At 36.9% G+C, this 56,602-nt stretch overlaps 5 protein-coding genes across 10 annotated transcripts in view; 2 read left to right on the top strand and 3 right to left on the bottom strand.

Moving 5' to 3' along the window:
* Positions 1 to 7,015, top strand: part of LOC129579422 (uncharacterized) — a 15,435-nt gene extending 8,420 nt beyond the window's left edge. The window contains exons 3-4 of the mRNA XM_055469502.1: positions 3,242 to 3,361; positions 6,796 to 7,015. Of these exons, the coding sequence (XP_055325477.1) occupies positions 3,242 to 3,361; positions 6,796 to 6,890 (215 nt within the window). The 3' untranslated portion in view covers positions 6,891 to 7,015. The remainder of the gene's footprint in view (positions 1 to 3,241; positions 3,362 to 6,795) is intronic.
* A 20,475-nt stretch (positions 7,016 to 27,490) lies between these two features.
* LOC129579169 (uncharacterized) lies at positions 27,491 to 29,071 on the top strand. Its single transcript, XM_055468898.1, has 4 exons — positions 27,491 to 27,625; positions 27,722 to 27,967; positions 28,040 to 28,134; positions 28,200 to 29,071. The coding sequence occupies exons 1-4, from the start codon at positions 27,623 to 27,625 to the stop codon at positions 28,429 to 28,431; spliced, it is 576 nt and encodes a 191-aa protein (XP_055324873.1). The 5' UTR covers positions 27,491 to 27,622; the 3' UTR covers positions 28,432 to 29,071.
* A 1,914-nt stretch (positions 29,072 to 30,985) lies between these two features.
* On the bottom strand, positions 30,986 to 40,993 carry LOC129579167 (transcription initiation factor TFIID subunit 4). Of its 6 annotated transcripts, XM_055468894.1 has the most exons (17): positions 40,856 to 40,993; positions 39,382 to 40,620; positions 38,936 to 39,094; positions 38,064 to 38,428; positions 35,752 to 35,913; positions 35,484 to 35,651; positions 34,070 to 34,315; positions 33,764 to 33,973; positions 33,530 to 33,677; positions 33,358 to 33,456; positions 33,113 to 33,282; positions 32,934 to 33,030; positions 32,584 to 32,831; positions 32,059 to 32,487; positions 31,781 to 31,954; positions 31,585 to 31,710; positions 30,986 to 31,407 (listed from the first exon to the last, which is right to left on the bottom strand). In XM_055468894.1, exons 2-17 carry the CDS (start codon positions 39,773 to 39,775, stop codon positions 31,258 to 31,260), a joined length of 3,345 nt encoding a protein of 1,114 aa, XP_055324869.1. In that variant the 5' UTR covers positions 39,776 to 40,620; positions 40,856 to 40,993; the 3' UTR covers positions 30,986 to 31,257. The 6 variants fall into 6 exon arrangements, with proteins under 6 accessions (XP_055324869.1, XP_055324865.1, XP_055324867.1 ...); XM_055468890.1 differs by having other exon boundaries at positions 33,113 to 33,285; positions 35,412 to 35,651; positions 39,382 to 40,988; XM_055468892.1 differs by having other exon boundaries at positions 33,113 to 33,285; positions 39,382 to 40,985.
* A 313-nt stretch (positions 40,994 to 41,306) lies between these two features.
* On the bottom strand, positions 41,307 to 54,449 carry LOC129579168 (sensory neuron membrane protein 2). Its single transcript, XM_055468897.1, has 10 exons — positions 54,314 to 54,449; positions 54,161 to 54,225; positions 53,927 to 54,084; positions 53,711 to 53,858; positions 52,612 to 52,869; positions 52,223 to 52,452; positions 51,947 to 52,146; positions 42,045 to 42,160; positions 41,778 to 41,903; positions 41,307 to 41,682 (listed from the first exon to the last, which is right to left on the bottom strand). Exons 1-10 carry the CDS (start codon positions 54,378 to 54,380, stop codon positions 41,503 to 41,505), a joined length of 1,548 nt encoding a protein of 515 aa, XP_055324872.1. The 5' UTR covers positions 54,381 to 54,449; the 3' UTR covers positions 41,307 to 41,502.
* LOC129579166 (uncharacterized) lies at positions 42,199 to 48,005 on the bottom strand. The gene is made up of 5 exons (XM_055468889.1): positions 46,683 to 48,005; positions 45,711 to 46,553; positions 44,603 to 45,553; positions 44,298 to 44,423; positions 42,199 to 44,204 (listed from the first exon to the last, which is right to left on the bottom strand). Exons 1-5 carry the CDS (start codon positions 47,510 to 47,512, stop codon positions 42,821 to 42,823), a joined length of 4,134 nt encoding a protein of 1,377 aa, XP_055324864.1. The 5' UTR covers positions 47,513 to 48,005; the 3' UTR covers positions 42,199 to 42,820.
* Positions 54,450 to 56,602: the final 2,153 nt, after the last annotated feature.

Genomic DNA, 56,602 nt, shown 5'->3' with positions numbered 1-56,602 from the left:
AACATCGGTATGTAGTAAGTGTAACAACATACCGATGTTACACTTTAAAAAAATCTTTTTTGTTGTTACACTTTGAAAAAATTCGATTTTGTTGTTTCATTTCAATAAATTTTTTATTTTTGTTTCACTTATATGTGTTGTGAATAGAAGTTGCGTTTTCATTCTCGGACATTCAATTGGAGATAGAGAGAGAGAGAGAGAGAGAGAGAGCGAGAGCGGGAGCGTTGCTTGCGTAGCAATTAATTAGACGTTAAGCATTTATCGCAAATAAATTAACGAACGATTTCCACATAATTTTTTCTTTATTACAATTGAAACAACTAATCGTATCGATCAGACACGTTCCATAAATATACTACTATGTGTATGTGTCGTCATTCTGGTAAAAGATCTATGCCATCTGACTCGCTTTATCACGAATTGCCCCGGCCACAGTATACACATACAAACACATTCACACATGCACCAATGAACCAACCAACCGACTAACTTACCAATTGGTGGCTGGTACACACCGATGTAGAATAGTTGTACAAATATATCACAGCACCCGCAATTTTATTCCTCGATTTACCTTACACTTCGCCCTTTGTACATATGATTTTCGATTTTGGCTTCCGGTGAATTTACTTAACGACCGTGTGACGAATAATTTATGGAATATTTTCCAAGCCCATATCAGTGTGGTCTGCTGTATATATAACCAATACTAAGTTTTCATTGGGCTTGAAACTAAGCTAATGCGCTCAATGTTAATAAATAACTCAAACCGCAAAAGATAAAACTTCATCTTTGTTATAACAAAGGGCAATTTCATAACGACAACAACATTGTGGATTGGTGCGAAAAACGCTTCGCATGAAATCACCTGGATTTCTAATTTGTTGCACTGCACATTGATTGATATCTAAATAAATTGCGCCTTTGATTTACGCCAATCGAAGCATTGTAACATGTAATTTTCACTTTTACACGTGCGATAATTCCAGAGTGATGGTATGACAGAGACGAGACGACGGAGAAGAAAGGAGTTTTCATCGATGCGAAAAAAGTGATAAGCACTTTCATTCATCGATCGATTTCCATAAATTACTTTACTAAAAGAAAAAAAGTACTTTTGTTGGAACGCTCAGCAGCGCAAAAGCTTTGATATCGGTTTCAGTTTTGTGTCTGTTTGCGACATAAACAATTATTATTAAACATGCATAATCCGACAAAGCGAATGCAACATCAATGCATGTAATATCGTAAAATGTTCACATCTTGAAGGGTAAAATCCTCCACCGAAAGAAGAAAAAAAAATGTTGCCATCATAGATGCCAGCTGAAAGAGATTCGAACATCTTTTTTTACGTATAAAACTCAAAATGACGGAAGCATAGACGAAACATTTGCGAGAACAAATTTGTGCCAACATACACACAGAGATGTAGAGGAGCAGAGAAAAAAAATGTGAAGGAAAAGAAAGGGAGAGAGAAGGGAAAAACCAGCATCTTGAGCACTTGAGTGAAAGGAAGAAATAATTTCTAGCACGTAAAAAAGTTCTTCTTACGAATACAAAATAGTAAATATTTTAAATTCATCTCATAATACTCTCGTTTGTTTACACTTGCCAAATGTTTACTCGAAAATCTTTTTAACATTTCCAAAATGGAGAGAGAAAGAAGAGAAGAGAAAGCAGAAGAAAACAAGACTGCAGAGCTTCGCTTCGCTCCGCTCTGCGTTCTTGAGTTTTTTGTTACTTAAACTATTTTGTTGTTTCACAACAAACTATTTTTTGGCGCACTACATGAAATGCATTTCATCAAAGTAACTTTGAAGTAATATATTTATTTGCAAAATGAATTACAAGATCTTGGTTTTATTTCTTTTTTGGAATATACTGCCTTTGGTTATTAAATAAAAAATATGAGCATTGAATCTAAAATCACTTTAATTCTGTTCAAGACACAGAAAATATTATAGGAAAAATTAATGTAATTTTTAAAAAACATTCGATAATAAAAATTTGATTAGCGCTTTGAAATATTATGCACTTATTTGTCGTTACTGCCACTGTTTTAAATTAAATAAAAAATATGAGCATAAAATTCAAATTCACCATAATTTGTTTCAACACTCGAAAAGTATCTAAGAAAAAAAGAAGCAGATCAGTAGCTCTACATTTCATGTAGTGCTATAAAACGTACACACATAGCAAAAGAATATAACCAATTTATACAGACATATTTTTATTGACTCATACACAAAAGTTTGCTGTAGAGCTGAAGCGGGAGCTGAGCTGAGCTGAGCACAACACACCGTGTGTTTCATGTGTCTTGCAAAACGAGAGAGCGTGAGAGAAGGGAAAAAAAGAAATGAAAAGAAGAAGAAGAAAAGATCGAGTTAGTGGATAAGGAAAATCGGAGTAGAAAATACAAAGAAAACCGACAACGCTTGTTTGCTCTCGCACACGTATTGTTTGTGTGCATTTTTATATTTAGTTTCGTGAACGGAATTTCTAGAAAGGCGACGACAAATGACGTCGGAACTTCGAAACAAAATGTATTCGAATTAAATGTGTATTGTATGCTCACGAAAAGCTTTTATGCATGAGAGGGATAGAAAAAAAATCTACAACGGCCAAACCTTGTTGGCTAACACCAACTACACTCGATGCTAACAAAAAAAATGCGTTCTCCATCACCAGGACCGCTGCTAGACCATTTGCGAGTGAATAGGACCAAATCGAATCAAAGAGAGGGAGAAAGAGTAGTCTAAAAAAAATTGTATAGGAATGGAATTAAAGAGAGTGGCATCAAAAAAATGCTAGTTTTTAATGTGTGCATAATATACACGCGTTTAGCAGCACATGCACGGAATTCGGAAAAGATTTGCACGTTCCAGCCGTATTTCGATGTATCTCCATGTCGCACATGATGGCTACACACCAATCTCTCCCTCTTCCCACTCTCTTTCTCTTTCTCTCTCTCTCTCTCTCTCTCTCTCTCTCTCTCTCTCTCTCTCTCTCTGTCGCTCTGGTTTGCCCGAAATCTATGACAACAAAATCGATCGCAACATTCAATATTGTTTTTAGTTAAAGCACCTTGTTGTTCCATTTTTCGACGCACAAACTAAATTGCTATTTTGTGTGAATAATAAACGAGTATGTGTGCTGCTGGCCCGTGTGCATGTATGTGACTTAACTAACATTCAATATTTTTTCGGTCCGTTTATTTGTTTGTTTGGTGGTGATTTTGCAGCGGTCGGTATGCCATGCATTTACGACAATCACTGCATTGCCCATGCCTATTGCCGAGCACAAACGGTGTGTATGTGCAAAACCGAATACGTGGAATCTGACGATAAGTGGTTTTGTGACGGTAAGTAATTAATCAAAAAACAATTTATCTAAAAACCAGATTAGATAAACATTTACCTATGAATATTTAATTGAGTAAAATGCTCGACTTAGAAGTTTATGTCTTATTTTAGGCCGCAAATTCCGCACATACCAATTCATTTTAATTTTGTTTGCCTATGCGTACAGAGTATATATATGGCGAGAGACTGGAAGATGAGCACATTTTACGCGCCAACTAATCGCACACCATACAAATATAAGATTGAGCCGACACTGACAACAAGGGGAAACGCATTTTATCCACAATTCCATATTGGTGTGGCGTCAAGCAAAACTAAAATCAAATTGCAAATGAACCCATGAACGGCGTTGTGCAGTTTGCTTGGCAAACAGAAACAACAACGTCAATGAACAAAAAACATTAATTTATTTCGGGATTTTCCAATTTTTCAACATTAGCCAGACAAGAATCCTATTTCATTGGCGTAGCAAATGCGTTTCCCCTTAATCTCGATTCACTGAACGACATATTCTATCACACAAACAAACATACACACATCTACGCCAGCACGTACAGGGTGCAAATTTTGTGCCATTTATTTTCATTTAGATCAATTTTCCACTTGGCCCACGTACCATTTGCAGTGTACTTTATTATTTACGCCACACTCATTAAATGAATATTTAGTTGTTCGCTTTCGTTTTGTCGTTGAATCGTTTTGTTTTATTTCCTCGCCATTCACCATTGATATTGTGTTTAGCTACGTAGTTTCCTTGCCTTAGATCAACTTTGATGACCTATCAAGTGTATTTATGGTACAAGGCCAAGTTTCAAGGCACACGAATTATACATGAATTAATCAAATAAATAACGGTTTTACGTATAGTGTGTATCTTTAATTGTCATCGTCACTCACACCCTGCCGCCGTTACTATCGCAGCAGCCACCGCTATTCATTCACCGCTGCCGTTGATGATGCTGTGCATTTGGTTTTTTTTTGCTTAGCGAGCGAGGATAAACCATTCGCTTTTATACGCCTTAAATGCAATATACGCAGACAAATGCGTGGCGTGCACACACGCATTAACCGCCAACATAAACAAAAGCAAACATAAACGTCAAAATTAGGCGAAAAAATGCGCTCGAATCGCTGCCACATCATGTGACACCTATGCTTAGACAGAGAAAATATGTGTAAAACGCTTCAGGTAGAAATTCTTCAAGTGTTTTCCATCATCGCAACAGATCATCTAACTCGCATCAGTGGCATTCACATCTCTATCATCATTTTCGTTAAAATGCTCTTATCTTATGTTCAATTTGTTTGACGCGCGGGCGGGCGAGAACCAGAGAGCACGATCCAGCTTGGTAGCGACAGACACACACACAGAGAGAGAGAGAGAGAAAGCGATAGAAATCGGCTGTTCACACGCTTGCACGCCTTGAACTCACCTCAAAGAATGAGCTATTGTTTGCAAAGTATTTCAGTACATCTGTATATGACAGTATATTATGCAAATGTTTATTTAATACACATATCTAAATTTTATTAGAATTTTTTTTATATAATTCCGCCACATCTCAAAAGTAGAATTTATTACACACATTAATACAGCGCGTGTGTGAGTTTAGTGCCAATGAATTAGTTAATGTTTTCTTTACTTTGACTGACATGTCATTTCCACTCTCGCTCGCTTGCTCAATCGCTTACGATTATTTGATAGCGTTGCCGTTGAAGCCTACATTTATCACAGGTGATGTGAGTGTGGCACAACACAATACACACACACACACACCATCTCACCCTCACTCTATTTGCGCCTCAAGAATTCTGCATAATGAACTTCACTCCACATAATCCACATTAGTGGATAACACATAATAATTAGAGGAGCCGTTTCATCGACCTGCCGAACAAATTCTTTGCTTGACACAGCCGCTAAATGGGTTTTTTTTCGTCTTTTATTTTCATGCAATCATTTCATCTCACATTATATTATCCCATGCACCTTTTGCCTTTACTTGTTCAGTCTTTCTGTGTCTCTGTTTGTCCTTCGTTCTCTATTTCACCGCCCCATTCCACAATTAGCTCCGAGCAACTTCCGCAACACATCAAATATTTTCGCAAAATCATTCGGCATTCATGCGTACAATAGGCGATTCAAATTTTGATTGAACAAACCTGTGTACCATTTACAATCAGGAGAGAAAGAGTCTGGGTCGATGGCTATGTGCTTGTCGAAACGCATAGAAAATCACTTTAAAATCACAATAATGAAGGGTATACACAAACACCACCAATCTATTTCCAACACACATAATAAATTCATCATCTCAAATCTCACGTGCAAAACAATAATACACAACACATCGCATCGCATCATAGTGCCTTTAATCGCAAACATATTCACTTGAATTGACATATCAATGAATGCAGACGTGAGAGAGAGAAAGAGAGAGAAAGGCGATTAGGTGTTTGTGTGTGTGTGTGTGCTAACGCTTCTGGGTTCTTGTCATCGTTTGTTGGATCTTTTTGTAAATGTGTAGCCAGATGAAGCGGTATTATGATGGGATTATGTATCAATATCGATGGCAATAGCCTGTGGCAAAGACATTACACATTTTAGTTGCAAACGAAAAATCCTCTCTCTCATACTCGTTGCCTTTAACGCTCATCTACACACACGCACACACATTGGATGTAGTTAAGCTCCAAGCTTGCACACAATACGTGCGAGTGGTTTGAATTTAATTTTGCTACTCTCATTTGGATTATTTAATTGATTCTGAGACTCGCCCTTCACCACATGCGATACGATATAATAGGATAGGGGATACTACACACATCACTAGTATTTCGAAACTAAATAATAATTTATATTGTTATTTTAGCTAGTTTAGTAACTATTTTCACTCAATTTGTCGCATGAATAGATAATTTGATTAAATGTTTGAAATGTCTTTGCGCGAATATACAATAATGACTTCTAAGCACAACGACTTTAATGGCAGATTTAAAAAGTCAACTTCCTGTCGAATGAAGCGGCAGAGAATAGTTCTTTGATAAGAGTGTCAGTGGTGTTTTCACACCAAATCATATGACACTCTTTATACTGATTAAGTGGTTTGCATTCACTATGGGTGGCACATTTTTGGTTGGTTGGAAAATGGTTATTGTAGTAGCTTTTATCATTTTCTCAAGCTTTTGTCTTGTGAATTGCTTCTTTTTGTTTGAACTTCCTATTGCTATTATATCATCATCATCACATAATTCATTTCAACAACAAATGTTATTGCATTAATAATTTAGACGACAATATTATTACTGCATTCTCTATTCAACTTTTATTTTCTCTGTTTATTTCCGTTTTCTTTGCAACCTTTGTGGGTGTATGTCTATTGTGCACCCGCTCGCAAATGGTCTGGCTGCCTGAATGTTTGCATTGAAGCAGAGGATTCAAAAGCATCGTCACATTTCGTCGGCATCACACCAAGCACCGCATACTTTATTACTGCAATCGTCGTTTGCATTGCAATATTTTTTTAAGTCAACAAAACATCCCGCATCCCAATGACGGGCATTTATGTGCAAAATGATAACATTTGCTGATTTGTACTTGGCAAACACAGTTGCTGCTTGAACCAAATTACATAGCATTTAATGCGAATTGATTGAAGCGGGCATTAATTTAAAATGTCGTGGATCGGATTAAATTTAAGTTTTACTAAACTGCTTATAGCAAGTAGATTGGCAAAAGCAATACAGAATGAATTGAACCGAATCGAATCGAGCTCCAATTTTCATTCATATTTATAAAATTAAATTGTTTTTAGCCTTAATGTAGATATCGAACGAATTTTCAAAATCATCATTTCAATGTTCATATTTGCTCATGTGCAACAGCAGCACACAACATAATCTCACTATATTTGCTATACAGCTATTTCAAAAACTGAACTATTTGATCAGCAATATTTTCCATCACATTACGCTGGGAGCCCAAATATTATTTTGGCCGTCTTAACAAACGAAAGATAGAAAGGGAAAGAGAGAGAGAGAGAGAGAGATAGAGAGAGAGAGAGGGATAGCGAGCGAGAATGCGTATTATATATGATTTTATTGAAAATGTTAGTTATCCAATTAAAGTTGTAGAGTGAAAATATGATGTGTATATAAACATCTTCTGGGTAAACATAAAGGCTTAGATTATGAAATTGAAACCGGTTATTGTATAATTTATTGAATTTTGAAATGTTTGTGCCATAAAACAAACAATCGGATGTAAAATGTCGGAATATTTACAGCAAAATGCGGATGATTTTAGCAAGTCGGAAATTGCTTTAATTATTTATTTATAAGCAATAAGTTTGACACGCAACGGTATGAAAAATAAAGTCGTTTCACATTTTAAAAGACATATTCTATGTGGATCTCCCTCTCTCTCTCTCTCTCTCTCTGTGTGTGTGTGCAAACGGAAACTTTATGAATCAACTGATTAATTCAAACTTATTTTTTTGGTGAAAAACAAGTGGCCCTCTTCTCGCTGCTGCCGCCGTCGTCGTCATTCGTCCCCAATGAATTCTCACTCACTTTTGAGTTCTTAGTGCTTTTCGGTTTGTTTATGGTTGCGGAAAAGTTTGAATGTCATCAGACTTCTTCAAAATTATTTATAAATAGCATGTGTATGTAGGTCATGGTAAACACATTTTGAAAACTTATAAAATAAATTGCGTGTATTGAGCCTACTGAGCTAAAATACTTGTGTGTTCACTTGAATTGGCGAACATTCTTAGCAAACTTGTGAAACTTTCGGTTTTTCTTCATATTTTTTTTTTTGCTTTCATTCTTAACATCGTTTTTTTTCCCTACTTCTACTCGAGATGAAGAGCGAAAATCATTGAGGAAAATGAAAGCAAAACAATGGAACAAAATAGTTTTGTTGAACCGCAATAGTTGTTGAATTTATTCATTTGAGTCAAGTCTTGGGACACAACTTTTCCACAAAAGGGTCATAACTGAGAGCCGTAAGTATGTGGTAAGTAGATATTGATCGACGCAACACTTAAAATGTGTGCAACACAGCAAGCACATTGTTGCTGTGTTGTTATTATTGGATTAAGCATAAATATAGACACAGTGTAAGTATCGAAATAGAGCAGCATATAGTGCACACTTGCTGGTGCTAGTGTTACGGTTGCTGTCAAATGGCAACTGCTGTCGCTGCTACCGCCGCATCGCCTCCAGAAATTGCAGGAATTATTCAACACGAAAGTGCTATTAATGCGCATATCAAAATCAGATTGAACAATAATCAACGCTATTGATACCTGGATTTTATTATTGCAAATCAGATAAACACCTATAATTAGCTATGGATACTCAAGAAAATGGACGATTATACTGTTTTGTGCCATTGTGCAAAATTACAACCAAATCTCACAGTCGTAACCTATCAATTTCAATTACATCGATTGCTCATCACAGGGACTATTTTAAGAAATCAAATCAACTAGTTTCACATTGTGATCGCCCATTCGCACAAAAGAATGATAAGAAAGCAAAATTGGGTGCTTTGAATAATCAATGCCTAATTTATACTCAAAGTTCCTGCAAAAGTGCAGTTGTGTGTGATTGCTTGTTAAGGTAAAACAGAGACTGCATCAAATTGAATGCATTATTCATTATCTCGTCACCTGCAACGAAAGAAAAAAGCGACGAAGAGCTAACGAAGCAAATCGCCAAAAGACAGCACACTCAAAATAGAGCGTGAACAAGAAGAACAAGAGCAAGCAACATTTGGTGCGCGATGAAGTGAACAAAACGAAAGCAATAAAGAAGTGCAACATGAAACAGCCAAAACAAACACGCAAAAGGTGAATGAGCGAAAAACTTTAAGCTAACTAAAAGTAATTCGATAGCACTTTCTAGCATCTCGGAGCTGTTGATCAAACGAATGAAAAAGTGGGATGATTGTGGTTGTGCAAAAAGAACGGAGGTGAAACGACAAAAGGAGTGCGCTGTGCATTCTGATGCAGTTTTCCGTCGCATAAATCGTGTTATTAAACGCTTTGAAACTTCTTTGCCATCTTTTGGTGGTATACCAATGCGCCGCGCTATTTCATTTTATTTTCAATTGACGATGCCGCAACCGTATTATCTGTTTTGTTCTATGTTTGTTTCTCTCAACCTTCCATCCACCAGCACCAGCACCACCATTATTTCATTCACATGATATTGTTCGCGGATTTTTGTTCATAATCCAATCGATGCACACAATTTTCACTTGCGGTACGGTTTCGTATGTGTAGAGTACGACTTATGGTAAATGTTGTTAGTTTTGTTGTTGTTGCCAGTTCAGTGTTTCACATTCATTGTCCTCGCTACAAAATGCGCATTGAAAATCGCTCTTAGTCGTCGTTTACTTGCTCTCCGCCAAACGGTTTTATTCGCAAATAAACTATACCATAACGTTTGATATGAGCAAACAATGAAGAAAACGATGACGACGAGGAAGGAGAAGAAGAAGAAGAAGCTGGAGAAGGAAAAAGGGCAATGGTAATATAACCGAAACACAACAGAGCAACTACACAAACAAACATCGCTGACAAGGACAACGACAACGACAGCGAAAACTTTTTAATGTTCTTAGATTGTTTTCAGTTTTTGTTTAAGTGATTGTAGGTTTACCAGCTTTAATTTTGCATATTTTAACTGTGTGAATGTTTCGTGCGTATGAGAAATGTTGGCAGGAAACAGCGAGCGAGCAAATGCAGGGGCCAAAAGAGTCTGTACATGATGATGTGGCGTGAATTTCATACCATTTCTCTTGCGGTCCTAATTAGTGATGTTAGTACTGCCAATGTCGATGCCGATGTCGATGTTGTCGATGCTGGTGCTGCTGGTGCTGCAGCTATAGCTACTTGCAATGTGTTACAGAAGCAGAAAAAGTGTGGCATCGCGGGCACGCGGTTCACATCATGGTAGCATATTATTCAAGAGCACTTAAATGGAACGGTTATAGTTTATAAATTTCTACTGTTTACCGGCTGAGGTGGCACTATATCAAAATGCACTTGAACAGAAAACGATAAAAGACACACGAACCCGTCTCGTAGAATGTTATATGCCGAACGAAGAAGAGAATCCCCGAAACGTTATAATGAAATATTCGGTTGGAGTCACAAAAGTTTTCATTTGACACAACAACAAATGCACGGTGGAATGAGCTGGCATGGTTTTGTGTGAGTGTTTATATGCATCGAATACGTTTCTGGCATTGAACTTTGGATAATTTGATAAATTTACATGATATATACAGGACAAAACAACACTTTGCATTGGTGGAGTTTCAATCAAAATCCATTATTGCGTAGATTCGCTTCTTGTGTGTAGTAATTATTTTTGCCTGCATGCTCACAAAGTCAACACAAGCTGTGAGCTTTTCCATTTTGATGATTTGGACAATGTTCTCGCCAACGATTCGGAAAATATCTGCAAAATAACTGCGATATTTGTTTGCATTCTTATATGCATCCATATTTAATGGATTTGCAATTTGAGCGTTGCGAACGGTAAATCAGTACGGTACAGCACAGAGCAAACAAATTTCTAGCTTGGAACTGTTGCAATTATAGTTTTGGGCCATTGCGGCATTTGTAAATTTTGTGCAGATTCTGACAAGCCAGAGAGATTTTTCGTGAAATTCTTTCTGAAATGAATCTTTTGTTTTGATGCTTGCCATGGCATTCTTAAGTAGCATTCATTGAAACGAACGAATGCAGCCTTTGTGTACAAACCATGAGTGGTTTTGAGCATGGAGCATGAAGTAATCCAAGCCAAATTGCAGGTGAACAAAACAAGGGTTCATCCCATTTTAATATATTATTTTGCAAATATAGTCGAACAAATCTAAAGTTGGTTTCTGGTGAAGTTAAAAGTGTTATATGTGTATCCCGCCATCATCCAAACTAGTGTTCTTGCTGTGATTCTTCTAAGGCTTTGTTGTTGCCCGGTAAAAGGCATCACATACATTATTTGCCTTTTATTAAGATTTAATGCTTGAACGCATACAACACTTATGGCATTAAAAAACCTAGCAACGTTCTCTCTATCGTTCCATTTCTACCTCACTCTCGCTCGCTCGCTTTCTCGCATACAATTTAATGAATTAGGGACATATTTTAAAGTGGAAAAGTTTTCAATCAAGTTTCGAAACAATTAAATGTTTTCAGCTGTATAGGTCCATGCATCAGGGAACTGGCAAAACGGGGCAATTTGTGGTAGCGCGGTTTCACCTCATTCACGGAAAACAGTTGAACTTTCGCTTAGATATACACTTAAAATATGTAAGAACGTAGAGCAACATATCCAGTATTTAATTACAGCGAACCACTTCTGCGAGGCAGTAGTCACTTTTGATGGACGGAAGTTGGCTTGGAAAGCACAGTATGCTCAAAATAGTTTATGATTCACTGTGTCGATTACCCAGCAACAAGCTAAAGCTACCATTGTTCAATATTCCGCCGTTGTATCAACAATATTAATTGCGCCACATTTTGGCTGAAACAATTCCGAACGAGAATTGTAGATAGATGTAATGGAAACGAAGAATTGTCAATGAAAATAATGTCTTTCAATGGCTGAAATGAAATATGAATCGCATTAAGGCCGCTCCAAATTCAATCCATTGTATTAAACAAAATCATAGGCATTAGATGTAACTTGAATGCGTTATTTAAATTGGCAAATAATAAATTAAGCAGATTATTTGTTGAACAGAAAAACGTATTCCGAGAATGAGATACGAAATGATCACGGAACAGTTTCGTAGCAAAAACAGCAAATCTACTGTGCTGCACACTCTTCGACTAATCTCGATGTTTTGATGAATGTAAAGACATGGAAAAAGTGCTCAGCTGTAGAGGGAACCAACCCGAAACCACGTTTAAATTTTCATCCATTTCACTACCTCTTTTGCTTGTGTGTAATTTACCTAAATTTGGTACGGTTTTCAACGAGAGGACAATAAGCTATTAGCAAATTGAAATACGAAAATTCCAGTTAATTAATGATGAAGACATAAATTCGACATAATAAACGATCATTGGCCTGCCTGTGCAAATGAACCGAATGGTTTTGGCGAAGAGGGTAAGGTCCTTCTTGTTGTTGCTGTTGCCTTGAAATTATAAACACAGTCAAAACATACCAAAAACTAGCACCAATTTCGAGTGTGAACGACTGACTGAGTGTTTGGTGAACATTTTTTTTAACGAGAGATAAAATGCGTTGCTTCTTCCAAAATGTGAACTGATTGAATACTAAACAGTAAGTAAAAATTAGAAGAGGCTAGAAAAAGCTCGAAATTTTTATGCGTGGGACGATGTGTTCGAGAATGTTGTGTCTGTACACCGAATACGGTACGCTCGAAAAGTGAATTATGTGCCAGCCGTCCGACAAAATAAAATTCAATTTGCTCGATGGGTTTTTTGAGTGACCGCTTTGAAAGAGCTTTGTGCTGAGGTTTTCGCTTTTTTTTTCTTCCTTGGGTTTTTTTTTCTTTTTCTTCCACACTTTTATGAGAAGGAAAAAGTATAATCGTGCGTGTGTACTTTAGAGCTCATTCTTGCAGCATTCACTCTCTTGATTCGTCTTCATTCTTTTGCTGCATCCATACACACACACACACACACACACTCACACAAAGATTTTGGTTTCGAGTGTCCACAAAACAAAGACTGTTGTGGTCGGGCGTGCAAAATCGTAATTGTTATCCATTTTGCTCGGCTTACAATTCGTATGCTTTGTTGGGATACAGAAATGACTTTTAAATTGCCTTTAAAAATGGAAAATTATTGTTTGCTTCGAATTTTTTCTTCGCTCAATCTCACTCTCTCACACAAAATAAATGAATTTATACTCAATCAGAGCCAAAAACATGCACAAACAATGCAAAGTGTGCATATAATGATTATAAATTGTCTTACCACATAAAACACAAAACATACGATGAGAAAAGTGAGTGAGAGAAATGCGACGTTGGGATCAACTGAAGAATAAGACAACGAAGATGGAGAGGAGAAAAAAATTCACCAATGAACGAACGAACGAACGAACTAATCAAAAAAGATGACGATAAGAGAAAGAGAGGAAACGAAAAATCTGCAACATCATCAAGTAATATGGTGTGATGATAGTCTATGCATGTGATATGGCTTGCCTTTAATGGTGTTGAATAAATTTGATCTCAATATAAATAATAATGCTTTAAATTCGTCGTTAGTTCAAACGATAAGTAAGTGTAGGGATGGATGGATGGAGCTGGATAGTTAGAAAATGAACCTCAAAGTACAACTGACATGACACACAATAGATGTGCTGATCCGCTGTGTTTCAACTTGATTTTCAGTGGTAAAGAATGCGCCATTATTACCACACACAAAAAAAAATCAATGCCATGATAAGGTCCTTTTATCAACAACAACCACAATAACCGAAAAAAAATCAATATGCTCCTGCAACGCATTTGAAACAGTGGAGAGTGATGAGCATAATATCGCAAAAGGCTAACAAAAACACCGAACAATGCATGCTTTGGATAAACAGATGTGCTAAGTTTAATAGCTTGCACACCTGCGAAGGGATAGAGGGAGAGGGAGAATGCACGAATCAAAATTCGCTGCTATCGATTGTAATTCAATACGCACCTCTTGTAATGCGCCATGCTAGAGAAACTGCGGCTTTCATTAAACGTCATCATCAAAAATATGCTTGTGATATTGAATAGAAAAATCGAACATATTACGATGAGTATTTTCTCTTTTCGTTTGGCCAAAAGCAAACTGACTTTTCGTTTTATGACTCGGGTGGAATAGAGATAGGTTTTTTTTTTCTTAAATAGCAATTTGCATCACGCTCCGCTGAATCGTCGTTGTTCGATAAGACGACGAAAAGCTGCGACTAAGAATCAATCGAACACACAACGCTTTATTATGTGTGCATAATGTTAAAATATTAATTACTATTGCCGAAAATATTGTTCCGAAACCAAAACTGTTCATCACGATATGCTTTGCATTTCTGGGCTTTCTCCATATTTTCATCGACTTTGCCAATCGGAATCAGGAAGTTTAAGCGATAAAAGAGAATGACACGGATCAGTAGAGCAACAATGCAAGCGATGGCCGCATTTTCGAAATCGGTGAGCTGCACTTCACATGGACGGAATTCGACGCGCCATCCAATATCCATGCTTGGTACTGGCACTTTCAAACGCATTGTTTGCCAGTTGATTGACTGAATATTTTCAAAATGATCCGTATCGACTTCGTCATCCTGATGAATTTTATCTTTCAGTAACATTTAAGCGTTAAACTGTAACAACAACACATGACTTTAAAAAAACTCGTTCATATTCATATAACACACACAACTTGCATATTTGCACATGGTTTGAATGGAAATTTACCTGCCAATAAGCGAATAACTAGAAAGAAATGTAAAAGTATCGCTGAACAGAGGCTACGCTACACACTACTATACTCTAATGAACACAAAAAATATTTGGCCCATGAGTAAGAGTATGCCTTGTCGTACTTGGAATGAGAGAAATCAAAATTGTTTCGATCTTGAAAAACACAACGAAATTATCAAGCAATCCACTTTTTCAGCCAAAGTGCTTCCATCCAAAACTTGTAAAAAAATAAGAAAAAATGAAAAAAATGCTAATTACTTTTTTTTTAAGAGAAATCAACGCCGTGGCTTGTTCAAGATTTCCAGCAGCCTGAACCACTGTGACTTTTTTAACATCTATGTTTAGTTGTAACGATTTTTTCTTTTCCTTGAAAAAAAAAATCCATTCTTAAACCGTTTTTCTTGATGGCTTGATTTTCATTCATTTCCTCGTTTGCAAATTTTCTCTCCCTGTTTGTTCTTCTTTCGAGCTCGGTTTTAGTCTGCTTTTTTCCTTCTTCACAAATTTCCACATCATTTACAATTTATTGTTTGAATGTAATTTTATTAAACAGACATATCACATGAAGTAGATATATGTAATGTGTTGCAGGCAGACGTAAAAAAATTTTCGGACGGTTTTTGTTTTTGTTTGAGTGTCGCGGTTTTCCTATTCATCTTTCGTTCTCTTCTTCGGTTTTCCCGTGTATGCGTTCCTTTTTTTACCATGCATAAATTCAAACTAGAGTTGCGTTGACTTTTCGTCTTGTGTACATAGTGGTGCACTAACGCTTGTTAGCTAGTTTGCAAATAGAGAACAGCATAAAATGAATGAACATTGAGCAAAAATGAAAGAAGGAGTAAAACCATGACGAAGAAGAAGAAGAAGAAGAAGAAGAAGAGAAAAGCGGAAAACATTTAGAGAGATAACAACAACCCATTGCCATTTCATTTTTTTCCATCACGTTCACAGAATAAACGACAGAAACCTTTGCCGAAAGAGAAACGACAGGGAAAGAGAAAATAGATAGCGGGAATGTAAAAAAGCGCACATATACACAAATGAAAAAACGTTCTATGTGTATTCATAAAGTGAATGATTTTCCCATGGATACCACTGGAATATGAGTGAATATTACAAATACTTGTGATGCTGATTTTTGCTGCTGTTTTCTATCCTCCTCCTCCTCCTTCTTCTTGTTCTTGTATATTATTTTTCATATCGCCTTGTTTATATTTTATATTTGTTGGCTTGATTCAGTATACACACTCAGATGATTTGTGGTGTTTTTCTCCCGCACTTGTGTAGTAGACTTTTTTCTACACAAAAATTGGGTTTTTGTGTAGAAAATTTATTTTAATTTCAGAATATTGCTTAGAAATTTAATTATATTCGTTTTTATGGTGAATCAAACAATGCAAACCAACATAATTTTGACATTTACCTTTACATCAAATCCAAATTTTGGATAAGTTCGTTGAATAAACGTTCAATGAGAAAGTTACAGAACGTTTATTTGCTGTCAATGCGCTTGATCAACAAACTTATCCAAAATATGGTTAGAGTGTAAAAGTAAATGTCAAAATTATGTTAGTTTGCATTGTTTGATTCACCATCAAAACGAATATTATTAAATTTCTAAGGAATATTCTGAAATTAAAATAAATTTTCTACACAAAAACCCTATTTTTGTGTAGAAAAGAGTCTACTACCACACAAGTGCGTGAGAAAAACACCACAGATCATCTGAGTGTGTATAAACAATGCCGTCGTTTATTTTATAAGTTCGGAGCCACTGTCTCTTTTTCTGTTGTGCAGATAATGAGAATGTATGCAATGCAAAAAAAAAATCATGATGAACAAGTGCTCGAACCAAGCCAAATCGGAGGGTTACAGAGAGAGAGAGAGAAAGAGAGTGTGTGTCCATTGAAAAAAAAGCGGCCGAATCAATTTGAAAGAAAACGCTAAAATCACGAGAGAAGGCGCGCGCGTTAGCCATGGATGAACACATTTTATATTATTATTATGTTTTTTTTTAATTAAAAAAAAATTTGATGCTTTTGATGTTGATCTGGATTTTTAAAAATTAGCGTTGTGAAATAATTTCATCTTGAAATGCCAGATTTAATAACTTTTTAAGCTTGACTGCCACACTTTTATAGATGTAACCCCGGTTATATGTATAAGTATACATATATCCTAGTATGTGTATGTGTCTCGAGGCACAACGTCCTGTCTTATTAGTGCTAGATAGTTTTTTTTTGTTGGCCGGATGTTTGTGTGTGTTGACGAAAACGCGCTTGCACGATTTTTTAATTGGCAAAAACTCTTTTATTTGCCCATTGCGTTTATACTCCATCCGCAATGAAATCAGATTGTGTCGGAGCAAATTGTGCAAAAAAAAACAACAATCCGAAGAGCAGTGAGCGCAAGTACACAATCGAAAATCATACATTTTTATCGTTATCTCCGTCAAACATCTCTGCAGCTGTTGTAGCTTGATGCTTTTCGCTACAAGCGAATCACTTAGACCGTTTAATATTTTGTGTGCACTGTGCATTCCATTTTTTTCTCTCTCTCTCAATTCGTGTTTTTTATTTTTCCTTCTCTCTTTCGGGGCTCATTCTCGGCTAGAACATATCATTGAGATATTTTTCATTTGTCGTTTCGTTTCAGCTCTTTTATTAGTGTAAAACCGTTTTCGTTTATTCACATAAATGAGCACATTAATCGTATTTGTTGTGCATAAACATGTTTCGTCTCTCGTATGTGCCCACCATCCTCCTTTGCCGAAGCAGCGGTGGCGGCGGCAGCAGTAGCAGTAGCGAGTGAAGTACGACTCGCGAAATGTTCCATGTTCCACTGATTCAATGCCGTAGAACATTTCTCATCATATTGGGGTCAAACATAACAATTGATGCACATGTCGAGTACAAAATGATACAGTAGCTACGATAAAAGTATACATTATCCAGGGTCAAGCACGAGACCGCCAGCGATGAGCAGCATCCATCGAGAGAAAATTAAAGCGAGAAACTTTATTTTGAAGTTGGTACAATATTTATTTTTCATTGTTGCTACTGCTGCTGTTGGTTTTTTTTCGGGGTGCTCAATTTATCTCTATCGCGGTGCCGTATGTTGAACATTGAAGCAATAATCGACTTCACTCGTCCATTTATAACAGAATTCAACTAATTACTTCATTGACGTTTATTTTCTCGCTCTCTCTCACTCTCTCTCTCTCGGTGTATCTCTTCCTCCCTTTCCCTTTCTCTCTATCTCGCATTGTCTTAATAAAATAAGTTATCAAGAATTATGAAAAATCTCGTTTCTTTCCACTCCAAAGAGCTTCAAACGTGAAATTTACAGAGGAACAGAATCTGAATGTGCAACAAGCAATCTCTTTAAAGTCCTTTTAATCGCATTTCTTTTCATACGTTCGTCTGTTGGTTCGTCCAGCCAAGTGAGTCGTATCGCACGAGTTTTGTTGCTTAGTTTTCAATGAAGCACAATAAATGGTTTTCGAAGAAAATGTACTAGGATCGCAAGAGAAACAGAAGCAGAGCGAGAGTGGGCTAGAGTGAGTGAGTGAGAGATTGTATTCTTCGAAGCTAAATAAAATTAATTAATCTTTTTTTTTCGTTTCTTTGCAAAGTTTTGCAGTCATCCTTTTATTCGTTAATAAACGGCACACGAACGGAGAACAAAGATCGGAAGGGCAGCAGCAGCAACGGATGGCCAAGAGAGAAACGCTGTTGCAACAGCAACAACAAAGGAGAAGTACTTGTAATAATCAAAATCGAGACTGCCAACGCTTTTTCTATGCTGTTCTTTATTGTTTTGCGGAATGTTAACTTTTAACTTTCAAAGAATCTCGCACAAGATAATTTCCTTTCAGTTTTATTTTTTCTTCTTCTTTGTTTTGCCAAGTGAACCATTGACCTTCAGTGGTCAGCACATAACCAGCGCTTCAGTTGGTGAGAACAAGTGGTTGCGCGCTGCTCGACTCTCAAGTGTCTTATTCAAGCGAACGAGAGAGGAAAAAACCAATTCGCTTGTTAGCGTTGATAACGCAAAATAAATCCACAAGAATCAGTTAAATAGAGCGCAATTTCACTTTTATCCATCAATAGTATCGAGATTAATGTGAACATGTTTCACAATAACACTGCTCTGGTTTCTCTTCCTTTTTGAATTATACGCAAATTATGTGGCTGTTTTTACGTATAATACTTTTTTAACGATGAAAAAAAAAACGCCACTTGGTGCGAGTATCGAAAAATAAAGCAGCTTTTACTTGTTTTTGAATGGTACATATGAGGGAAAAATGCGACGCAGATCATATATACATTCATATCCCCCGGTGTATTATATTGAGGCTACGGATGCAAAAACCACACATAAATATTTATTTTGACTGGCTTTATTGCGTCCTATGTCCCATAATTCATTCGAATATTGTTTATTATTCACATTAAATTTTCGGCTTTCGCATAGCAGTCACACCGTTTGTGCTTTGATGCGACTTCTGAGTTGATGACTCATAGATTTCAAGATAGCTAAATTATCGAGTAGAAAAAGAAAACGCACATAGAGAGAGCGAATGTGGTGAAAAATAGAGAACACGGAGTGAGAATGTGTGTGTGTACGACTGCAGATCTCGATTGAAATCAATGCGCGACGATCAAACATTTATATCGAGTTGTATTTGTGTCGCACAATATATACAAGCCGATAAATTTGCGCACGCGATAATTTCTTTTGCGACATATTTCCATTGACTGGCATTCGGCAAATTATTATTATTTTTATGTAACGTCTGCGAACAGTGTTTATTAACCGCATTACGAAAATACGAATGTTGGTAACGCTAACGACCACATTCGATGTGGCTGGCTCGCACATCTCGAAACCGAATCGGAGAGTGGCAACGAAGAAAGAGAGAAAAAAGTGGAAATTTCTGAGAAAAATTTATTTCGCCACCTACTTGGGTAGAAATACTCTGATAACAATTTATTTTCTGCGGCAGATAGAGAGTGTGTGTGTGTTTGTTTTTTTCTCTTCACTTCCCTCCCTCCTTTTTCTTTTTCTTTTCGTTTGCTTTTGTCTCTGTGCACGACATCGAGCACACGCTCTCACTCTCACGTCATATGTGTGGCCGAAACCCAACCGAAGCAGAATTTTGCTTATGTTGAGATTTTGCCCGCAATTTTTTGTGCTTATGCTTTTGAAAATAGTTTTTCGAGGATTCGTGATTGTGTGCGTGTGACTGTGTATCTGTGCCTAGCAAACCCATCGTATATACTTTTACTGAGCCGATGTGCATACAACGACGATGCTCAATGGCAAAAGAAACCCCACACATGTTTAATAAACATTGTTTATGTCTTTTATGTCTAATTGTTTTTGACAGTCGGGTAAATAATTGCCGATTTTGCCGGTATTTCGCTGTGTGATTTACTTAATCATCGGAGGGTTTGGTTCCATGGCAATGGAATATAATACGAAATCCGCATGAATTTCTCTCTCTCCCCCATTCTATTTCACAAGCCATAAAAATGGTTGGAAAAAGAAAAACGTTGACTGGGCTTGGAACTAAAGCAACGACAAAAACTTCTTGCGTCGCACCGATTGGCACAACAATTTATTATGATCGGTGATTTGTATAATTAAGTGGAAATAGATTTCGATTTTGCGACGTTTCAAGTGACATGATTGAGCGATTTATTATTTAAATACGTTTGGGCGGGCGAGCGGGAGTGAACAAGTGCCTCGAACTATTTTCCAGCCATCAATATAATTTGCACTTGGTTATGGCAAATATATGAAAATTTTCCCTCAACGAGACGAGACGAGATGAGAGAAGACGAGAGACGTGATGGAATCGACAAGCACCATTGTTACCATACCATTCGATTAATTGCTGTGAAAGGATGAAGTCCTTGTCCAAAATTTTATGATAATCAAATAATCTTAAAGTGAATTCAAGAGCAAGCCATGTATCAATTGGCAATTTTGATGTTCCAACAATGCTTAAATTGTATACAACTAAATCACAAATGTATTCATTTCGTGTTGTCTGCACTATGTCTCGGATTTTCGAGGCAAAATTCAACCAGCACACAGATGAAAATGTTCATACCAGAGCATGGTAATACTATTTACATAAATGGTGAGCTCAGCAAAATCTATAAACATTTCGTGCAGTTTATGATTTTTTGGAAAACTAGCACCTGTAATGAGACGCTTGTTTGCATACACTTGAAACCTAGGGGGATTTCTCACACAAAAAGTTTGAGCAAATGTGCAAAAATTTCTATTATTTCTTCTTTTTGATTGAAATTGTATGAAAATGTACTGAAATGACGATTTTGCTTGAATAAAAGTGTTCTGGAAGTGGGTTTTGGAGGATCCTCAGGATCGTTCAGAACTGCTCCCGATTCTGGAAGTGGGTTTTGGTGGATCCTCAGGATCAACCAGATCCGGTTTGACATTGTCCTGGCCCATCCTGAAGATCCACTTCCAGAACCGGGAGCAGTTCTGAACGATCCTTGAGATCCACCAAAACCCACTTCCAGAACAATTTCATTGAAGCATAATTCAAAAGTTCAGTGTAAAGGTACATTTATTTACACGAATCGACAAAAATTGATCGAATCGGACCGAATTGAAAGAATTTTTCAAAATTTATAAGAATTCATTCATTTTTTTCGTGAGAAATCCCCCTAGCTTGAAACCGGACAAATTGCAAGACGTTATTGTACAACGACCATTTTATAGGCAATAACCGCAGTTGTAAGATTCAAAATATGCACATATTTTGCAAGATAGAAACACACACCTTGTGTGTGCGTTTCATTACTCAGGGTGTCAAGGAAAATGGAACTTGAAATGTGGTGGTACGGTTGAAAAGATACCAAACCGGACCATTTTGACTGGCCAATCACTGGAAATCGCTTTAATTGTAAACAAATGATGCAAACATCATCCTATCTATTTAAACATTATTTGCATTTCTCTCTCTCTCTCTCTCCCTCTCTCCCAAAGAAAACTATTCACTTGTGTTATTTCATAAATTTTCCAGAAGCCAAACAAGAGCGAGAGATGGATCGATTCTTTTGGAAATTCGGTGCGTTCCGCTTTAATGATATTCTATTGGCTTAGGTTTATGTGTTCTCTGTCTATGTCTCTCTCTCTCTCTCTCTCTCTCTCTTCCTCTCCATCTCTTTCGTTCACTACGACCGGTTTCGCCGAGGTGCGAGCAAGCAAGAGTGAAGTGATGGTGTTATTGATTTCGATGTGCAAAACGTAGCATTCAACATATTTTAATTACATTCGAAACCAATTTATGTTGGCCATTAATTTCATTTGCATATTCGAGAAGGAATCCATGGAAAATACTACAATATTCTTGAATTCAAGCTCAACGCTTCTCCAATAAGAAAATTGAGCTTGAATTTTATATGCTGAGTGTTGAATCGTATATGTAATCGTTTGCTTGAGGCGATGGAAAGGATTGCTGTTTCCACTTGAAATTGAACGTTTCATAAAATAGTATTATTTGTGCTGATGCAGACGTGTGAAGGTAATGGCTGGCGAACGAGCGAGCGAGCAAGTGTGTACGATAGACGAAGAAAAAAATTGATTTGAATGAATTTCCAAGGTGTCGAGCAGACTATGGGCTGTCTCATTAGGATCAGAGCAAAGCGAGCGTATTCAATGTGTCATATCATGCAGATGACCCATGTTTGCATTTTAATACCGAAATCGTAAAATGCAAAAAAGCCATACCAAAATGAACGCAACCTCATTCCTAAACACTATTTCGGATCCGTTCTAATGAATTTTTATAAAGATACACTACTTTGTATCAATTCAACCAGCATGATTGCTCAACATTGCACTGCATACAAATATCAACGACAATACTCTAACTAAAAACAAGCGCTGTATGAAAAATGTTTGTTCTGATGAAACGCGGAGAAATGTAGAATCTTTTGAGTTCTTTATGTTGTACAGCTTTTTCTAGAGAATGCCAGTTTTTTCAAAGGAAAATCAACCTTTGACGCTTAATGTTGATATTCAGAAATGTTGTGTACTTTTTCGAAATAAGAAAACCATATTTGGAATCAAATCAATGCTGATTCTAACATTGATGTCACAATGAATTTCTGGGAAATAGAATCGACTTAACCGTTGGTAAGTTATAATACACACACGTTCATGAAATATATTCATGATTCCCCTTTTCAGGGGCTTTTCATTACGCCGTACGCAAAAGTCAAAGCAAAGCAAAGATACAGAGGAAAATAAAGACGATTTAACCGGAAGAGAGAGAAAAAAGAGAGCGTTTGTCGAATCGAAATGTACGAAAATGTCTAATCAAAGTTGTACGCGTAGTCATAACGTTGTACCACTTTGAAAAGAAATCACCACGATCACTTATGTTACACCCAAATTCTCATCGAATTTCTGTTTGTGACTATTTTGTCGGAAGTTTGTTACGCGTTGTAATCGCATGTTCGATTCAACGATAAAATGCAGATGCCGCTTCAATTAGTAAAACCTGTACACAAACAGAAAGCGCAGAAGAAAAAGAAAAGAGTGTAAGAGAAAGGGACGAAGAAAAAAAATCACATTCGAATCAAGGACATTCATTGCTGACTCTATTTTTCTTCCACTTGCAGTGAAATGATTGCAGTATTCAATTTATACGAAAGCACTTGAAGTGCTCCAGCGCAATGGAGATTTGGATTCGTTCGATTGTTTTTGGAATGTTCCACGTAGACATTTTGCAAACGTCGACGGATCGAGAGTTTATTGTGTTCGTCGTTAATGCTGGTTAAGTTTGTGAAGCAGCCATATGTGTATATATATATGTGTGTGTGTGTGTGTGTTAGACATATGATTATTCACCTTCATTCGACAGTTGCGATGTTTTTTTGATTGCATCGGATTTACTCGCTTCTACCACTTCATCCTATTTACGCATTCAGCTGTTTCTCAAGCATCGAATCGACTGAATGAAGAACTATACCTGGTTAATATGAATGCCATTGAAATGGGTATCAACACCGCTCGCTCGCTCTCTCTCTCTCTCTCTCTCACTCTCTTTCTCTCTCTCACTCTCTGATAAATTGCTGTTCTCCGTTGTTTTTCTTTTCGACTTCACTCTTTCGACGCGTGATCATTTCATCACATTCGCTCGTTTTCAATGCAATATTAAGTCTCGTTATTTTTTTTCCTGTCGTTGTTCGTTTGCCACACAACTTCATATATAATCGCGTTTCGCAATTGCTAAGAACGAAGTTTTTGCCATGAGATTTGAGCTTTTGTTTGTGTTTTTCCTTCACATTTACACACACACACACACACACGTTCGCATTTTCCCCGTTCTTTTACTTCTTCTTCAGTATGCAGAGATGGTTTGCATCTTTCTTGTGTGCGAGTCTGTGTTTTTTTCCCTATCCTTGATGCCATAGTCTCAAAAAATTCGAAATGTTTATGTGTACACATTGAAATTTGTATCAATCAACGACGGAAAATCTCTATGATCTTTGGCAATATTTGCATAAATACGGATGCTTGATGGAACCAAGGATGGAACACACACTTACATAGACGGATGGAAAAACAAATGAACAAAAAAAAAACCGAAAAGAGAAATGAAGACGGAAAAAACGACGTGCGCTTGTAGGAAAAAGAAAGAAAAAAATCGAAACCATTTCAACTTACACAACAAATGTACCACCAGGACTCTGTGACAATCGATGTGAAAAGCGTGAGCATGAAATGATTGCCGATTGTTGAATAGGACATTTTTTTTCGTGTGTGTGTGTGCGCGAGTGCGGGCTTGAAACCGATGGATCTCGCAACGACAAATGAAATTTACATACTTTGCTTGTGTTTTTTATACTCTCTCTTCGCTTTTCATTGCTCTCTGCCAATAGAAGATATCCACATTCAGGTTTGTTTTTTTCTCTTCTTCTTCTTCTTTTCAAAAAGTATGTGTATCAAACGTTTGCTCCATGACAATTGATGGCACACCAAATACTTTCTCATGTATGCAGGCACTTACAACAATTTGGATGTAAGTATATTTGAGCATGAATTATACCAAGCACAGGGCACACAAAGAGTATGAGTAAGTTTAGAGCGAACGGCAGATTTTTACACAGAGAGAAAGAGAGAGAGAGAGAGAGAAAGCGGCCGAAATCAAATGTGAAACATTGCAATGGAATCCTGAGCTTGAAGAACAATACGAAAGCGATGCGAATAAGGAAAGTAAATTAAATAATACAAACAATTCGAAAAAACGAATTGAACACACAGAGAATAAAGAGAAAAAAAAGTAGAGAGAAACACATAGAAAGAGAGGCAGGCAGGCAATCGCTTACACACGAAATATTCGGCTACAGAATCGTTCATTGATGAACATTGAACGTGGTATTTATACAGTGAGTAGATTTTTTTCCCGCTATGTTTCTCCGTTTTCCGTTTCTACTTCGGTTACTGTGAGAACCCTGAGTGTGTCTGCAACTCAAGTGAATAAAAAAACAATCGTCGGTAACAAGTAATATGAAATTGAGCAGGAAGAGCACACAGAAAGATCGAGATTTTTTCGAGCTGCTCAGAGAAGATGGGAAAACTGTGTGATTTATGTGTGTGTGTATGTTTGTTTGGCATTGATTTGAAAGTAACTACGTAGAGACACATTCGAAAAAAAAATGCACTCGAATTAGATGGCAAATGGAATGTTGGAACTGTGCACCAAAATTGCCACCACTCACAATGTTGACGCAAATTGGTTGTAAAAATTCCATACTGAATTATATGTTCGGGATGAACGTAGGATATAGATTGGAAGAAGAGAGAGAAAGAGATCATAAGAAAGTTGAGATGCTTTGATACGATTGCAACCGTGTGAAATGAGACAACCGTGAGCTAGGTTCAACCGGCAGTGATGTCGAGAACGCGTTTTCAAGTATAAGCTCGTATGCAACATAAGTGAACACATTTTCTTTACAGATGTCAAACTCGATATTATTTTCTCGTTAAGTTAAATTCACTCAAAATTGCACACAAACACACAAAACCCGGCAACGAAGCGAAAGGAAGAAAGATCGAGAGAAAAGAGAAGACAGAGAGAGAGAGAGAGAGAGAGAGAGAGAGAGAGAGAGAGAGAGAAAACAATGGAAACGTGGGAAAATGAAGGAAAAACAATGAAATGAACCAGCCAATCGAAACACAGAACACACATAAATTGCATTACATTCGAAAGCCACAGCATTCGACGGCAATAGTATTTGTGTTGAACATGTTTTTTCTCTTCTGTTCCTTCTTCTAGAAGAATAGGAAAATTAATCCGGAAAAGAATTCGAGATGTCCGAGAGAAAAAGAAGGAAATTCCACATTATCACCGACGTAGTCAATATTTGTACATTGTTCCTATTGCAATACTGTTCTCGGACGGCAAACACGGGGCATAATAAAATGTCGCATTGCAAAGAGAATCACAATGTACGCGTGAGTACGTTTGTACGACGGTGATCAAAATTTCCTGGCCTGTCTACTTGATGTCATTTACAAAATGCGATACAACAACTCTTGAATGCAAAAATATGCACTGAACTTAGTTTTAATTCCAAGCTTAAAGTTCAACTGCTCGTACACATTGCACACCGACTAAACGACAAATGCAATTCTAAAATTTCGAAATACAAATGGGGTACGCGCTGCACGGTGTGGAAAAAACGACAGTGAAGAAGGAGAACGAACGAGAAAAAAAACAACGAAAGACTGCACAATAGCAAAAGCAATAATAAATAAAGTGAATGAAAAAAGTGTGTGTGTTCACATTTAACGCGTGTACCTTGCACAATCTAGGTGAATAAGGTAGGACTGGCTAAAATATGCATACCAAGCAGAATGGCACGGTTGCATCGAAGAGTCGAGAGGCTTTGCAAAAAAAGAAATAAACACAATTGCAACAAAAGAGACGAGATTTTCTCGTGGAATGAAAAGCGAAAAGAAAAGATTATTGAGATTTTCTCTGAAAACAGCAATAACAATGACAACACAACTGCAGTAGATATATTGTAATTTCAGTTACGAATGGATCTCGTTTCATTTCATTTATTATATTCACAGAATAAAGACTGTAGCATTTGAAATAAAATGAATTTAATTGTTTGATTGTAAAAGCATTCGAATCTTGACATTTCAGTTTTAAATAAGATGAGACGTAATTTGAATCGGAAATAATGCCATATTTACCACGACGTTCATTTTACTGCGTTATTTTAATACTTTTGGAAATGGATGAATGGGAAAATGAAACACGATACTGATGAATAGTGGCGAAAGTTTAAATCATCTAGGAAATTTAGCCAGTGCCATTAAAAGAAAAAAAAATTAATTTACTTTGTAAATTATCGCTCTCATATCCAATGTACACGTAGTAAGGATTCGGATAAAAAGCCGCATTGCGTCATCTCTTGTAATCGTTGCGCTACTAGCAAAGACACAAACCGTTCGACGTGTGCTTTTCATGTGTGTTGAGTTTCTATCGTGTGCGGGTCTATGCTACTTGAAAAGCTGGCGCTGATTCGAATGTTTTTCCTGTGTTTTGTGGAAAATCGATAGCCGCAAAATGCCAACAGTATGACAGCTGAGGGTTTGTCAATTGCACATTAAACAAAGCAACGCGGCTAATGATAACACGTAACACCATTTCTGTGACTAATGTGCAATACCATCATTTTTGTGCGAATCTCGTGAAGCGCATCATTTTGACCTGAAAAGTTCAAACTATCGGAAAGAAAACGAAATGGTAATTAATTTTGTTTCATTCTGAATTCGTTTAGTTTCTTTGCTTTGTAATTATTTCTGTAACTGAATATGTCTGAATTAACTAATTGGTTTACAGTCAGCAAACGGTATCAACCGAACTGGAACTGGAAACGATTCAACGAACAACAATATGGAAGTAATTTTTCTCGGTTCACATTCAAACAATAATCATACATTGACAGCGGGAAATAAGGATGCAGCCAGCGGTAGCCGAATTTCCAATAAGTTTAGTTCATGTAAAACACTTCAACGAAAATTGGAGCTCAAAGTGGAACGTGCCAAAAAGAACTATTCACAACAAAACGGCAGCGATGTAACCAATGTAAGACTTCATTTTCGGCATTCAATATGAATGAGTAAAATTAATAGAAATGTTTTGTTCTCTCTTCTAAAGGATACAAAAAGCAACAATACATCTCTGATACCAATCAATAGACTTCCGATTCCAGGTCATACTCTTCCACTTGTTGAATACAAATCCGATCACAGGTAAAACATTGAATTATCCACAAGTTTAGGCTGGGCCTAATGTTCCATTTTCCATTCAATTACAGCAGTAGCGAAGACGAGGAGTTTTCATCGCCATTTTTTCCGACCAAAACAAAAACAACAAGAAAACTCGACCTTAGTGATACGTTCAGCATACAAGAAATGACCATTGAAAGTGACGAATCCGATGGTGAAAGTGGTGATTCGCAAAATCTCGAACTGCTTCCGCCAAGTGTACGCATCAAATTCATCGACAAATTAATCAACTACTTTTGTTGTTCGTCAACTGACCCATGATTCAACTGAGTATTTCCACCTGGACTGCAATCGAAACAGATCGCCTTTTGATAATTGAAGCAAAAACCATAAAATATCTTGAGCAAAGACTGTCAAAAACGAAATCGATTTTGGGAAAATAGTAGCGAAAGAAAAAAAAAGAAGAAAACATTTCAAACGATAAGATTAGATATAAACGACCGTTTTTCTCTCGGCTCTTTAAGCATTTTTATAAGATAATATCCATTGATAGAACATTTTTGGCGAAAATAAATATGAAAATTTGCTAAGAAAACGTATCGACTTCACGAAACGAACGATTTGGACGAGAGATCAATTTTATTTCTTTCATCAGTACAAAAAATGCATTTTTTAGATGAATGAACTAAATTTAATGTGTTTTGTTCCATAACGAAAAAGACAAAGAAAAAAATGCTCGATAAAGATTTGAGGGCGCATAAGGGATATAGCATCAAATTCACAATAAGAATAATAAAACGTCCGAAGTAGTAATTTGTTTAAATTCTCATTTTATTAAAACTGTTTAACGCGTCTCGCTATCTCATCTTCCAGTTCTCAATTCAAAAATATATATACGAACTTAACTTGATGCAGTATGTTTTACAAATAAAGTTACAATCAAATAAAAAAATCCTTAAATAAAGACGAGAAAAAGAAAGTTGATGATGATCCCAACCAAACGGAGGGTGAGGGGGGCAAACATAATTTTTTTTTCTTCTTCTTCTCTCACTTGTGTTTCGTTTTCACATACTTTTCACAATCATTTATTAAATAGAAGAAAAAACACCGTTTCTGTGTTTGTTTGTTTTTTTTTTTTAACATAATTAATGTTGATTCCCTATAGTTTTGTTCCTTCCCGATAATTTCGAAAAAAAAAATTGTTTTTACACAAGGTTCATGAAAAGAAATAATTTTCAATTGTTCTCTTCACTTTTTTTTGCATAATGTAGAGCTATTGTTTTTCTTCGTGTTACTCCGTTCCAGTAAATTGACCGCATAAAAACAAATATAATAAAAAAAAACGAAATGAAATTGTTAAAATAGTTTAAATAACATTTTCTTTCTCTTTACTTTCACTTGTTTGTTTCGATACAGTGTTAAAAGTTGTAAAAACCTGCTGCTGTTGTTGTTGTTGTTGTTGTTGTTGTGTTAGGTGTGTTTCTGTTCAGAAATCGATGCGATGCATTACGAAAATTGAGATCTGCGAAGTAGTTGCAAATGAGGTCGGTCAACTAGTGAACTTATCCAGAAGTCATTTCATATGTGTACACGATCATCGTTAACTACTTCGAAACTCGCAACTAGCGCATTGCGCCACATATTAGAATGTCGTTTTTGTTATTACTTTTTTTTCTATCGCACAATTTCACGTTTTTTACTTCTTCTTCTTCTTCTTTCTTCCTTTTTTTTCAAATATCATGATATTAATTTTGGTAGTAATTTAAGGCATTATTCATTTTTATAATTAAATTTAATATTTCTTTTTTTTTCTTCATCTTCCTTGAATCATCAGTATTTACATCATCACACACACGTGGGTGCAAGAAACAGTATTTTGTCGGATGGATTGACGTAAAAAATAAATTCACTTAGATCTATTTATAGGTTCTATTTATTACTTATCAATATATTATTGTTTAGCGAATTTTTGTTTCGATTTGCGTGGAAAGAAAAATAAGAAACGAAATAACGTTTATCTAGAAGTTTTACTTGTCTTCTTCTTCTTCATGCTTCAGCGGAAATGGTGTATGTATGTGTGTGTGTGTTTATCAGTCAACAAATCCAACAAAATACTCATTCTTTTGTCATCGTATGCGCATTATACATATACATATACATATAAAAATGTAACCTAAAACCAAAAATTTCGATCTACATAAATTATTAAATTTATTTTTTTTTTCTTCTCTTCAATTGTTGTTGTTGTTTTTTATTAATTTATTTGCTAGATTTATAGATTTTTTTCGTCTTCTTTTTTTTAATCGTATTGTATTTTGAAACGTTTTTGCATCTTTGAGAGAAAGTTTTAGTGTTTGTAGCCAAAAAAAAAACGTGTTACCGTACACTTTGTGGAGAGGTTTCGGTTTTGTTGCTTTTTATACTTTTTGTTAACTTTTTTTTTAATGGATTTTGGCCCATTTTTCCGCTTGGCTGCAACCAATAAACTCTTCAGATGATTTGTCCATTTTACTTGAAACGATCTGTTGCTTACTTTTCGAATTCCGTGCTCTACATATTTTCTTTAATATTTTTTGTTGTTATTGTTATTGGTGAAATGTTGTGTGTACTTTGTTTCATTAAGGTTCTTTCTCGATTTTTTTTTTCGTCCGCCTCGTTTCCCATGTAAATTCACAGCACAGCGGATTATAAGAATAAAAACTTCTACAATCAGAATATCTATAACGTGGGGTGGAGAAAAGTTTCAATTTTTTTTGTTGCCTATAGATTAGATTTTTTTAGACACACATTTCGAGTGTGTTTGCAATTCATTTTCATTCAGTTCTTTGTAGATGTGTGTTGCCTTGTTGTTGTTCTTCTTGTATATTGTATATGATTTTCTTTTTTTTCGTGATTAACCGTGTTGCTTTTTGTTGTTATTTTTTTTCTTTTTTTTGGCCCAATAACGTTTCGATCTATGTACAATTTAATGAGGATTGGAAATATGCACGCTACAATCGCTGCAGCACTCTTTCTCTGCAAAACTACCTCCGCTTTGTGGATGAATGAAGACAAAAATCACGCGGCAATTATGATGCGTTGTTTACAATTTGTGGTGTTGGTGGTGGTGGTGGTGATTGTTGGCGATGTTTTTGTTTGCTGCATGCATCACTTGAGGTACGATTTATATAGCATTGTGCTCCTGCATGTGTCACGCTCTTGCTCCAAATAGAAGATCATGTCGCGCAAATTTACTCGCTTTATTCGCGGTCTGAGTGGTACAGTCGCTCCTCCGATACCCAACGTACTTCCGCCCGCCTGAAAATCAAACATTCATTCATTAAAATGACATACTCAGAAAACAACCATTTACAGTATAGTTGACGGCAATTGTGTGGAATCTACTCGATAGAAGTGAATTTTAGTTCCATTTTGAATTGCATTGCGGTTTATTGATTCGTTCACCAAGTTCGAAATGTGTTAAAATGTACTTACCGCTGTCGCAGTCGCAGTGTCACTCTCCAGTTTCGGCTTCTTGCGTGGTCCGATAGCTTGTAAGGCCGTTAAATTCGCGTCCCTTTGTCGAAGCTCTTCCATTTCAGCCCGTTGCATCTCCTTAGCCTATTTGTATGAAAGTAATTCTATTCAGCGGACAATTCCGGGAGAAAATCCATTCGATCTTTGCACTTACCTTCGCCTTCAGTTTAGCTTGTTCCGGATCCTCCGTTTTCGATCTCGATTTGGCTGCACGCATCAGCATCTCTCGCTCCTGTTCTTCGTGCCGTTTTTGTTCAGCCTTATCCAACTCTTCGAGAAATTTGATCTGACCGCGTACATCCTTCGTAATTTCATACCGTGGATCAATCTGTCAATGCAATAGAATTCGTGTTTGTAAATTCGTTCAAAATTGTGTTCAAATCAACGGCCATTTTTTGCCTATAGCTAACATCAATCCATTCTTATACATACTTTGATTATGTCGATTCGATGTTCGGCTATCACAGCCAATTTTTCTACGATATTTTTCAAGCGCTCTTGACATGCATGCGATACCAAAACAGCAACTTCATTGCCCGGCTCTTCCAGCCCATGTTTGGCCATGATATTGCGAATTCGTGACTGTAAGGCTGGCAAATGCAAAAACACTTCATCTTTACACGACCGAATTTGACGGCCAATCAGCTCCGTTGAGCCCAAGATTCGTTGCGATTCTTCCGCCAAATTGACGCCACCCATCGCAGCGACATCGTTGATATCGTCATCACCATACATTGAAGAAGACATTGATGATTGTTGGAAAAACGACGCCGATGCTTTTCGTTCCTTTTCCTTGTTCGCTGCGCTCGATTTCGCTGACGCAGCCGCCTGGCTTTTGATTGGAACCATTTTCGGTGGGGCCTTTAGAAAACGAAACGAAATATCGATTCAGTATGCATTCAAACAATAAACAATTTGTTACCAAACATTCGAATCTAATGGGATCAAGCCACTTACAGGTGTCGTTGTTGCGTTTGCATTGGAAGTTGAAATGAGAGTGGTTGCGGAAGTTTCTTTAGCTATGCTCTTATTCGTGTCGACTGGTTCAGACTTTATGATGGGCGGCTGTGGTATGACAATTGGCTGTGGTGCCGTCGCATTTGCCGCATTTATGATCGGTTTTATTTGCGTTGATCCAACTTTCATCGTCGGTGTCGTTGACTGTTGTTGTTGTATCGTATTGGCGGCAGTTTTCAACATTTTCGCTAAAAAAGTTTTACAAAGAGAATGAATTCGATGTTAAACTTGGCCTTTTAGTTTCTCGCAAAAGAAAAAATCTTCAATCACACTTCATCAAAATCACTTACCATTCTGTTGAATGATGTGTGCACCATTTTCTGTAACCGTTTGTCTAATTTGCACTGCCGGAGCCGGACGCGCAACAGGTACACTTGCGGCGCGAATCTAAAATTGAAAAAAAGACGAGTTTGGAGAACATTCATCAATCGAAAATGCACATGGATTCGAAATGGTTGATGTAACTCACCTGCGCTCCACCCGGTGCAAAAGTATTTTGGCTAACTGGATGTAAAGCTGGCGGATGTGACTGAATTTGTACATTTGCAGGATGCTGTTGATGAATGATTGCTGCACCACTTGAAGCACGAATTTGTGTTGAGTTCACCATTCTCGGCACATTGATCGGCGCTTGAATGGCTGCTAAAACGGAAAATAATACATGAATTAATGGAATGATTCGCTGGGGTCCGTTATTTATGCGTGAATTCGTACCTCCATTAGGTTCAGTTTGCACAGCATTTAATCGAAGGCGTACTGGAGCCGTGTGTCGAGTAATTGTTGCTGGTCGTGTTTGTTGAGGAACCATACGAACTAGTGGGGCCAAATTGATACAATTTCATTATAAGAAATGCCAAAGTCGGAATATGCAAATGCTTCAAATTACCTGCTGGTAAATTAACTACGGGTCTAACTTGAGTGGCAATATTTGATGTTGCATACGTGCCGAACGCAACACTATGTGGTGGCGGCTTAATACCCTCAATTGATAGCTCCTTCATAACCAACGATTGTCGAAGAAGCGGCAAACTTTTCTATAATTTTCAAAATGAAAACGAAAAAAAAGTTAGTATTCCTGCCAATATTAACCCAAAATTCTATTCACATCCATGATGCCCACCTTTAGGAAGCCAATAAGACATGGTTGTGGACTGGCGTTGAGCAATCGTTCGAGACGATCGCAAAATTGGTCTGGTTCCACATTAGCGTCGATCAGCTCTTGGATGAGTTCCTGAACATTTTGTTCGACCGGTTTTGGTTCTCTGCTCGACAATTCCAATAAATTAGATAAAAACTTTCGACATTTCTCTTTGGTATTGTGTAAATTGGCCTGAAATCATAAAAAGAAAAAATCCACCATGAATAATTAGCTCAATTGATGACAAATGAAGATCGTTGGATTCCATTGATGGATGGTAACACATACATGCGAAGGTGTTGCACTCGTTGTGACATTGCTAGTGGGTATCGCATTCGTCGCATTCATTTGCTGCGTTTGAATCTGAGGCTGAGGTGGTAATGCTGATTGTTGGATTGAATGAGATACAGGTGCTACAGAGGCTATTGGCGGTAATTGACTTGTGTTTATGCTCTCTCGAGATCTCGTCGTTACTGTATTTATTGCTGGCGTTGTGTGTACCGAATTTACAACTATTGGCGTTGCCGTGGACGCCTATAACAAATTCATTTGAAAGAGAAAACATTTCAAATTTATGTCATCATTACAATCAGCCGATATCCGAATGATACACCCGGGTAAATCAAAGTCAAATCTAATTCAACCGCAATATAGTTTTTGTTTTTCATTTTTTTTGGTTAGTCTTTGCATCTAATAATTTCAGAACGGAATCGTTCGAAATTGACTTTGAATATCGGTTTAGTTGCTAATCATATAATGTAGGTATGTGTATGTGGTTATTTTATTTTGTAACATAAATCAAATCATTTTCGTTATTTTATTTTTCTCTTGTTCTAAACAATTAATAGTCAGCCATAAACGTAAGATAGAAAGCGAGTAATTTCTCTCATTCTCAATCGAAATTATATCGTCGAGAATAACAACAGAAATACATATGGTAAATGGTAAAACGGAAATGGATAAAAAGAAATCATAGATAAAGAAAACAAATTCTATGCTGCTGCTGCTGCTGGTTTTCTTTCGCAAAATATTGATTACTACGATTATTAAATGATTCAAGAAAATGACAGCTAAATTGTCGTTAGTATAAATATTTACTGCAAAATGGTTTAGACGATGGGATCATGCATCTCATCTACCGATGTGTGTTGCTTCCAATGTGAATTTGGAAAAAAGAGCGGATTTTCGTTAAATGGCAATTTGATTCTAATTATCATTCTTATATGCCGAAATTGTGGTTTGTGTCTCGTGAATTTTCGGTTGAAATGTGCTAAAAAGCTATTCATCGTGGATTCACAGCGACATTTTTTCCTTTTAAATGGTTTTGAACGTAAATTTTTTGAATAAGGCCAAAAATTAGTTCGAAATTTGGTTGTTGGTCGTTAAAATGAACACAATTTGGTTTTCGTGGTTTGAACGAGTTCAGGAAGAAACACCATACGGAAGTATTGAAGGATAAATGAAAGCAAACAAATTGGTGAGTGGATAGATATAGGGTATACATCAGACATCAAAGAATAAGAACTTTCGGTAGTTTGACTTTTTTTTACAAAGAACAATCAAGACATTCAAATAGAGTTCATTATCCAACAATTAAGTAATTTCTGGAATGATTTTTAGTAATATTTGCCTTCGTTTTCACTGGCTGCTGAGTTACAATTGTTTTTCTGAGTGCTAATGGTGGTCCGGTGAATCTACTTACAGATGGAACCGTTTGTATACGAATTGTTGGATTTGCACCACTATTTGGTAGGGTTTGTTGTGTTGTTTGTGTTGATGGGCCATAATGCAGTAAACGATATTGCCCATTTTCCGTTTTCAGTAGCAGCGCCGAGCCGGGCTGTCCTGGCTGCAGTGCACTTAGCGTTATCTAGCGAAAGAAAGAGAAAAATGGTCATAAATTTAGTTTTAAGTTCAATGAGACGAAACCAAAAAAAAAAAAATAAGCAAATCACTTGCACTTCACTTACTCCAGGATTGGTCGGCCTCGTCGCCACCATATGTGGATTGCTGATAACTACTCGAGGTGAAACCGTGGCTACCGTTTTGGTCTGTGCTACTGGTGCATTTGGTCGCATATTTACAAGTTGCACACCGGGTATCATTGAATTTGCTACTATATTTTGATTTGCCTGAGGAACCGAAGCAAAAACACCGCAATTTGAAGAGAGGAAAAAAGAACACCGCAATTAATTTTTTAAGCTGATTAGCAAACGTCAATACTGTGTTGTTTTACTATCAGGTCATTAATAGAATGCATGTTGACCCTTTTTGTGGTTGACCATTAATGGATCAATATATAGGATAGAGACATACATCACTGTGCATCGATTTGTTCTGTTTGCATGCTGAACTCACATCGTTACGTTGTCATGGAGCACAACTATAGTTCTTTTTTTTAATAGATCACAATAATACTACTAGGCCACAAATAATTATGTGTGCGAATTCACACATATTGTGTAATTCGCTTCAATCTTTTCCCTCGAATTAATTTCTCATATGACTCTGATTGGTCTGTGGTGTGATTTTTTGACACGTCTGGTTTTCATCAATGTTTCGATACATCTATGGTGAAATTCCGATACAAACACGAAATGTGCAAACTGAATGTGTTTTCTTTTGATTCTTTGATATGTCTAATAAAAAATCGAGGGCAGAATCGCGTCGAAATTTTCATAAATTTCAAGACAACATTTTCATTGAACGAACGAACGAACGGAGAGAGAGAGAGAGAGAGAGAGGTGATGTTTGTGTATAAACGAAATTCGCGATGTAGCGCGATTCGGTATTGAGTACGACAGCGTAGTATGAGCGCAAGGTCGTAATGTGATGGTAATGATGACGTAGTTGTGTTTGTTCATTCGCTATAACCGTATAGCCATTGTACATGATACGAGTGTATAGGCACTTTAATTCATTGTCTTCACACATGCACGGCCCCGTAACGATGTCGAATGAATAATAAAAATAACTTCAGTTACGGTGTGTGAACGAGAGAGAGTGTGTGTATGTGTGTGGTGAAATTGTTCTTTTTTTACGGATTCAGAACTCAGAATGAATAGCATGAATGTTCTTTCTTTTCGTTTCGTTTCATTCTTTTTTGGAATTGTCCATATACATACTGATTCTTTTCGTTTTATTTCATTTCAAAGAATACACATACACACTCAAATCCACGCGCACACACTGGCTGAATATATTTAAAACCGATTCATTTCATTTCATTCGCATTAATAGCTAAGAGGGGAGCGAATGAATACACAATCGTCGAAGCGATGAACAAAAGAGATAGACATGGTGGATAGACAGTGAGTGATATTGACGACCACTCCAATACAGGCAATTCAACGGGTTAGACAGGGATCATCGGTGTGTCTAACCCAGTTTGAACGTGTCTGTATGAAACAAGAGTAACAAGTCAAATAGTTCGTCGTTGTCATCGTTGTCGTCACATCAACTGCATTAACTGATTTACACTATTCACTGAATTATATTTTTCCCTCCATTTAATGCGCGAGACACATTTTGACAACGAATGATGTGTCAATAGCCGAAATCACTGTCAGCACCGAATTGAATGTATTTCTCTTTTTTGTCTTTCTTTCCTATCTCTCTCTCTCTCTCGGAGTTTTCATTGCGTTTTTCTTGTCATTTCATTCCATTTTTTTTCTCATCAATGAATTTTGGTTGCTTTTGAACCGTATTTCAGCACAGTCACACACCAATATCAGTGTGAAAGAAAGTCTTGAATAACACGAAACAAAAGGGAAAAAAGAACCGAGCAAGAGAGAGACTTTAATAATGAATACTTTGTAAATTCACTAACACATGCACTGGCAACTGAACGATGAACAAATATGAACACGGTGTACAACTACAAAAATTCGTATCGCACTCGAACACTGGCACAAAATTATTGAATAAATTAGCATGAGATAAGCTGTTTCACGGAATAAAAAGACATGACGAGGAAAAATTGACAACGGAACGATTGGAACATATTTTCTGATTGTTGTTTCTTTTTCTCTCTGTTGTATGCAAACAGAACGAACGAACGCAATTGACGCAAAAATCGATGATGCAGTTCAATGTATATCAATCGTAGATAGCAAAGATTTCACTTTATAAAATTCGTTTGTATGTCTTCAGGCCCACCACAATAAACAAAAACAACAACAACAACAACAACGACGATAACAGCAAATTGTATCACCGATTCAATCGCACAAATTGATTCATTGACACGAATGACTTTTTCGTGTATGCACGCAGAACGCACCTGATTCTTAATAACTATAGTTTGTGGTTGCTGGCCGGTCACAGTGTTTGTGCCTGAATTTGCCGCCATCGATGTGGACGTGTGCATTATATTCGGCTGCTGTTGTTGCGAAGGTATTGTTGCTAAATTAATCGTTCCATTTGGTATTTTGCTCGGATACACTAACTTCACAGGTTCATTGTTCTTTGACATAGCTGGCTGCACCTGCACTGATTGCTGCTGCTGCTGCTGCGTTACTATCTGCTGTGCTTGCCGCAACGGCTGCTGCAGAAGTGGTTGATGGCTCTGATTTTGGGTGATATGTTGATTCTGATGCGATACACCCACTTCTGCCGTCGACTCACTGCTCGGTTGGTGTGCAAAATCTGGAATCATAATTGATTTCACAAATGAAATAGGTTTTTTGTTTTGTTTTGTTGTGTTGTGTTGTGGACCAAATTTGACAGCATATTCGAACACACCAAAAACATGCCCGGTCAAAACAATTCATTCATTTTATTTGTAAGGCAACGCGAATGCACCACATGAACTTAATAATAAACAATTGCTGGCTGTGTTTTGGAATGCAAAGTGCATTGGTTTTCACAGGCAATTTTTGTTGGTTCGATCTGCTTCGGTATTGCACACAACAGGTGTATATTCAGGTAATAAATTATCATCAATTGATATATGCTTTTGGAAATGAATCGGAGAGTCCATAAATTGCGCTCTTTTCTAAACAACACACAAATACACACGGACACACGAACTGTGGGTAGGATGGAAGGGAATATGAATCGCGCATTTGACATCTCTCGCCAAAATTTTCGCCGAAATTCTTCTTTTCGCTTGTGATAGCATGCGAAGAAGAGCATACAAGCGATGAAACTCACAATTAGTCGTTGTTTGTTGTTGTTGCTGGTGCTGGTGCTGGTGCTGCTGTTTTTCGGATTGTTGCAACGATTGATTCGCACATTTATCGTCCGAATTATTGTTGATGTTTGTGACAACCTTTTCGGGGGGCACTGTGGTTGCAATTGCATTCGTTGGGGCTAAAAAATCAATTGAATGATAATTTTTTGTTCATTTAGTTTTCATGTCAAGACTTTCAACTTCAATTGAAATGCTGAATGTTAAATGTGTGTTTGTTATTTTGATTTGATGGGTATGTGTGCGTGTTTGTAAGTGAATTAAATTTTTTTTCTCTACGGCTGCTTCTTTCATTCGGTTTGAGTTAAATGCATATAGTAGTAGTATTATTATTATTTAGTTTTTTCCTTCAATTTTTTTTTTTTGGTTGGTTCGCGAAAAAAATATGTGTGTGTATGCTTGAATTTACCGAAGTTTGCTAACACAGAAGAAGGTTCACTGTCACTCGCGTTGTAAATAATGTTAATATTATCGTTTGATTTTTTCTCATTTTCATTTAGAGCATTGTTTGGATCACTAATCGCACTCGATTGATGTCCATTTGACACAAGTATTGCACTACTGTTATTATCTTGATTGCTGCTACTGCTGCTGCTGCTGTTCAACAAATTATTATTATCATTCAGTAAATGCTGTTGAAAATCGGATAGCTGTTCCTGCTGTGGTGGTTTCTGTGGAGGTTTTGCATCATCACTCGGTGCTGTCACTATATTTGTGTCCGTTGAACCACCAACAATTGCGCTAACCGTAAACTCATCGACGTCTGTTCTGAGATCTTCCTCTAAAAACTTAGTAGACGCCATTTTCTTTCAAGATCCAACAGTAAACTGAGCAGCGCATGCCCATCTACCGTGAATCTAGTACGGCCGAAACTGAAACAGATATACTGCGCGAAACGTACGACTGTACCCATTCCGTTCGTGTGCCGCTTGCCGTCTCTTTTCAATCAACACAAATACCCATTCCGTTGCGATTCAATTGCGTGTTTCATTCTTCACCTCACCAAATTCAGTTCAGTTCGGTTCAATTGAATTCATTCGGGTTACCCGATGCTGCGTGCCCGTGTCTCTCTCTCTCTCTGAGTGTGTGTGTATTTGAGTGCGTGCTTACCTCTTTCAGATAGACTACGTAGTTCGGTGGAGATGGTAGTGGTACGTGTGTTAGTGTATGCTTATCGTTTGCCTATATGGCATCGCTAAGAAATTCTCTTCTTTTTTTTGTCATCAATTTTACTGGTGTGCACACACTGTTCAACCAATATGCCTCCACTATGCCCAAAATATACAACAACAACATAGAAAAAAATTCACACAAACATCCGACTAATTGCTTATTTCGCTCGTTGAAGCTCTTTTAGTTGCTCGTAATCATCACACATCGAACGGCATTTTCTTTTCACAAAACCAAAAGCAACCGAAGAAAAATTTAGCACTCTAACATGTTCCTAATGTTTTGATTGCAATTTTTATGCTTGCTGAGCGAATAACTCGGCACATTCGTCGCTTTCCTACACATTAGTGCACTGTTTTGGTGGAATTTGTCGTGTGGAAGCCGCTAAAGCGGCAACTTTAGCGCGTATTTATTTTCGTTTGTTGATTTCATTGATTTTTCCTTCATTCACTTTGTGCGTGTCTTTTGAATTTATTGCCTATTCGGAAAAAAAAATCTATGCACTTGAAGAAAATTGCTCAGAAAATGAAAATGCGTTCGGATTTCGAAACAATCGACGAAACATTTTGTGCCGGGCGCATTGACTTTTTTCTTCTTCCTTTCTGTACAACACAAAATTCTATTTTATTTCCTCTCTTTCGAAACAATTCATTATTTTCGTCGAAACCGTTTTTTGTTTGTCTTTTCTTTTGTTTACAATCAAATTGGCTTACGTTTTGCGGTAAATACAAATCCCAAAAAAAAATGTATTGAAACGATAGAACACGCGACGCCGACTAAGAGATACAACCAAATATTACGCCCGTCAAGCGAACATTTATGAAATGTTAATGTTTGAACTGCACTCCAGAGACGATATCGATGCTTCTTTTTCCTTTCATGGTGTCAAATGGTGACGGCTATATGCAACGAAATGAGATAGCAACACGCCAAACTAACGCCATCTGATGACAATTTGGCGAATGTGCAATGGCGATAAACGATTTTCGAAACGGTTGCATTCATTTCGTCATCAAACGCATCCACTCTTGTTCGCACAAAGCGAAGCGAATCAAATTAAAATTCAAATCACTGAGAATGCTTACGATTTCGAACGTTGATTTCATTTGCAACGAAAGCCAAACTGAATACGAAAAGAAAGAGAAATAATGTGAAACTTGATTATTTGTTCTTGGTCAAACACACTTTATTTTGACACAGTCATTAACATCTAAAATTCGAATACTTCTATTTATACCCTGTGAACGTAATAAAAATCTAACCGTGCATGTCATTTGCACTGTTCATTCAGTTCAAAAGAGAAAAAAAAAATAGAATTAACTACTCAAATCAATAAAAAGCGACAACATATTAACAATAATCAAGTCAATGGAATAACTTTGTTTTCCTGATTTCGACGAACTAAGTACCATATAGAACATCCGGCAAATGTCAAAAAACCACCAAAAATCATCGAATAATAAAGTAAATCAAGAGCGATTAAAATATAGATGAGTTTCCATTTGAGTAATGACTGCATAGCATCATTTAATTCAACACCCTGGAAATGAGACAAGTAAATCCACAATTATTAACATTGTTATCATCGATGAGTGCAATTTCAATGTTGCACCGAATATTGCCAACATTGCTTACCTCTTCCACCCAGACAATGGGAAGTAGACAGGTTTGTAGTTGTTCGGTGACATCAATTTGATTGATTTTCTTGATGAACATATTTAGCTGGACGCGTTTAGCACCTCTCAATGGATAACCTGTATTCTGAACAAATAAATTAACAACCAAGAAACAAAATTTTAGAAAAATTGTCGATTCAACTCATGTACATATCAACAATGAATTCATTTCAAAATTTTGAATTTAAATGCATTTGAAAAACAAAGAAGAAAAACTAGAACAAACCGGTTCAATGTCTGCAAATGTTAGGTGCCGTTTTGGATCTGGATGAAGACCTTTTACTGTTCTATATTCGGCGGCTGAACCGAGCATATGCGGAAATGTCATGATAATTGGTCCCCCTGAGCAATTTCCATTAAAAATGTTTTCATAAAAATTCTTTGAACTTATTTATTCTTATTCAAATGATTGGTTTCGTGTCTGTTTTTTTCTGACAAACATTCTTTCTATCAAGAACTGACGAAACAGGTCTATGGCCAACCAACAAATGCTAATGTTAACTTTCGTTTTTTTTTTTTACTTTTTCCGATATTTGTTTGTTTTGTTCTCAGTACTTCGTTCACACATAAATTATACACAGTCAATTCGGTGCGTGATGTCATGAATTCAAACCATTTCTTATGGTTCGAAATGCATTTCTGTTGTTTTCAACAGTTTGTTTGTTTCCTTCTCTACGATACGCTTATACACATAAATTAAGGAATTGCGACGCGCGATGACACATCAATTCAAGTAAAATTCTTAAGAAACCCATTGTTGTTCATGGATTTCGTGAAAAATTCGATATAAAACATTTAGAATGTAATTAGGACAGACGAGAAAAATAAAAAAAAGAAGTTCGTTTTACACAACGATTCAACCTGCAATTCAACACTATATTAAAATATGTTCTAACGATTAAAAATCGGCATGAGATCAAACATTCCGAATACCGATCGCATTATATTATCGGTTTATAAGACAAATTTTGGTTTATGTGATGATCAATTGCTGGTCGGTTATCACTGTGGCGATTTTAAGCCGGAGAATGAATAACGCCATTTACGTGGTTTTCGCGATGTTTGAACTAATTCAGCCGATGGCGGTAAATATGATGAATTTACGCCCAGAGATTGTGCGATTTTCGATATTTCAAATTGGAATAATTCCTGCACTTGTCCGTTAGTCGGTTTGTTCGTTGACGGTTTAATTTTAATATAACCATCCGGAAGACTGTACGTATTTAATTTATAGGAAAGAGAAGCACTGGGTGTGAAGCGCAACGTGTATGGATTGGCAAAGGTTATCGGTTGTTTGGGAAGTGGTGGTATGGTCGGAATGGTATAGCGTTCCGGTGCTTTTGTTGTCAATCGACCCAAGTACAAATCGAATATGTTGAACTTGGAACTTGAAGTGGATGGTGATGGTGTTGCGATTGTGTTCAAAGCTGGATTAGCAAAGCCAGCCGATTGAAGGAAGGCAAAGGTGGGTTTTGGGGTTGTTGTGGTTGTAGTTGTAGTTGTAGTTGTTGTTTTAATTGATGACAGTTTCGGGAATCCAGGTGATTGAGTGAAGGTAAAGGGTTTTGGTGTCGTTGTGATGGTGATTGGTGCTCTCGCAAAAGTGACTGGTTGCTGGTTAAACACAAATGCAGTGGGCGGTTTAGTTGTTGTCGTTGTTGTTTTTGTAAATGAAAATTGGGGTAATTGGATCAGAGGGAATGAGGGTTTTGCGTTCGTTGTTGATGGAATAATTGGAGCTACATGCGGGAATCCGAGCGATTGAGTGACAGCAAAGGCCGGTTTTGGAGTCGATTTTGTTGTTACAATCGATGGTACCTTTGGGAATCCAGCCGATTGAATCACACTAAACGCTGGTTTCGGTGTAGCTGTTGTCGTAAAGTAATTTTTGTACACAGCACCGAATGTCGGTTGATTATCATTTTTCGTTGGTGCAATTGAATTTGGTTTTATTTGAGCCCCAAACGCTGGGAATGCCGTTGCAAATGTTAGCTTCGCTGGAGCGGTTGTTGTCGATTTTGTTGTAAATGGTTGCAATGTTCCGAATGATGGTCGCTTCGTTGTCGATGTTGTATAATAGCTTACGAACTGTGCCGCCGTTGCTGCAGGGTATTTCGTTGTTGTCTGTGTAGGTGTGAACATCGAAAATGGCGCGAATGTCGAATACTTGAACTGATTTAATGGGGTCAAAGTTGCGGCAAGTGTCGTCTTTGGCTTTTGTGTAGTCGTTTTTGTGAATGGGACAAACGATGGGATGGTTTTCTTTGTGACATTTTCCACTTTTTGTGGTTCGTAGTTGGCGAAACAGTCGTCGGTATGCGAAGATTGTATTTGTTTACAGTATGGCTCATAGGTAGTCCAAGCATGGAATCCATTACCGAATAATCTGAAAAATTTTAAAGGTTTCCCCATAACATAAATACGAGCGATACGTGGAGAAAAAAAAACGACGAAATGACCACGGTCACAGTTCTTTTACCTTTGATGTTCATCGAAAATTCGTTTGATACACTGTACGTCATCGGCAATGTTTGCATCGCGGAAACTACTACACGATGCACTGCACGCTTTGCCCGGCCCCGAATTAGAACACCAATATATGTCACTAATTTGGAGAAAATATACGTATAATAAGAAATAAATAAATTTTTTCAAACAGAAAATCATTTTGATAGTTCAGTTTCATTTGATTTTGTTTTTTTTTCTTCAGTTTTTGCTGTCAATTCTCTTTGATTAATTAAGAAAAAAGGTTCAAATTTTCATGAAAGTATTGAAAAAATTCACCTAATTTGAAACAGTCCCCAATCCGTGCTGCCATCGGCATTCAATCGTCCAACGGCTGCCGTATCGAAATTCGATTCTCTTTGTACGATACAAACCCAAGTGTGTATCTGTTCCAATGGCACATTGTATTTGTATCGCAACTCTCTAGCCAACTCACATCGTTCGTATACTTTTCCTTTCTTTGCTGTCTCGCCGATTGAATTGGTAATTTGATTGTCTGCATAATTTACATTCAATGTGAAGCTTGGTGATGGCGGTTTGAAGTTTGGTGTGATTGAAATATCATCGAAACAACCGGCAATTATTTCGGATGATCGTCCACGACAATAAGGTTCGTACACGTTCCATGCTGTAAAGCCATTGCCTGAGAGCTTTTGATGAGTGTCATAAATGAGACGAGCACATTGATAATCGTCCGTTATGTCAGAATCTTCCAATGATCTGCAGTCCACATTGCATTGTTTGCCTCTGGCACCATCTGAGCACCAATACTCGTTGTTGATCTGCCATAAACCATGCGAATTTTGCCCTTTTGCCGATGTTGCAAGATTCGATGAATATAAAGCAATGCATACCCAATCAGCGATTTGATCTTTTGGCACATTGTGACGATAACGCAACTCTTTTGCTAATTCACAACGTTCGTATGCACGACCTTGATCGCCTACTGCATTTGATACAACCGATACAACTGGTTTTGGTATTGATAACGCTGGCTGATTTGCATGAATTTCATTCGGGAAACAATCGCTAATAAGCTGATTTGTTTGATGGCGACAATGCGGCTCATACACAGTCCATGCATGGAATCCATTGCCAAACAAACGTTGATGCTCTTCATAGATTTGCTTCACACATCGTACATCATCCGAAATGTCATCGTTTCTGAAATCAGAACAAGCTGCATTGCATCCTTTTCCAACACCTTCATTCGAACACCAATAAATGTCACTAATTTGGAAACGTAAAATAAACAAGAAAAAATCCATCAAAAAACGATACAGATGATCGTCTGCTAACACTAGTTGGTAATAAGCTCGCTAAACGATTCAATTAAAATTAAAGACATTTTTTGGAAAATATGACTAAAATGAACTGGGGGACTTACGATATTTGAAAAATGCCGTTGTCTTGGCTGCCATCGGCATTCAATCGTCCAATTGCGGCAGTGTCAAAGCGCGACTCATGTTCAACGATGCACACCCAAGTGTGTATCTGTTCCAATGGGATGTTATGGACGCTTCGTAGCTCTTTGGCCAATTCACATCGTTCGTAGATTTTACCACTTTTCGAGGTCACTTTTGATGGTTTGGCCGGTGAGAAAATGTTGTTTGGTTTCGATGGGAAATCAAATGCTATTGATACTTCATTACCCAAACAGTCTCTCAATACTTCTGGACTCTCATATTTGCAGTGATGCTCATATGGTGCCCAGGCTTGAAATCCGTTGCCAAATAATGTTTGATGTTTATTAAATATCGTTTGAACACATTGTACATCATCAGTGATGTCTCCGTCTTTCAAACTGCTACAGTCAATATTGCATCCTTTTCCAACACCGTTCACACTGCACCAAAACTGATCACTGATTCCGAACAATCCATAGCTACTGCTACCGTCCGCATTTCTCGGCGCTTCAGCGGCTGTATTCAGACTGGACAGTGCCTGAGCGATGCAGACCCACGTGTGAATTTGATCTTTTGGCAAGTTATGCTTATACCGAAGCTCTTTGGCCAATTCACATCGACTGAACACCTTTGCACCACCGGCTGGAATTTTCTTTTTCAATGCCGGCTTTTCGATCAAAGCAGGTGCGAAAATACCCGGTTTGCGCATTGGGAAACTGATTTCATTTGTAACATCACTGTCGAAACAACCGGCAGTGTATTGATCTACATTACGTTTGCACCGAGAATATGTTGTCCATGCATTGAAACCATCTCCAGATAATCTATGTGGAAAAAATGATCAAAAGCCATGGAAATTGGTTAAAATAAAGTAGATTTAAAAGGGGTCGAGGATACGCAGAGGCGAGGACACATTCGATTTATAAGCAGATTAAAATAAAAATGCAACTTACCGTTGATGTTCTTCGTAGATCTTTTTCAAGCAGGCAACATCGTCTGTGATATCGGAATTTTCAAGTTTGGCACACGATAAGCCACAAACCCATCCTTTTCCCGGCGGGGAACACCAGTAAATATCTGAGATTTGAAATAACCCATGATCTAAACTGCCATCTGCATTTTGGCTACCAATAGCCGATGTGTTGAAGTTTGACTCGTGTTTTACAATACACACCCACGTAGCGATCTGCTCCAATGGAAGCTTGTGCACGAAATGCAATTCTTGTGCCAATTCGCATCGTTCATAGATTTTATGCACTTTCTTCTCCGCAATTGCTTTCGTTCTATCCTTCGATTGGAGAGGTTTATCGAAAAAGAAGCTGCTTTTCTTTTCACCCAAACAATCCTTGATGATATCACGACCATCGGTACAGTATTGCCGATAAATGGGCCACGCACTGAATCCATTGCCATGGATACGTTGATGTTCCGCATAAATCTTTTGTATACAATCGAAATCGTCTTTCAAAAATGTATCGTGCAATTTATCACAACTGATTTTACAGGCTCGTTCGAGTTGCGAATTCGATGAACACCAAAAATCCGAACTAACTTGATAGATACCGTGATAAATGGCACCTGATGCATCCGTATTTATCAATGATGTGTTAAAATTTGATTGATATTGAGCGATACACGTCCAAGCATTAAGCTGCTCATAGTCGATTTGTGGATTAAAGTGTTGCAATTCATGGACAAACTCACATCGATCGATTAGTTTGCACTGACTTGCTGTGGCGAGCAGCACAATAAAAACCGTTGCAAATTCACACCTAAAATGCATGTCTGTTTTTTTTTTGTCTTTCGCCCTCGTTCACTTGTTCTAGTCGAGGGGGAAAATGTTCGATTGACTTGGTCACAGCGATAAAGACACAATCGAAAATGAAAGTAGCCGCTTAAAGTAATGGTTCAAAACGTGCCAGAAAATTTAGTACAAGATTTCATTGAAACTTTGAAGCCGTACAATTGTTTTCTTTTCTTTTCTTTTTGAAAATATATATCGTGTCTACGTTCTTCGTCCAACCACACGAACAATTTCATTCAACTAATTTCCCTTTCGGCCGACAACAACCGAGTCTATTTATTTTCGGCTGAAAATTAATTTCGCACCAGTTCGTTTGTTCGGTTTATTTTTTTTTTCGTTCGTTCGTTCGGTTTCAAAGTTTTCTTCTTTTTTTCAGTTTAAATTTCACTTGCAAACACAAAGCACGCGCGCGCCCCCCTTAATGCTGAACCGAACTTCTCAATGATTTGCACGAGACTAAAGTAGGCACCGCATAAAAACAACAAACAAACCTCTATATATCATTCGGAATTCTGAGAGTAAGAGTACGAGACAGGGCGAGAGAGCGAGAGACACTGAATTAGTACAATATCGGATGTATAGCATGCGAACATCTTCGCCAACAGCAATATCATCGCACATCATTGCTATCTGGTGTGTTAGCGCGCGCGATTATACTCTCAATTTTCAAATCGACATTTTTGTGCGCGCTGCGTCGTCTTTGTATCCAAAAAGTGTGTGTTTTATTGTTATTGTTTCTTTTTTTTCTTCTGTTCGTGGTTTGCTACCATTGATATTATTCGTTCATTCAGTTGGCTTTGTTTACAAATGGAGAAGGAGAAACACTGTTTGGGCCGAACCGAACGAGAAAAAAAAACATGATGAAATGGACGTTAAAATATACACATCAAGACAAGTGTATGCAAATTAAACTGGAATTTAGATAATCGCCGTTTTGTGTTTTGAACTGCACATACACACGATTCAAATAGTGCGGCTCTTCTCATTCTCGCTACGATGTGTGTTTCCGTCATTGTCGTCCAACAAAAGAAGAAGAAGAAGAAAATACACTTAATCAAACCGAAATGCGTTGAGCACATAATGTTTTTGTTGGTTCAACGTCATCATTGCCTCACTAAAATTGTGTCAAATCAAATTCTAATTCTTGGCCCGAATTTAAAAAAAAAACAACTCCAAGCGGCCTAACATGCCATAGCATTGACCATTATACAATGTCAGAAGACACGCGCGCACACACAACACATCACGAAATCAATTCAATTAGGCTTATTTACGGGAAATCAATTTTTAGAATGCCAAATTCACCTGTTCGGTTGTTTTTGTTCTTTCTTCATTTCAGCTTTTAATTAAGGTTTTTTTTACGGATTCCATCGATTCGTAATGTGCTTTGTTATCTGCGATGTACCTGCACCGGTGGCGGCATAATTTATGTATTCAATCATTTTTATTCCCTTGTTTAATTCAAACCAATCTGGGATTTATTGATTTTTTCTTTGTTCATTCCGTTTTACCTATCGTAATGCGCATTATTTATTGAATTTTTCACCAAATCTGTGAATCAAACCGATTAAACTGTCATTTTTTTTGCAAGCACTTTATGAACTCTGTAGCGCGTTCATTTTGCGGTGAAACGATGTGATTTTTCAAATTCTTAATTGGATTTCATATCAGAAATGGTTATCGATAATTAATTGGGAAATTAAGCAGTAATTAAAATTCAAATCTTCAAATAAACATGTGCTGACACATTGGAACTAGCTTCATAGCACTGCTTTTATCAATTTATGTGAATGAAATAACGATAAGAACGACAAAGATGATGTCGGCGGCGTCGATAACAACAACACAAATAGAGAAGGCGGTGGAAAAATAATGTTGATTGAATCCATTAGTATGGAAAGCGGTTAAACTTGGAATTCCAGGAAATATTTCTAATTTTGTTCAATTTGAACAGAACGCATCGTACGTCTATTTTGAATAGAGGCTATTCGGATGAGAGCGGCTATTGTTCGGCATGAATCGAATCAGATATTCCCAATTTGAGACAGTTAAACTCATTTTCTCCGGAAGTTTTGGAGTGAGCCCAGTTAATTTTTATTATACTAAATGTGTTTGTTTATTTTTGTATTGTTCTGGGTGTTTCGTGTCCATTTGCTGATGCATGCATGCAATCAATCAATATGTAGCCGTGTGCGACACACTGTGCGTGAGGGTCGACACTTTCTATGCACTTGTCGGAAGCAAAACACTTCGTCTATCTGACCTTAGATGCACAACAATTTGAAGAAGGAGAAATACTAGGTTTTTCACATTTTATCGATTCGACGACGCATTTTTATGGCCATATCAAATGTGTTTACTGTTCACATACTTAGAAATCCATTAAATTAAAATGCTAGTGATATAGTGTTTTTGTGATAAAATATTCGAATAATAGTTGCAAAATGGTGTGGTGTGGTGTGGTATGGTGGGGTATGACATCAGTTGGCATTATCTCTGCGCATTGAATTTGAATTAATTCGGACGTTATTCAAAAATCTATTCATAAATGTGAGTAATGGCGGTATCTCTTTTGCTCGTGGTGGACATCTTTTTCGCGATGGATTCGGGCCGCTTATAATCGGATGATAGCCCAGCTTGCCTGACAGGATACATGTCATAGGACGCTTGACACGGGGCCACGATAAAAAGCATGATCAAAGTTATTTCCCCAAACAAGTTTGTCGCGCTGCGTTTAATGAGCCACATCATTTGCATGTTATACGATATTCGAAGCTCATCACTCCTAAATTTAGGTTCACACGCAAGAATTTCACAACGTTCAATGTTCTCCGATGAAAACGTGTGCGAAATGGTATTTTGAAATGAAAAAAAAGACAAAAAAATTTGCGTATTTATTTTCGCTTTAGATCCAGTTTCAATCATCTCTGCGATGTTTTTTTTATGTCATTCCAAGAAAAAGTTGTGATCCACTAAAAAATGGATCATGCAACATTTCGTTTCGGATTAAGTCACCACAAGGAATCGTGCTAAACAAGGTGGATAGCGTATCGCATTTGAATTTCTTCAGAAGATTCTTCCTAGTTCAGTTGTATGGCGAAAATTGGTATCAAAAATTCCATTGATTTTAAAGCAACTTGTCCGGACGAACTTGATAGATCTGCTTTGTTTTATTCAAAGTTGGTAACAATAACCGTATTTGTATGTCTTTCGTTGAATGAATCAATTATATCGCGGTATGGCACGCGCGGTACGCATATTCAAATTCATGTCATAAGACATGTTCAAATGCAGATAAATGTCGCCAATCGGCGATTTTGATGACCATTCGATAAGCTATAATCAAATCTCCCTCGTTCAATCGCTTTTTTTTTGCTCCTTCTCACTCTCACTTTTATGTATATGATTTAGTTGTTCGACAGAGTAAAGGTCACGATCATTGGTTTTTGGTGTGTGTGTGTGTGCTTGTCTGTTTTTCAACTCTTCTCATTTTCATTTTTGCATATTATCATTTCATGCACGGCTAAATTGTTGGCAGTTTTTATTGTCATATATAGAATCAAACGAGAACGTTAATTTTTTTTTTCATCTGACCTGGCCTGAGCCTAGTTTTCGGACGCAATGCGAATAATTTTCACATCAAATTTAATATATTTTAAAATACAATCGCTTTTAGCAGCACCGACCGAATCGCACAAAATATGTGTTAAAATTATTTACGGGCTAGAAATGATTGGGGCTATAAAAAACGTGAAATCAAGCACACAATCAATAAATCACAGCGATCATCACAACAGATGGCCCAGCCATAAAAATACATCATTCATTTGCTAAAGGAAATTGAATAAAAATCAACCTATGCATATCAACCAAACTAAATAAAAAAAACTAACGAAGAGAAGTTCGTTCGGCGACCTTCAGAGCATTCATTTTATGTCTCTATGGAATTTCATCGACTGAAAAGAAGTTTATGATTTAAATTTCACTTCATTGTTTTCTCCTTTTGAAGCTAATCGCGATGATTTATTGGATTCTGACCTATCGACGCCGAAGAAGAAAAAAATAGTTCAACGTATTATATATTTGAGTTTTATGTCTTTCGTCTGCCATTGCTTCAGCAACAACTGAACCGAAGCATTCTTTTAAAATCGATAATCCCTAATCGGTTGGAACCTCTGGCTAAAAGCAATTAACCATTTTATCATTTCATGCAAGCGCTAATTGCATTCTATTAAATTCGGTCTGAATACTAGCCATCATGACTTAGAACTTCGACGCAGACACATCAACCACTAATTGAGTAATTGACTTGTTTCAATTTTAGTGAAATGCAATTTGTTGGTCGTCATGAAATGTGATACATCTGAACTACGTATATGTGTACACGTTTGTAAAGTGTACACAAAACCTTACCTTGGCAAGTCGACAAATCCAGCGCTCCTTTATACAAGCAACCATTTGATCTAACTGGAACATTCACAATTCTATCAATGCAAAAGCATTCATTTCCAAATTCGGGCCCGATACTCTCTAAAAAGTCGCTGCCACTCTCAAAATGATACCCAGGTATGCCGGCATAACGAATTTTTCCTGCATAATAAATCTTCACCGAACTAAAATTGAAGCCAAAATGTTGCACAAAAATCGTTGAAAATAAAGAAAACGACGTAAATTTGTCATATTAAGTACCGGCAAATATCCGTTGCGAAAATGTCCAGGTAGGCGTTGGGCTTGATGTGTGGCGCATAAACGGTACTATCAGTGCCGTTGATAAAATTGCACGTTGATTTGCCACCATCTGTTGCGTTCATCCAGGCTTTGATGGCGTGTCTATTGTTCCATTTCCGAATCGCACCCAATTTTTCAATATCCCCCACACCCGAATGTATTTCAAACAGGCCATCATCCGTATTATTTTTCTAAAAAAAAACTATTTCAATTAATCTTGAACTTTGTCAGGTGACCTAATTGTTCTGAAACATTAAAATCTTCTTATTTTTGACCCAATTATCTAACGATACCAGAGCATAAAACTCAGAATAAACAAAGAGAAGCGTAAAATTGTGTTTATTACTCACGTGACCAAACAACGAGAATCTCATTGAGCCATCGTCAATTTCTTTAATCGCTCGTGGCTTTTGGTTTTTAATTACGGAACAAATGAAGCTCGCAATTCCACTTGGATTTACACATAACGGTACTCCGTCGAAAAGCAGATCCGACACTTTGACGGTCATAAACATGGAATCATATTTTTCGCCGAAAACATCCTCAAGTTGTCCATTTAGGATTCCCAACTGTGCTGGCATCGAGCTTTCTGCCATCTGTACAACTGACTTTACAATTGACAAGAAAAAAAACAGCCCAAATTTTCAGTTAGTTCTACAGAAAATTCAAATTCAAATCCTTACAAACGAAAGTGAATTTTAGACAGAAAGGAACAGCACGATAGTTGTAAAACGCCCGTGGTTATGCAACTCGCTTGCGATGGTTCATTTCACATTCAAACCGATCAGAATTGTGCAAAATCATCGTGCATTGTTTGTATTTACACTGAATTACTATGTACATTATTATTAATTAAGTAGAAGTTCTTGAAAATGCCTTGATGCAAATGGAAAAAAATGAGGGCACATTTTGCAAAAAAAAAAATATATTCAGTGTTTGCCCATTGTGTATATCGTTCATTTGCTGTTGTCTTTCAATTTCAGCCAAAAACGAAAACCCATGCCAAATATTCAGATAGAAACGGTTGCGTTTGCTATACCTTTCGTTGACTTCTCGATTGTACAACGTGTTTTATTGTATTTATGATTGGAATTCTTTCTAATGTGTTATTTATTGCATTTCCTATGCTTTTCAGAACCGCATGAAATCCGTATTCAGCGATTTGGAGGACACACTTGTGCAGCCAGTTTCAAATTTAATGAGAAAAAAAAACAAACACACAATTCAAATAAAAATATAATTGAAATTTGTATTTTGTCAGAGAAAAACTCAATCTTCCGAATGAAACTGGAGCTTTTTGTGCGTCACAATCAATTGAATTGCACCATCACCTGCTTTAGTAGTTTTTGTTTGTGGTTCACATGGCGAAAAACATAATTTTAACGCAAAATAAATTTTGGTTTAAGAATTGAAAGAATTGGATGCGATCGAAAATCATGTAATACTTACGTTTAATTGAACATTTAATACGACTAAATTGTCGCTTTCAGTCAATGGCGCCGACGCATGTTCGTCAAAAATGAATTTTTGAATGCCACGAAATATCACAAACCTTTTATCCGGCGAAACGGACGATATATCTTTGTTCCGATATTGCCTGGTTCATTTGGAGCAAAATAGCATGAACGATTTTCACATTTTGGCCGCGCCAACATTATAACATACCGATAGATATATGGTCCAATTTCCTTGACTTTTGGTACACCACCTTCGATCACTTCATTAGGATTTGTCACATTGAATATGAAGACCTTGAAATGCAACGGTTGAGGTATATTTACAAATCGTTCAAACTGTTCAGTTCCTTCTTCGAGCACAGTTTGCTGTTGAACATGAAACACATTTTTCGATAGAGATTAGGAAAAATGGTCGGAATTTAACGGAACGAAATTGATATACTTTGTCGATTTCGATTGCAACAAGTGCTGGAAAGAGTACCCATCCAAAAAATGCACCCAAAATTGCTAAAATATAATTGGCACACGTACGAAAAAAAAAATTGATACGATAATGTATTGTATCAGCACTTGGTGAAAATAGAATGAAATTCACCTGAAACAATGCCACAAATTGCACCTAAACCGAGCTTCGAAACACCCTTCCATTTTAAATTGAACATTTTTCTCCTGTTTTTTTCCGCGGTGGTTTTTATTCTTTCTCTGTTCTCACCATAGAACAAAAATCTCACCAAATCGAACGATCACCATCTACTGAATTTCGATCAATAAACCGTATCGATAAGTGAGAAAAGGCGTTTGCTTTTCCATACGTCAAACAAAACAAAATAACAATTGAGTAATTTTTCGTTGGGCTGATTTGAACACTAGCGTTTTTTTCTTTGTCAATCGAATCGAAACAAAAACAGAGCAAACCTGAATGAAATCTGACCGAACTATGGAGTGTGAGTCAATAAAAACAAAAAAATTAATAATAATGATGTTCTCGTGTCGTGCGTTGTATTATCGAAAATCTTGAAAAGATGTGATGGGCCCGGGTGGCATGAAGCGTTGAATTTCAATGAATTTTTGTATTAAAATAATAGTGTCGATGATGATGATGATGATGACGATGATCAAACGATAAGATAAGTGGCCCAAAGATATTTTGTTGAATAATTGATGCGGATCAAACGCGTACAAAAATAATTTTCTATAATATCATTTCGCTGTGTGTGATATTATACTAATAGCTGAAAAAATATCAATGCATTGAAATTGGCCACAATGGATTCAAAATGGAACCGAACTAATTGAGCAACCGATTGCTGGATTGTTCCGAAAAATAATTTGAAAGTTTGGCTCGAAACAATAGCCAATACGTTTTACCTTGAACACGTATCACTTCCAGTGTCGCTCAATCTTTACACACTAAAAAATATCTGTAAGAATCTACACGATGATACGAATCAAACATGGATTTATATGACAAATCGTGTAAAAACGATAAAATATCGTGTAATTTCAAATAAATCAATGAATTGGTCAATACTTTTACCCGATATACGCATCTGTCAAATGTTCGCGTCGAAAAATTACACGATATTTCAATGTTTTACACGATTCGTCATAAAAATCCCATTTTGATTTTTATTATCGTGTAAATTCTTATAGATATTTTTTAGTGTGTATATTGCGACATTAATGAGCACACCTTTTAGAGACCAATCCCTTCTCGACCACAGAGATAGTACACAAGGACGATTAGCTGTAGATGGATCCAGTGAAATGCACCGTTTATATTTTGTGATATTTTTATTAGTGTAGTTTTTGTCCATTTTCTTGTAAAATATTGATTAACAAGCTTCATTTCTTTAAAAAAAATGGGATTTTTTGTTGTCTTATCAAACTTTTACTATGTAGTACTTAGACACTATAACATAGAAATTATTTACCATTCCTTATCTAAAAAATATGCTTAAAAAAAAGAAGGTCAGTTTTTTTTACCGAAAAATAATTCCAATTTTTTCGAATCGATTTTTATCTCGTTATTATTTATTTAAGCCTATAGGCTGAACTATAGTTCATAGTTTGGTAGAGGAAAAAAATCTTGAATATTTCAGAATCGATGATTGGTTCAATCTCAGGGATTCAAATTTCGAATAAGTTTGGTGCCTTGAAAGCTTTTTCTTTTGCCAATAAAAATCATTTGGTCCAACAATGTCACAACATTCAATATCTTTCTTTTCTCGTGAAAAAGCAAAAAAATGGCAGAAAACAATTTAAATTCCCCCCAATTTTTCATAAATTTTGTCGATGTTACATCGGACGGATATTTATCGAAAAAAAGGTGGATTCATCTCGAAACAGCATTCCATTAATTGGCGGATAAATTCGATCGGCTAGAATAATATGATATTATCAAATGAAAATATTGAAAAATGGAAAAGATGTGTATTCTTACTAGACTTGGAAATGTTCATACGCAAAAGTGCCCCTTGCCTATGCCAATTTTAATTTCAATATTTTTTTTATATTATATCGTATTATTCTAGCCGATTAAAATCGTATGTTATTAGTTGTTGTTTCAACTCAACGATTTATCTCCAATCCAAAACTGTAAACAAGGCTTATGCTCAAGACAAGTGCTGTTTTTTTGCTCAGGATAAATTTTCGAAATTTTCCCAATGGAAGCAAAAGGATTTTTGGTCGGTATGGCTCGCTAGGCCACACCAAATTGGGCCATTTGCCACCATTTATCCGGGTCGATAGTCCCCATAGGTAGGAAAAATTGACTCTCGTATGTGGAAGATTTATCCGCGGATAAATTTTCGAAATTTTCCCAATGGGGCCGAAATGATTTTTGGTCGGTGCGGCTCGCTAGGCCGCACCAAATTAGGCCATT

The sequence above is a fragment of the Sitodiplosis mosellana genome, unplaced genomic scaffold (genome assembly GCF_009176505.1).
Source record: "Sitodiplosis mosellana isolate CC-2019 unplaced genomic scaffold, AAFC_SMos_1.0 Smas_scaffold_6226, whole genome shotgun sequence".
Lineage (NCBI taxonomy): Eukaryota > Metazoa > Arthropoda > Insecta > Diptera > Cecidomyiidae > Sitodiplosis > Sitodiplosis mosellana.
The sequence above is the reverse complement of the archived record's forward strand: the minus strand, read 5'-3'. Positions and strand labels throughout refer to the sequence as shown.

Coding starts and splice junctions, on each gene's coding strand:
- LOC129579167 (XM_055468890.1), bottom strand. CDS start 39,775: ATGGCGTCTACTAAGTTTTTAGAGGAAGATCTCAGAACAGACGTCGAT. Junction 31,955..32,058: donor ATCGAATCGACATAATCAAA/GTATGTATAAGA, acceptor TTGCATTGACAG/ATTGATCCACGGTATGAAAT. Junction 31,711..31,780: donor AAGCTAAACTGAAGGCGAAG/GTAAGTGCAAAG, acceptor TCATACAAATAG/GCTAAGGAGATGCAACGGGC.
- LOC129579166 (XM_055468889.1), bottom strand. CDS start 47,512: ATGCATTTTAGGTGTGAATTTGCAACGGTTTTTATTGTGCTGCTCGCC. Junction 46,554..46,682: donor ATCTACGAAGAACATCAACG/GTAAGTTGCATT, acceptor TTTTCCACATAG/ATTATCTGGAGATGGTTTCA. Junction 44,205..44,297: donor ATTTTCGATGAACATCAAAG/GTAAAAGAACTG, acceptor AAAATTTTTCAG/ATTATTCGGTAATGGATTCC.
- LOC129579168 (XM_055468897.1), bottom strand. CDS start 54,380: ATGTTCAATTTAAAATGGAAGGGTGTTTCGAAGCTCGGTTTAGGTGCA. Junction 53,859..53,926: donor ATTGGACCATATATCTATCG/GTATGTTATAAT, acceptor CAAATGAACCAG/GCAATATCGGAACAAAGATA. Junction 41,683..41,777: donor CCATTGTCTGGGTGGAAGAG/GTAAGCAATGTT, acceptor TCTCATTTCCAG/GGTGTTGAATTAAATGATGC.
- LOC129579169 (XM_055468898.1), top strand. Junction 27,968..28,039: donor ACGGCAGCGATGTAACCAAT/GTAAGACTTCAT, acceptor TCTCTTCTAAAG/GATACAAAAAGCAACAATAC. Junction 28,135..28,199: donor GAATACAAATCCGATCACAG/GTAAAACATTGA, acceptor ATTCAATTACAG/CAGTAGCGAAGACGAGGAGT.